The sequence below is a fragment of the Mytilus galloprovincialis genome, chromosome 14 (assembly GCF_965363235.1).
Source record: "Mytilus galloprovincialis chromosome 14, xbMytGall1.hap1.1, whole genome shotgun sequence".
Lineage (NCBI taxonomy): Eukaryota > Metazoa > Mollusca > Bivalvia > Mytilida > Mytilidae > Mytilus > Mytilus galloprovincialis.
Genome location: NC_134851.1, coordinates 17,560,182 through 17,632,270, shown reverse-complemented (window position 1 = coordinate 17,632,270; position 72,089 = coordinate 17,560,182). Strand labels below are relative to the sequence as shown.

Sequence of the window (72,089 nt, the reverse complement as noted above, 5' to 3'; positions counted from 1 at the left end):
TTTAGACTTGTTTACATATCCTAGCAATATAACCTAGTTATTGCCTGAAATTTTTAAATTTAATTATTTACCATGCTTCCAGACAGGAAAGAGTTGTACGCAAAATATCCACTGAGACCACGTGGTTAACGTACCAAGAACCTGACATAAGATGTCAGACCAAGTTGACTTTCAACAAGTAAACTTTCAATATTTCCAAAGCAGGTGTATTTGTGAAACGTTTACTTAGTTAGAAACAAACAATACAGGTATACTTTCAGTAAATGAGAAAGGTGAGAAACAACTCGACAAGTAAACATTATTACTATGGAAAGTCAATAAAAACTATGGAAGCTTATAATAGTCACGAGTTGATCAGTTCTCAGCTCAACTTGTTGACATAGATAAGTGGTAAAGTTGCATTATAACTAACCTTGTGAACTTGATTGTGTGTACTTGTTTAGTTATTTTCTAAACTTTCCGACTTTCAAAAAGTGTACTTGTTAACTTCTTCTGAACAAGTTGACTTTGACAAAGTGCACAAAAAGTATAGACTCGCCTTGTGTACATGGTCTTTGTTCACTTGTAACATACAACTAGTCTGATAGTAGCATTGCAACACATCTTGTATACTTCATTTTGTGTACTTGTTTAGTTATTTTCGAAACTTTCCGACTTTCAGAAAGTGCACTTGTTAATTTCTTCTGAACAAGTTTAAATTAACAAAGTGAACAAAATGTTTATTCTCATCTTGTGGTGTTGTTTTTATTCACTTTCCTTGCTAATAATGTTTACTTGTCGAGTTGTTTCTCAGCTTTCTCATTTACTGAAAGTATACTTGTATTGTTTGTGTCTAACTAAGTGTACTTTTCACAAATACACTTGATTTGGAAATATTGCAAGTTTACTTGTTGAAAGTCAACATGGTCAGAGATCTATCGACAGGGCTTGATACTTTAACCACGTGACCTCAGTGGATATATTGCGTACAACTCAATCCTGTTGGAAGCATGGCAAATAATTATATTTTATATTTCACAAATAAAGAACAAAATTTAAACGTACTCTTTTAACATAGGTTTAACTCATCAGACCTGTACCATGTAAACATAGCTTAATTTTTCGTTTCCGTTCTTGAACTTTAGTTTGCTTAGACCAAAAGTTATGAAACTCATACACAGCTTTTTACCAAAAAAAACACAGATCAAGTTCGAAATTGGGAAGTGTCACTTTTACAGTTTTTGAGTTATGCCCCTTTATAAACATAAAATTGCTAAATCTGTTGTCTCTGTTCTCTAACTTTAGTTTATATACAAGGCTTATTGATATAAAACACAAATCAAGTTCGAAATTGGGGTGTGTCACTTTTACCGTTCCTGAAATCCTGTCTATTTATAAACAAAAAAGCAAATATAAATATATATTTACAAGCGGGGGCACATGTGGCCAATTGTTTTTCCTAAACGCCTTCAGATATAGAGCTGATTTTTCGTATGTGAGTCTACTATGATGAGTTAATATCGAGTTGACGTTTCGTTCTGCTCCGCTGATTTTTGCCGAAATTAGGGGCTTTGCACATTGACAATAATTTTTTGAAAATAACAGTTATTCAGACTTTTTTTTAAACGCCTTTAGATATTGGGCTTAATTTTTGGTATGTGAGACCACTATGATGGGTTACAGATCGAGTGAACGTTTCGTTCTGCTCTGGTGTTTTTTTGCCGAAATGAATATATACATGTATGTGCGGTTTTTAAGTATTAGATACACCATCGGGGCGTTATTCTGAGATGGTGTATCTAATTTATACCCAAATATTATGATTAATGTAAATGATAGATTTCTATAATTCATGAGGTCATTCAGCAATGTTGTCCTTATTTTATTAGAAAACATGATAAACGCAGGGTATCCAATTACATTTAACGACATTCTGGTGTCAGTAGTATAATAATGACATAACAAAATCATAACATTATGATATATATATATACCACACAATATTTAAAACAAAATTTCGCGGTCAAGAGGCAAAGATGTCGTGAAAATGAAAACAGGTTAATAAGGTGTATCAAGATAGCGTATTGTCTTACTATAACCAATGATAACTTGGTTTAGGAAAACAATGATTTGTGTTACTGGGAGAAAAGTGTAGCCTAAAAGGTTACCATATATATTGCTAATAAAAATGCTTTGTTGTACCGTCTTATCATAATTGAAAGGAGACAACTTTTTTAACTGTTGTGTCAAATAATGATAAAGATAAGACAATGTGATTTGCTTGCCAATGAGACAGTCTTCCATCCAAGTCCTAAAGTAGTAAGTATAAGCTATTATAGGCTACAATAAAATTAACGGTACTAATTTCCTTGCACCAGATGCGCATTTCGACAATACATGTCTTTTCAGTGATGCTCGTGGCCAAAATATTTGAAATCCAAATCTTATATAAAAGATGAAGAGCTATAATCCAAAAGGTCTAAAAAGTATAGCCAAATCCGTGAAAGGAATCAGAGCTTTGCATGAGGGAGATACATTCCTTAATTCATAATGTTTTTTTATCATTTTTGTAACAGCAAATTTTAATAACACAATTAATCCGTATACCTTACGGTTTCAAATTGGCGCATGGAATAACACAGCGAAGTCATATAAATGACACTGAATGACTAGAGTAAAACAATTGAGACGGGACAAACCAACGGCCAGATTTATATAAACAAGAGTGCATTCACTGAAATGTCTCGCCTTCTTTACTAGCCAATGACATTATGTTGATAGTTCAAACTAGAAAGCTTTACTACAACTACTACATAAACTTACAATCAATCAATACACTAAATATAGTTGCCCTATTGCTTATACTTTCTAAGAAACAGACTTAACCAAGAAAACATTGACCAACGAACCATGAAAATGAGGTCTAGGTCAGAAGACCAGACAGACATGTACAGCTTAAAATCCTTCCATACACCAAATATCGTTGACCTAAATGCATATAGATAGAAGACCAAAACTCAAAAACGTAAACTTTGACCACTGAACCATGAAAATGAGATGAAGGTCAGATGACACCTGTCAGTTGAACATGCATAACTTGCAATCATTCCATACACCAAATATAGTAGACCTATCGTATACAGTAGAAAAAGACCAAAACACCAAAACTTAACTATAACCATTGAACCATGAATATGAGGTCCAGGTCAGATAACACCTACCAGTTAGACATACACACCTTACAATCCTTCCATACACCAAATATAATAGACCTACTGCTTATAGTATCTGCGAAATGGACTTAATCAAAACTTAATACTGCACTCCCACTAGTCCACAATCATACTACGATCGCGTAGATCGCTGTAAGGTCGTATCACGATCGGGGTGAGGTCTTCAAGATCGTGGTGAGGGTGGCCAACTTTGATAATGTTCAAAACAATCGTGGTGCGGTCGTGGCGGAATCAGGTCGTAGTAGACGCGTAGTGAGAGCGTACTAAGGTCGTAGTAAGATCGCAAAGGTCGCTGTACCATCGTAGCGAGAGCGTAACGAAAGCGTGATTTTACTTTTATAAATTGTTACTTGGATGAAGATTTATACCACATCTTCCTATATCTCTGCTATCGTTCACTAAATTATCGTCATTTGAGCTTTATGGACCAGAAAAAGGTTGTAATTTAGTTTGGATAAGTCAGTCCGAAATCTCTACTTGATCAGGATTCGTTACTATCAGAGCTCCCTCTGCCTCTACGTTAACCCCTACCACAATACCCACGTGTTTTAGAAGATTTTGGTGGCATGACTGTATTGTTTCCGAAAAATCTATGTATTTTAAATCAGAAATAGAACGAATGGAATAGCAATGATATGGAACACGACGTTATTACTGACAACGTAGTAAGGTCGCGGTATGAACGTAGTATAATCGTGGTAAGAACTACTATAATCGCAGTAAAAACGTGGTAAGGTCGTGCTGCAATCGGATAACTCGTGGTATGATCGTAGTGAGAAGAAATATCTTGATAAGCGTGGAGAGTTCGCAGAATTAGCGCGGTGAGAACGTGGTATAATCGTAGCGGGATCGTTGTAGAAGCGTTATGAGGACGTAACTTAGCATCGTAAAAGCAACTAAAAATTACATTTTTATGCCGCATATACCAACCTTATCACGATCTGAAGTTATTTTAGATCGCGGTAACGTAGTGCGATCGTGGTCTAGTGGGACTGTGGCTTAACCTTGTTCACTGATCCATTAAATGAGATTGAGGTCAAGGGAAAACTGATTGATGGGCACATAAACCTTGCAAGGTACGTACATACCGAATATAGTTACCCTATTACTCATAACAAGAGAGAAATTAACATTACAAAAAATCTTAACTTTTTTTTCAAGTAGTCAATGAACAATGAAAATAAGGTCAAGGGCAATGAACATGTGACAGACGGAAACTTGGTAACATAAGACATCTTTATGCAAAGAATGAAGCACTCAGGTCTTCTACCTTCTGAAAAATAAAGCTTTTTTAAGAAGTTAGCAAACACTGCCGCCGCCGTAGCAGCCGCCGACTCCGGATCACTTTCCCTATGTCGATTTTTAAGCGACAAAAGTCGCAAGCTCGAAAAAAAAACAAAAAAAACGAAAAACTAAAAACGGTGCGAGTCGAGGCTCCACGTTGAAGGTGTACTTTGATCTATATTTGCTTATATATAATAATTTAGCCGTTTTAGCTATTTACAGCAGTAAACCATTTGATAAGCGTTTACCTCATCAAATCGATAGAAGTGGTTCAAATAAAGGAAAATACAACTTTTTAAATTTATTTCATCCGCATAACATGAAATGTGTGATCTTGGATATATAGTTCAAATCATATCTGATATGGATACCTTTCAACATGTAACTATAAACTAAAATGACATTCAATTTTCATAATAAGGTAATATGAATTCCAACGATTCGTATGGATCATTATGAAAAATGATTTATACTCAGCTGTATTGCGTAGCAGCACGTCATTGCGAAAAGTCATGGTTTTTAGCGCAAGTGCAAGAAATCTTGAATAGAAAATAAAATACAAATCTGTTAACAAATTTCAATGGGGATAAATCATTTTGATACGCTTCAATTATTGTGGTTCTGACCATTTAGGAATTAGGGACAAACAAGTGGTGAACACTGGTTTTCGGGTTTCCAGACAGTTCCCTAAGTTAAATTAAGTGTATTGATCTCTATAAAATAGTACCTTATTGGTTCTGAAATCTAATATACTCGATAATACGCAACAACCATTTCTTAACAAATTTCAACGGGAATTAGTTTAAAGAATTAAATTGCTTAGGTTCTTATCTGATTATGATATTGGTCCCGTTTTAAATTGGTCCACTTTGAGGTCAAAAGAGTCCAAAATTAAACTTTGTTTGATAGTTTATTGAATTGAATCTGTGTGGCTTTATGCCGGATATGCTGAATCTAACACAAAATTTATTCTTAGGCAGTAACACTCTAAATAAAATTACAGATGTTGAAGTTATATACATTTCATGTTGATATGTTATACTACTGTCTCGCATAAGGTTAAAGGTTGGCTTCAAAACGTTTAAACCCGCTGCATATTTTATATGCCCCTGTTCTAATTAGTCACGGATTCATGCATGGTCACCTTTGAACTTCTTTCAAACAAAATCGTTGACGTCAGCTATGCCTGTATTTTATACGTTTATGTTTTTTTAAAGATGCTTAAAGCCTATTTTAATTTCTATGTCTCAATTCTCATTTTGGGATATTTACACTTGAAATGATATCTTTTATGTTTATATGCGTCATTATACCTGTTTATTCGTTGGTTGCTTACTTTATGTTACCAAGTACACTATCTTAAAGTCGGAAAGTTTAGAAAATAACTAAACAAGTAAACACAATCAAGTTCACAAGGTTGAATATAATGCAACGTAACCACTTATTTATGTTAACAAGTTGAGCTGAGGACTGATCAACTCGTGAATATTATAAGCTTCCATAGAAACAAGACCTGTTCCCAAGTTAACTTTTGACTGGTCTGCTCAACATTAAGTTAACTTGTAACCAGGACCGCTCTACATCGATTTTTTTTAAATATTTTTTAATATCTTTGTTTCGTAGTATAAACATCGAAAACACAGTAAAATCAATAGTTCCGTTATATAAACAGGATTTAATACAATTATGTGAAAATAAAATACGCATAAAACGTTGCTTGTTACACAAATTTATCTGTGATCTGCCAATGTATAAATTAAAAAACGATCTTGGTAACAATATAACGGGCACTGAATATATATTCCAATACATATCAAACTCAAGCATGTTTGCACTTTATTATGTGTATCTATGCAAGGACGTATATAAGATGTTAGTTATACATCCTGTTAGTTATACATCCTTGTTCTATGTAGGTACATTCAGCAATATTTTTAAAAACTTTTAAAAACTTTGAATTGATAAGTGTTACACGGACCGTTCAGTCATGTATCGACTGGTATGTGTAACGCTATAGACCGTAAAATCGTAGCTTCTCTGAAAATTATCTGAACTGAAGACTTTTGTTTAAGACGTACCGAACTGTAATACAAATCTTCTATGCTTATACAATATACAAAAAATATGTGGTATGCTTTCCAAGAACACAGCTATCAACCAACGTTAAAACAAAGTAGATGTAAGCAAGTATCATGATAATAGGCAATCACCAGGCCGGTTTAACATCAGAAATATTGTGTATGTATAAATTTTGATGGAAGTTTGATGTTTGAGACTTACCCATATCTTTAGACTCGAGATTACGTCCTACGCTTCTATTTGAATACTTAATGTGCGACCGGAAGCACACCATCAGCACCTTGTCCGTCTTTTCACACCTCAATATGAATAAAATGAGAAGTCAGGTTATCAATGAAACAACAACAACAACCATATCATTTTTTCACAAATTATGATACATTTTTCTCTGTTTTTTAGTGATGGAAATATTAATTTCCTTTATTGCAACACACTATCGTCAACACGTGGCATATCGGATAGACTGTAAAGTATACACTCCACAACGAGCTTCACACTTAACATCACTATCAAAAAAAGGAAAAAAATAATAGCAAGAAAAAATGTCCAGGCTTATCATAAATGAATTGCGAATGAAACCAAAGAAACACTCAAACTCATATTTCATAAACTAACTGATAGGTCACTTGCTAAAAAAAAAAATAGTCCCAAAAGAAACCAACAGCAATACACACAACATAACTTAGAACACTAAAATTTAAACGATACAAAACAACATTGAGAGTGTCCACGGGTGCTTCGGAAGTGTAAGAAGATCCTAATCACAACTTGACACCTATACCGTAGTATGAATACTGATATGAGAATTTATAATATCAAGTTCCAAACAATAACATCTGTCACTCTTAACTATGGATTAGTACATGTGTAGTAAGAAAGAACTGAACACAAATTTATTACTTTTAGAAATATATGTGCTATTTACAAACAAATATATCAACAAAATATATACATGACAGATATATATGAGTGTTTTTGGACCATTTGGAAGCGATGTAGTTTAGTGGATTCATAACATTAAAAAAATAACGGCGTTTTGCATTTGCGCCGATCTGCATTTCATTTGCGCCGATTTTTTCTTTCATTTGCGCCGATTATTTTTTTCATTTGCGCCGTTTTTTTTACAGGTATATTACAGGTGAATAGATATCAGAAGATGTGGTATGAGTGCAAATGAGAGAACTCTCCATCCAAGTCATGTAATTTTTATTTTATCATTTTAGACCTCTTCAATTAGCCATTTGTATAAATGTAATGAATTGTCAATCATAACATAGATATAGGAAGATGTGGTGTGAGTGCCAATGAGACAACTCTCCATCCAAATAACAATTTATAAAAGTAAACCATTATAGGTCAATGTACGGCCTTCAACACGGAACCTTGGCTCACACCGAACAACAAGCTATAAAGGGCCCCACAATTACTAGTGTAAAACCATTTAAATGGGAAAACTGTTGTCCCCTGCTCACTACGGGGAGATGGAAGAAGGCATATAAGATACACCTCCAGACTTTTTACTTGACAGCACCCGTAGTTCTTTAACCTCTGTCTTTCGGACATCTGCCACATGTTTATGCTCGATCAGTGTTTTGACACTAGAATCCGTGGTGACTATGGTACATTTGTAAGATATGTTGTTATGTTTCAGGACAATAACCTTCCGATATGTATGGCCCTCGATGACTAAAGAATTGACTTCTCGGCTCGTTTCAGTGTGTAATATGTCCATCATGTTACAACGAAGTTCCAGAACAATATGAATCAAAAGTAATTTAAACATCAATGAACAACAATTATAACCAGATTTTATCAATGGTATAGTACAGTATATGTACAAGTATTAACTTACCTGTAAATCTAATTAGGAGCAAATATAAAATCGGCGCAAATGAAAAAATGAAATCGGCGCAAATGAAAGAATGAAAATTTTCAAAATCGGCGCAAATGTCATACGCTCATATTTGGTCTCTTGTGAAGAGTTATCTCATTGGCAATCGTACAACATCTTCCTTTTTATGATCAGATTATATCAAAATGCTTGATTAATGATTTCCTCTTTTATAAATGCCTGATGATGTATTCATAGTAATTTCCTCTTGTTCAAACCTATGGAGGAGGCAGCTTAAAGACACAACTGATTGTCTGCAAAACACTACATCACCTGCATAAATGAATGATATCCGCGAAAAATCCTTCAGTTGTCATTTTTCATACTGCCGGACGAATCGTCATTTCCTGCATTTATAGTAAACTTTAACACCTCTAACAAGTAAGACATAGTGTGTCTGTTAATTCATTTTATATTACTAAATTTTACTTTTTTAATTGATGTTGACATTGTTCATTCATTTCATTCTCCTTAAGTGAATAAATGAATGACGTTCATCTGCATGATCAAAGAAAAAGTTACTCCCGGGAGGTGTTTTCAACTCTACTATCGCGTTTATGCAAACATTGAAAGATGGAGGCAACGGAAATAAGAGATCGTATGGTTTGTCTTTTTTCAGGTATATTAGTTTGTTAAGCTTTGAACGACGATAGAAGTAAGATAATAAGGAAATAGAACAACATTTTCTGTTTCATGTATTGATAGATACAATATTCAAAGTATCATTTCTCTGATTTGCCGCTGTGTTTATACAACTCCATATGCGTCTTACATTATATTGATACGTAATCTTTTAGCAATGTTGAAGGTTTCATAACAATTGCATGTATAATCAAATGGAGTAAAGCAAAGCGATTTTTTGTGTTTAAGATCGCGATACTTTTATCCTTATTTATAAATTCTGTATCTCGTTTTGCATATGAAAGGGACAAAAACTACACCATACAGCAAAAAAGGGTAAAGAACACAAATAGGTACGATATCAGGGAGGATAAATCGCACATAGAGACAGGAGTTATCTGGACCCTTAACAATACTATGTTCAATACCTTCCGGATAAACAGCATATTCCATGAGAGAGATGGGGATACTACCTTCATTTTATCTGCATCTTACCTGTCCAAAGCTATATAAAAATCGGTTGACATGTCTTCTTCGTGTTCTTCGTGTGAAACACAACTCTTGTCTTTAAAAATCAATAGAAGCATGGCTATACAGAATAATAATTTGGGATCCATTATTAGGTATAAATAATTTGGCTAGGATCCATACGTCTCACAAGTCCTGAAATTACAGACCCAAATAGTTATCAAAAGTACCAGGATTATAATTTTATACGCCAGACGCGCGTTTCGTCTACATAAGACTCATCAGTGACGCTCAGATCAAAATAGTTAAAAAGCCAAATAAATACAAAGTTGAAGTTAAGACCTTAAAAAACAGAGGCGAAAGATACCCAGGGACATACAAATGAAATCATTTTACTTAACTTTTTAATACAGTAAGCATGTCTCAAAAAATGAACGTATAAATGATTTATTACATTTTGGTATCCAAGCTATATCTTACAGTTTCATTTTTAAAGTCTTTACAAAGTTGGTTATTTATTCAGGCATTTTATAAAATTGAAAAGTATTTTACAAAATGTCTCGTATAATTTCATATTCACAAAGCCTTAAATTTAAAAAGAATTAAAAAAAGCTCCATTTAACATTTGATACTTATCATACATTGTAAAAGTTTTTTTAATTTTTGAAAATTGATTCTTTTAAACTATTAATTTTTTCCCAAAAACACAGATAATTAATATTCGGTTGAAGAGATCTGTAACAAAAATGCCCTATGGATTGCAAAAGCATCGTGTTAAATGATCTGATATTCCCACAAGGCCTTCATTAGCTCATAAAATAGTTTGTATTAAGAATGAATTCTGACAGAGGCGTATGTACTTATAACAAATCAACATATTCTTCTATGTATAGATGATTTATTTTCGTACAGGAATTATTACATATAAATCAAATATATTTTTCATGGTCTACTAATTACATTTTTCGTTGAAATATAACACCTAACATCATAATATATTATTTACAAACTATTTCATCAAAAGCATTAACGTCATTACTTGGTCCTCATCATTGATTTTAACATTTTATCAGTTCGATTAAATATTGCAATTCAATTCTGTATCTAAATTATATTTTAAAATGTTTGATACAAAACTTTATTAAGTGCAAATTATAGATATAAAATAAAGAGCCAGTGTGTAAAGAAGTGCTATATGTAATCATGATAGAAAATGCGCCTAGTATCAAACATTACTTGTTATATTTTTTACAGTATAAACATTTAAATTCTATTCATCGTAAGAGAACAGCCTTTGCCAAAGACACGAATCATGTCTATATAGTTATATCAAGATGTGATATGAGAGCCAATAAGACAACACTCCATAGCTTTGTCAAGGTAAACAATTATATGTGAATAAACATAACATAGAAACCAGGTTTGAAATTGTGTGTTTGTGCCAGACGCACGTTATATGACAATAACCTTAACATAGGTATTAGGTTTGAAATTTTGTATTTTCGCCAGACCCTGTTTCGTATTCATAAAACTCATCAGTGACGTTCGAACAAAAGTAATATTTTTTGTTTATTTTATAGACATAAAGTCGCCATCAGAATGTTGCTACGTCAAATGTTTTTCTTTTAGTGAAGTATAGACTGTATGTTTGTTCTTCCATTGATGCAATTGACGTTTGTCAGCTTGTCTTTGACTATTGAGTTCAAAACTCATTTTGATAACCTTCTGCCTCTCTCTCAACGTTGGCTGATTTGTGTAAGATGATCATTTACTGTATCATTAGCCTGTCAAATGTTAATTTTGTGAATTTGAATCACGCACATGGAACAACGGGTTTTCATTTCCAATCATGCTAATCTCAATTGACTGGGAAAACAAATATTTTAGCTCGAGATCGGTGGTTCTCTCGTGCAAACGTGTTTACTCAATCAATAAAAATTGTACGCTACGTTATAGCCAATACTGTCCAAAGGGCATTAAAAACCAATGTCGATCACCAATCAGTCTGTTTCACTTAATCCAAAAGATTTACTAACTATAAAGTGTTTTATGTGCAAGCAAGTTCATCGAAAGGAGAAAGCCAATTCTGTATACTCTCATTTGGTTATAGCTTTAAAGATGTTAAGGATAAGAGTTATGGTTAGGGTCAAGGTTTATTTTTCAATATTTTCGATTTATGTGTTCCCAGTTCATTTTTAATATAGTATTTTGTTATTATGAGAAGATATAAATGTATGTTTATCAATTTAAAATGCAATGTAGATATCGAACTTTATTAGCTGTTAGTATTCTTATATATATCGATATTTGTTTCCGTTGTCTTCACCTCAATTGTACGGTCAAACCTGCTCAAGAGACCATCTGTATTAAGCAAACACCTGTGTTATAAGACCGTTAAATTTAGATCCGTCTGTAGTACATGTCATATAAATTGAACGTGTACTATAAGACCACCTTTCTTAATAAGAGACCATCTTTATTCCTATTTCTAATGTTTTTTTTTTAAATAACTAAATATGTTGATACAATAAACTACCTTGATTCCCATTAAACTGGAGAATCTGGATGGATCTTGAGAAAAGGAAAATAATAACTAATCAGAGAATTCAAATATTGAAACATATTTAATTCATGACCAAACAATACAGAAATTTAACTCATGCCCTACCCGCATTCGTCGATAAATGTATAGTTTGGCCACTCGTTGAATATTTTGATATATTTGATTTCTGCGATTAGCTTTTCTACAAATAGTTGTCAAGGTTGAAATACGTATTGTAAATGTTTATGCTTTACGCATACTATCTTTGAAGCCTAAACACAAAAAGTGATATGTGTGAGAAAGTATATATTATAGTATTGAATAGACATTTTCGAAGATTGGCAATTTGTGTTATTTTTTCGTTTTTTTTTTTTTAATTTGTTGCCTGTTTAACTAAGCCATTTCAATTTCTAATATCATGCTTAACGTGCTTTAATATTCAACAACCACGATCTAAATATTGAAAGTTTGGCGTAAAAAAATATGTTGTGTATGCTTTAATGTAGAGATGGAAACTATCGTTATGGGGAACAACCACACCAAATAAACCAACCCTTGACTATTTCACAGTACGTTACTCTGCTGGATTTGTATTGCTAGGTAGAACAAAACTATCGACGTCTGTAAAGATTTTTAAAGAACAAATACACACACCTTGTTAAAATCCCTGTTCTATGATTATAATTTTAAATAGCATAGTCGTATGGAAGATTTAACTTTATATACTTAACAGAAGACTATGATTTTAATTTCTAGACACTGTTTTGAAAATACTACAAAAGGTCATATGAAAAAAAAGTTTGGAACAGGTTTTCTCATAGTAAGATGATATAATATCAATAACCACAACGGTTAAGTATGCATTGTTTTCTTTTTTGTTTGGTTTTAATCCTTACTTTGGTTTTAAATACAATAATTTTGTTGATATTGATAGGCGTGCCGGACATTTCAGGCACCATCAGGACTTCTGCTACAGACTATTTCTTTACGTGTTTGTGTTTTAGTGCAATTTTTATTTTAGTGTGCGTGCGCGCATTTTTTGTTTAAAACAATCGATAGTTTGTTTATGCTTCGTCCTTTGTCTTTGTTCAGACAGGTTTATTATTTCATGATTGCATTTGTAGTTAAAAAGGAGAGTCCATCCATCATAGAAAATCTTACATTGTTCTTTGAAATCATTAGAGAGTTATACATAAAATGTGTCATCGTAATTCTGCACAATAACAGCCTACACATTAGTAATGTATCCATGGTACAGTAAGAATGGAGTATTATGATTGGACTGTTTTTAAACATCCACAGCATGGATAATGATGTTTCAATTGATTCATATTTGTTCATTAAACCATTAGTTACATTTTGTAATTAATAATTAATTCTTTAATGTTCACTGTATATTTGTTCGAATTCATTAATGTATGCTTGAAAAAAACATTCAGTTTGGTAAACAATTTATCTACTTACGAACATTGATATCATGACAAACATTAGACGAATCTGACAATTCTCAGTCATGATTATTTTGCATACGATGAGAGTTGATGTTTCGATAGTATGTTTGTGTGCTATGTTCGCAAGGGTTGTTGCACAGCTGAATGTGGTAAAACGTGAATATTTTACTACTAAATACGGACGAATTCTTCCAAGCAGTACCACACTCATTCAGCAAAAAACACAGTCAGTGTCAGCGTGTGTGTCTTTGTGTTCAATACATAAAGCATGTTGTGTTGCTAGTTATGATAGGAAAACACAGCAATGTAACCTAGATAAATCGTGCTGCCCAGAAAGTGAGCAATCAGCTGATGCACAGATGTTGAAGATCCGAACAGGTAAATTAACATCCAACATTAATTTGATTTCTAATTGATTATTCGCTGTGTTGTTTTTTTTTTTTTTTTTTCTTAAACGGGAAGGAAAAATATACAAGTATTAATGTGTTCAAAGCAGTATTACACTTATTAAGTTATTTTAATTTTCAAAAAGAAGATGCGAAAAATAACTTTAATAATCGAATTCGATGTCTAACGTCAATCGATTAAATAGTAGTTATGTTAATATGACAACCATCAAATTGAAAATTTGGCTATTGTTATTAACATTTTCGAAATAATCTCAAAGTTTGTTTTTCAAGAAAGGCTTATAATTTAAGATTTTTATTTACTAAAACTTCTTCAGCTTTTAACGCGGTTTAATTCTTAAAACAACAAAAGTTGTCGATTCTAAATCAATAACGATTTGTACCCAAGTGACATTTCAATGTTAAATGGGTGTTATCATGTCAGTTATTCATCGACATGATAGAGTTTATGACGCCTACCTTTTTGTTTAATATTCGTATGTTTGTGACTGTCTTGTTTTTTACTTGATTGATTTGTTCAGAAATGACAGTTTTTGCCTTTTTCATGGTTTTGAAATCAAACGCGTTGGACCATATATGTTTACAGGACGAATTTCTATTTTAATAATGTACATTTACCTGAACAAAGCTTTTGTTTGCTCCCCAATCCCCCCTTTAAAGACAATTTCTATGTTATGAAAGTGTGTGTCTTGTCTAAAAATTCACAAAGAAAACAGAGATAATTAGTTGAGTGGTTCGTAAGGGCAAAACACATTAATGTCAGCTATCCGTTTTATTTTTATTTTTGAACTGTGTCAGGCGCGGATCCAGAGGGGGGGTTCCGGGAGTTGGAACCCCCCTTTTTTTTGGCCGATCAATGCATTTGAATGGGAGCATATAGCTGGAACCCCCCCCCCCCCTTTACTCTGGGTTGGGACCCCCCCCCTTTTTTAAATGGCTGGATCCGCCCCTGCGTGTTGAGCTCTAATTCCTTTCACGGATTCGGCTATACTTTTTTGGAACTTTTGGATTATAGCTCTACATCTTTTATATAAGCTTTGGATTTTACATATTTTGGCCACGAGCATCACTGAAGAGACATTATTTGTCGAAATGCGCATCTGGTGCAGAAAAATTGGTACCGTTAATATTATTACTACCACTGGGTCGATGCCTCTGCTGGCGGACTGTTAGTCCCCGACGGTATCATCAGCCCAGTAGCCAGTACTTCGGTACTGGCATGAAAATACGTTTTTTTTTGTGTTATTAAATTTACTGTTACAAAATGTTAAAAAAATATTATGAATTAAGGAATGTATCTCCTCATGCAAAGCTCTAATTCCTTTCACGGATTCACGAGCATCACTGAAGAGACATTATTTGTCGAAATGCGCATCTGACGCAAAAAAATTGGTATCGTTAATATTATTATCTAACAGATTGTTTTCTTTTTGCTTGATTTTTTTTAATGTATAAGATCCAGAACTACAAAAACAGCAAAATTAGCCACATTTTGAAATCTGATTATCGGTTATTACACATACATGGCATAGGCGAAGGGTTTACTCCAACATAATTGGGCTATCAATTAAATTTTGTGTAAACACAGATGTTAATTTAACATACTTTTTACCTCAGTTATTTTAAAAAAGCATGTTGAAAAACTGGAATCAAAATCATTTCCTCTGTTATGACGTATTACACTTATCTATAAAGACAAGATCATAGAAATAATAGCTTTTCACAAATGAGGTCCGTGATCAGTACTAACTTCTGATATGAAATCATTAGAGCCTGTGTTTTTCATTTGAAATCAAATATCTTGATTATTGCACTCATGATTAACATGTATGAGTATCGTGTCAGATATAATTTTTTAAAACTGTTATTTATTCTACTGTACAATAATTTGTTGTCATCGACTGTTGACACGATTCCGTTATGTCATGAAATACAATCGATACGTTACAGATCATACAAACAAACTGGTACCTGATTACATATAACCGCGAAAAACATGACGCTATTCAGTCGAAACCCCTACATCGTTTTTTTTGGGGGGAAAATACATGTGTGATGGTGCCCTAAAACGTATGTAATGCCTATTTCGGCCGTTCGTCATCAGGACTCTGTAAAAACAATGTTCGTGGAAAAGCATGTCTCTATTCCTATGACAGTACTCTATAGATAAAAGAGGATGTGGTATGAGTGTTAATGAGAAAACACTCTATCAAAGTCCCAATTTGTAAAGTAAAAGAGGGACGAAAGATACCAAAGGGACACTCAAACCATTATAGGTCAAAGTACGGCCCCGATAACGGAGCTGTGACTCAAAGCGACCGCAAGCTATAAAGGGACAAAAACTGGACTAGAATTAAACCATTTATTCGGAAAAAACATGGGTCTAATCTATATAAAAATTGTGTAAGTGTTCCGCGGACCCCAGTGTCTCGCCTACTTTTATTGTTAGTCACAAGCCCAACAAAAACGGGGAAAACATTATCAACTTTCCAACAGATACTATCTTTTGATTGTATGAAGCTTCTTTCTAAGATTGGTAAAATCACGGATGTTTTTTTAAATTTGATAAATGTTTAAAAAAAAACAAATGGACAGACTATCTGCCATGTTGAGGAAGAAAAGCTAAGTCAATGTATAAGTAATATACGGAAAAACAGTTTTTACAAAATTTCCATCAAGATAATAGCTTCTGATCATAAACAAACTTCTGTCCAAGTTTGGTACTAATCCAGGATATTTAAATAATGAACTTTAACCACAAATTCTCTGGTATATACTGGCAGAAAAACAAAATTCGTTTATAAATAAATTACAGAAAAACAGGATTTTGATTTTTTACAAAATTGACTTCTAGATACTATTTTATGATCGTTCAAACGCTTCTGTCCAAGTTTGATATAGATCCAGGATAGTTTATGAAAGTTATTCAAATTTAGAAATAATATAGCCACAGAGTGAATGTTATGTTCACTGGCAGAAAGTTATTAAAATTTCAAAAACTTCAACTACAGAGTGAATAGTTGTGGACGCGACCGCCGCCGACGACAGAATGTAAAATCGATTCATACAACATATGAATCAATTCAAATTAGAATCTAACGACCAAATTAATATAAAACAATATACAGGAAATATATATGACCGACATAAACCAATGAAAACTACTGAAGTGCAGGTCCTTGGACTTGGGACAGGCAAATAATGAATTTGTCGATATTTCTTATTTTGCACAATTCTTAAACATTACCCAAAGTCTTTTATCTAAACACGTGATAACGTTGAAGAGTTTCTGTAAAATGTATTATAGATAAAAAGTTTTTGATTACCAGATAACGAATTTTGTTTAAGAACACAAACACTTTAAAATTCAAATCATGCATTTGACACTGAATCGTATTCTCGATATTCATTCAGAAACCGTAAATAGTTGTTTGCATTTACATTATGTCATATTTCAGTTTTACTTCAATGCCCAAAAGGATGGTTAAAAAAAGAAAACAAATGCTACTACTTCAGCGAGGAACTTAACATTTGGACAGATGCTAAGGTTGGTAATTCGTCATTTATATCATATTATCGGACGTTGCTTGCACTATTATGACATTAACTAATATTCTATTTTGGTAAATAGACAAGCTATTTTATCATTTTTTTTAAACGATTTGATTATTAAAATTATTGATAATTTTAAGTATATCATCTGAAGCTTATTCTTGTTAAAGATTTGAAAATAGAAAAAAATGTCGTACTATTGCCAATGAGACAACTCTCCACAAGAGACCAAATGACATAGAAATTATCAACAAGTAAAGGTCACTGTACGGCCTTTAACAAATAACAGATTTTTTGCGGCATAATAAGCTATAAAAGGCCACGCATTGACATATATAAAAAACTATTTAAACGAAAAAAAAGTATATATATATATATATATATATATATATATATATACGTCTGAGTCAGTGACATCATGTACCGTAGTACGACGCTAGCTTAATACTGACGAGGAAAGGTAACACACGGCCACCGAAAGCTTTATTTTTGTGAAGCCCAGGTGGTCGTGTGGTCTAGCGGGACGGCTACAGTTCAGGCGATTTGGTGTCACGATATCTCAGTAGCATGGGTTCAAATCCCGGCGAGGGAAGAAATAAAAATTTGCGAAAGCAAATTTACAGATCAAACATTGTTGGGTTGATGTTTAGACGAGTTGTAAATATATATATATATAACTCTACAACAGATTTATCCATCGGATCACCAGCAGTGATAGTGATACATGGCTGTGTACATTATATATATACAACTCGTCTAAACATCAACCCAACACTGTTAGATCTGTAAATTTGCTTTCGCTAAATATACAACTCTTCTTAACATGAAGCCCGGGTGGTGGTGTGGTCTAGCGGGACGGCTACAGTGCAGGCGATTTGGTGTCACGATATCACAGTAGCATGGGTTCGAATCCCGGCGAGGGAAGAACAAAAATTTGTGAAAGCAAATTTACAGATCCAACAGAATTATATGTATATATTACAGATTGCATGCGAAGATGCTTGTAGAAGTAGATTCAGAATGTGAAAACGATTTTTTAAAGGTGTCAGCAAGCGAGTCATGTATGTATATTCAATGTATTAAGATTGACGCTAGTGAGCCAGGTATACCCTCTGCAACTTGCTACGCATTCATTCTGATAAATTTTTAACAGATGGAAAACATTGTGATATATCATTCATGTAAAATTCATCCATAAACATAAAATGTGAGCATAAGTATTATAACCGTTTGAAAGAAAGCAAATGAACTCGGATAATACTACATTATTTTCTTTTTAAAATATCAGCTTACTATATAATAATTTTGACATTTTCAAACACTCATGCAGATCAACAGTTGTATACAGTTTTTTACGGTTTAACATCTTTGTCACAAGTTTATTGTTTTCTATTTAGCTTTCAATTAATATTAAGAGGCATTTTGTTATATCTTGTGATCAAGTTATGTTGCAATCGTCAATGGCAGTCAGCAAGGTTTAAGGATATCGGTTGTTCGACCAGCTAGTCAACTGCGTTTTGTTAAAATATACTTTTTAACTTTTTATGTAATTTGGAAAATGTTGTTTGTGCTGTATTTACATCCTTCTACAACAAAATTTGATTTCCATACATATGTATAAAAAATTCCGGTGTTTATCCAACGCAATCATAGGTTTGAACGTTGATAATAGTTTAGTAATAGATTAGTATCCAGTTTGGTACATCTTGTTATCAATTTATTCGTTTGGGCTTGTATTATATTTTCCCCGTATATAATCCGTTCATTAGATCTCACTCTTTAAAATACAAGAGTCTATCCTAAATTGAGGTAAATAAGTTGGCCTTCCAAATACCGTTTTGATCCCTAACATCACTGAAGAGACATTAATTGTCGAAATACGGATATGATGTTCTTATATTTGCGCCTCCTGTTTGTGGTATAACATCTTTGCTGCAAGTTTATAGTTTCCTTTTAGTAATAAATTAATATCCATTTTGTTACATCAATTTATTCGTTTGGGCTTGTATTATATTTTCCGTCCGTTTTATATAATCCGTTTATCCTATCTCAACTCTTTAAAATTCAATAGTCTATCCTAAATTGAGGTAAATTATATGGCGTTTCAAAACAAATTTACCTGCTTTAGAAATGTTACCCATGACATCATGACCATCAATATTTGGCCTTTCTTCAGCTACTTTCAACCGATCTGTTCAACGTGACGTTAAGTAAGATGACTTAATTTTGGACGGGATTATATCAAATGCGGAGGTTATATATCTACATTATGGTCCAAGGATAGGGAAGGGTCTGAGTATTCGCAAACATGTCTAACACAATACAAAAATGTAAAAATCAGATGAAATTGATTGGATCACCCGACGACGATGGACGTTTTTGACGACCTTGACTGGATATACAGGCCTTGCACGGTTGGTAAATCCAATCAACAACAGACACACACATCAACTCACAAAAAGCCAAACGAAAAAAAATCAAATACAGGATACTCTATGTTTTACTGTTTGGCCTATACCATTATGATAAACAATACGACTTTTAGATTATAGATGATTAATTTGCGTCCGATTCGAAAGTCCTTACTTTACTTTGATAGTTTAAAGATACACAAATGACGTTTAGATAATTTCTAACGTCAAAATATAGAAAGTTAACTTGAGAGTTGCTTATTTGAAAGGACATAGACTTGAGGCTAGCATAAATTTTGGGCACACATATATAACGGAATCAAAGTGTTTTAATACTGTGTTGATACATTTTGTAGATTACTGGTTTGGTGGAACAGACGAACAAGAAGAAGGTGTTTGGATCTGGTCACTAAGTCAGAACGTTATCACCTTTACTGATTATAAAGAGGGAGAACCAAACAATGAATACGGAAATGAACATTGTCTTTCATTGTCGCGGGAGCCCTCCGGGTCTGCATGGAATGATAGACCATGTCACGATTCAATACGATTTATCTGTGAAAAAGGTATGTGTCTTTTGTTTCTTTACAAATGTTTATTAAATACATGTACATGTAGTAAAAGAACGATCGTATGTTTTGATAAAATTTTCCAATATGATTCGAAAGTTTTACATTCATTTTAATTTATAACATTTGCAATGTTATTTTAACCCAAAAAAATTAACAAAATACGAAAGGCTTCGGCTTCTTTATTAAAACATTGGGTAAATTGAACACAAAAGTTGGTTTCCTTTTTTATTTAGCTAGAAAGTAAAGATGACCATAAATAAAACTTTCTGATTCCTTTTAACTTTATGTTTCATGTGTTATTTAATACAGCGTGCATTCTATTGTTTACAAAATTTTCTTTTCTTAATTTTCTCACTTAGCACATGGTTTTATATTTTGTTTTGTTTTATACGACCTTTAACGTTTTAAATGATATGTTCCTTTGACAAAAATAACGTATCTTCTTGCAGTTACCTTAAATAATACTTACGGAATTTACTATTGTTTGATAAACCATAATCAAACTCAGATTGTTGTATCATAAGTCTGACAAATCCAGCAATGGACGAATTATTATATTTCTTTTTTAATGTATCACTTGTTTACCTAGGTAATGTTTCTACGATTTACCCTTTAAAGTGTGGTATACGTAATTGCACGCATCTCGTGGAATTTTAGAAACAAAATTGTGCGTCGTTTGTTACACGCGTTTTCTCATTTACATTTACATTTACGTAGTATTTCTATGAGTTATCACTTAAGGTGCTCTTTACAGTTGTCGTATAAAACATATTGTTATCGACCCTAGTCGTCGTCTATAAGGTTATGTCATTATCACATATCGATAATTAGCAAAGGCACGTTTTTGTACTGTTTCAATATTTCAAACTCATATTCAAAACTCCAGAATCCCAATTTTGTTTATAGCGCATGCACAGGTTGAGGAAAATGTGTGAGCCAAAGGAAAATCATACTAACGAATCGATCCCGTTTGAATACCTGAAGATCTTTATATAATTGTATTTATTATATTACTTGCAATGTATAACCGTGGTTTCCGAGTTAAATACAAAGTGAAATAAACTATGTTATTTCACTCATCTGACGTCATACAACAACATGAACAATAGGTGTTGTCAAGACGTGCAACTGTGAATACTAAAACTTCCATTGTCAATGTAATGTAAAGAAATACTAATTTTCTGTATTTGAATTTTTTTATTACATTTGAATTAGTTATTCAATGGGTAATTTTTAGAATTATGTAATCTGCTTTCTGGTGGGATTGTTGTCTCTTTCACATGTTCCCCATTTCAATTCTCAATTATACATATTTCTCTTACAGATTTATTGAATTAAGTTGGAGAGAAGGAAAGATATAGAAGACAAAGATTGCCGAATGCATGCACGCCTGTGCTTCAACAATTTTCCAATATTTGAAGAGTTAATTTGTCTTACACATAATTGTAAAAAAACTTTCATGCTATATCCTTTTTTGTTGCTTGATTTACTTGTTAAGAGGCTTGTATTGTTATATATTTAATGATAACTAAACCACTCAATATAACTGTTTGTGTATAGAAAACAGTGTACCTAGATAGGCTTCTTATTTAATAAAAAAAATCAAAAAGATCTTTTAAAATATGTTTATCCCTTTTTTTAAATCTTATTAACAACAATTTTTAACTATTATTTTACAAAATAAACATGTCAAAAGTAAAATCACAAAAATACTGAACTTACAGGAAAATCAATTCGGAAAGTCCATAACCACATGGCAAAATCAAATAACAAAACGCATCAAAAACGAATGGACAAGCACTATCATATTCCTGACTTGGTACAGGTATTTTCAAATGTAGAAAATGGTGGATTAAACCTGGTTTTATAGTCAATTGATTTGCTATCAACTGATCTGGAATTTCGATTTAAGAATTAAGAGCAGTGATTATCCGCTTGATAAATGATGTGTGATGGTTGATTTGACAAACAAATTGTGATTGGACTAAAGGAAGAGTATTTTGTGATATTTAGTGATTTCAATAAGATAAACATGAACAACTAATTTGATTGATTGCCGTGATTATAATTGATGATTATTTTTTTTTTTGTTAAAATCAACGTTGGTTTTCATTTATACATATTTAAATTTGCATTTTGCCAATCACAGTAAAATATTATTTATCCATACTTTTTTTTTTTTAAAGCTCAAAATCAAACAGAACACATATCGTGTATGCTGCTTTATATTTTATTTTTAATTGTTGTGATAAATGTTTAATTGGTAATTTAGATACATATTTTGTTGATTTGCTGTATATAAACCTATGACCACCACCTATAAAATTGAATGCTGTATTAGAAACTAAATTTAATATCTTTTAATTGATAATTCAAATTGCAAACAATTTTTAATCAAAACAGAAATTTTCAAACCTCTGCGTGTTTGTTATATTTGCCATGTGTTTACTTAAACGACTTGTAAAGAAAAAAAAAACAGACCTACTTAATTTTAAACAAAGATCTAGTTTAATGCTTACTCTTCACGAGTGACCAAATGACTCAGAAATTAACAATTGTAGGTCACCTTGCGGCATTCTAAAGTGACTTAAGCCCATAACACATAGTCAGAGCTCCCTATATAATTGTTCTAAGATACAACTATAAATATATAACTGTGAATACATATTTGTGTCTAGTTGGTTTGAGATGATGATGCATACTTTTTTTTTAGTTCGATAATATGCAAATGACGCGATTCTAAAAGATTATTTCTTAAGGACATCAACAAATGTAATAAGGATATAATCATTTAACGCAAAACCGTTTTAAAAGACCAATGACAGTTTTCATATTTATTGTCTCTCTGTTTGTATATTTTAAGTAAACGATTAACGTAGAATATCATTTAGATTTTTTTTATATCAGGATTCATTTTTGTTATTAATTATTAATATTTGTATCATTCTTCGCATCACATGTAAATGTTTGAGGTATTTCGCTGATAGCATTGTGGCATAATGAGTTGGCATGGCGACAGCCTTCCAATAGGATGATATTAAAGTTCTAATATGTCAATTCCTAAGTACAATTAACAATTTGTTCACTTACAGGTGAATAGTACACGGTTTATTTTTTTCTGTTCGTGAACAAATGGATATTGTCTACCTTGTAAACTTGGTAAGCTTAAAAATCAGAAGCGTAGCCGTGATATAAGTGCTAGGTTAAATACCGAAAAATGTCAAATGGGCAAGCTTATAACAGGACGCCATTATACATGATTTGTCCGTAAAGGGGGGGGGGATCTTGCAGATTAATTATCAGTTTGAATTATTTTTTATCGAACCTACTTTCTGAGGATTTCGGTAAAATTGACATTTAAAACATGATTATTTCATCCTTTCATTTTGTGAAAGGTTAACTGTTAATGGTCTTAAATAGATTAACTCAACATATAAGTATACGTCCGTTAAAAGAAGTTTAAAAAAATCCTTTACTTTGAATTCAAGGCGGTAAAAGGCATATAGAAATATTAAGTGTATATAATTCTTATAAATAATCTACAACTGATATACAAAGAATCAATTTTATCAAAAAGGACAAAAGTACGTGTAAAATACCTCATATTTTGCAATATCTGTAATAGTGTTTATTCATATACTACATGTACTTATCATGATTAAAGCTTTGCTGTATGTATCCTGTGTGTTCTTTGTTGTAAAATAAAATATTTCATTCATTAAACTTGTGTTCGTTGCTGTTGTTTTATTTATAAGTTGATATTGATATTAAAAGATATTTGAATAAACAGGAATGTCGAAAACCAAGAGCTTGAAGATTTACAGGATCTAAACATCCCGTTTTGTCAGGATGTCTTTTAGTATCAATCTTAACTGATCACTGAAGTTTAATTGACCACAAACAAAAAGTACTTATAAGGTAGACACAAAACAAAAACACTTGCCTCATTCTCCTAGTTGACAAGTCTAAACATATTCAAATAATAGTTAAACAGTATTTACAAAATTGCTGTGTCTTGTGTATGCTTGTTTAATCAGAAGCTAGTGGTTTGCAATCTCACAAAACATGTTTAAACACGTCGCAGAGCAAGTCTGTCCCAAGTCAGAAACCTCTGTCCTTCGTTAGTCTTGTTAACATTTTCTTAAAGTTTTGTTCAATTATATATATTGGAGTTTACTGTCTCGTAGCTAGTGCCCTTTTAAAAACGATGAATTTTTTATTTGATTATTTTTTTTTTTAAAGTTCCCCATTGTATTTATTTTCCATCGGTACAAATAAAAAAAGAACAGGCATTGTTTTCAAACACAAAACTTGTGTAGGGCTTGTATGGATACTAACCAGAAATATTATTGAATCCATAAACTTTTTTGTAATCAGAACGGTTTTGAGATTATTTGTTTGCATAGGCTTTTTTTTTTTAAAGAATGTACAATGAATGTTTAATTTTTATGTTTTGCATAGTCTGAGTCGTTGGATTTCTGTCGTATTTATGTATAACATTATCTCCTTTTATTCAAAACCAAATGAATGGCTCGAGTTTTTATATATTTATATATGAGACGGGACTCAAGGACCAAGAACCACAACCATTAAAAAATAATATGTTATTGAGAACCAATGATTCCGAGAATTTTCCATAGGCAATCAATGCATGGGGAAGATTATTTGAATAATTGATTACTTGATTGTTGTTTTCCTGTCTATGTCCAGTGATGAATATTTATAATATAAGTTGACGAAAAAAAGTACAGAGTTGATACACAGATAAAAAACGGTATGAGGGATTGAGCAAGATGAAGGGTGGAAAATTTGAAAACCCATCAGAGAATAAGGGTTACCTGGATACATATATAAAGTAAGCCTGAAAACAGGCCACGTACGGTCCCCTCAAGGCAAGTTTTTTTAACGTAAAAAGAAGCTTTGCACTCTCTCAAAAAAATATTTGAACGTCTTTAATCTAAGTAGACGTGGCTGGTTCATCATTTACACATCCAAAACGCAGACAGACACCCAATTCTTTTTGAAAATTTTGTGTTATCTGAAGTTATTGTTTGGTACATAAAGGAATCAACAAAGCATATATCTGTAAGGTATGGGAGTTAAATTCAATTCAAAATATGCATTCTCGCTGTTAATCATCTTCGACGTGAAATGAGTCGTCGAGTTAGACATATTCAATACATTAATATTATATATTTCTAATAAATTGTGACATAGTACTTCATGTTGGCAATACACAGTAAGTATTTCCTCGCTACGATCGTCTGAAAACAAAACTTACATAGATGGAACTAATGAATAAGCCTCGAAGACAATACTACACAAAACATCGGTATTTCTAATATCATAAGGCAAATAAAGTATGATGACTAAGAATTTGTCAAAGAAGAAGAATTATGCGTATATCAATTTTTGTATGAAAGTGTGTGTCTTGTCTAAAAATTCACAAAGAAAACAGAGATAGTTAGTTGAGTGGTTCGTAAGGACAAAAAATATTAATATCAGCTATCCGGTTTTTTTATTTTTGAACTGTGTATTGCAGATTGTTTTCTTTTTGTTTTAATTTTTTTTTTTATATAAAATCCAGAACTACAAAATCAGCAAAATTAGCCACATTTTGAGATCTCATTACCTCAATCAGTTTTATTATTTTAAAAAAGCATGTTGAAAAACTGGAATCAAAATCATTTCCTCTGTTATAAAGTATTACACTTATCTATAAAGACAAGATCATAGAAATAATAGCTTTTCACAAATGAGGTCCGTGATCAGTGCTAACTTCTGTTATGAAATCATTAGAGCCTTTGTTTTTCATTTGAAATCAAATATCTTGATTATTGCACTGATGATTAACATGTATGAGTATCGTGTCAGATATAATTTGTTTTTTAAAACTGTCATTATTTACTGTACAATATTTTGTTGACATCGACTGTTGACAAGATTCCGTTATGTTATGAAATACAATCGATACGTTACAGATCATACAAACAAACTAGTACCTTAATATTTATAACCGTGAAAAACATGACGCTATTCAGTCGAAACCCTTACATCGGTTTATCGGGCAATACATTTGTGATGGTGCCCTAAAACGTATGTAATGCCTATTTCGGCCGTTCGTCATCAGGACTCTGTAAGAACAATGTTCGTGGAAAAACATGTCTCTATTCCTATGACAGTACTCTATAGATAAAAGAGGATGTGGTATGAGTGTCAATGAGAAAACTCTCATTCGAAGTCCAAATTTGTAAAGAAAACCATTATAGGCCAAAGTACGGCCCCGAATACGGAGTTGTGACTCACAGCGACCGCAAGCTATAAAGGGCCAACAATTGGACTAGTACTAAACCATTTATTCTGCAAAAACACGGGTCTTATCTATATAAAAAATGTGTAAGTGGTCCGCGGAACCCAGTGTCTCGCCTACTTTTATTGTTAGTCACAAGCTCAACAAAACATTATCAAAATGTTTTCCAACAGATACTATCTTTTGATTGTATGAAGCTTCTTTCCAAGTTTGGTAAAATCACGGATGTTTTTTAAATTTGATAAATGTTTAAAAAAAAAAATGGGCAGATTGTCTGTAATGTTGAGGAAACAAAGCTAAGTCAATGTATAAGTAATATACGGGAAAACAGGAAATACATTTTTTTACAAAATTTCCATCAAGATACTAGCTTCTGATCATAAACAAACCTCTTTCCAAGTTTGGTACTAATCCAGGATAGTTAAATTTTGAACATGTTAACTGGCAGAAAAACAAAGTCCGTTTATAAATAAATTACGGAAAAACAGGATTTTGTTTTTTTACAAAATTTACTTCTAGATACTATTTTATGATCGTTCACACGCTTCTGTCCAAGTTTGATACAGATCCAGGATAGTTTTGAAAGTTATAAAAATTAATTAATAATATAACCACAAAGTTCGCTGTCAGAAAGTTATTAAAATTTCAAAAACTTTAACTACAGGGTGAATAGTTGTGGACGCCACCGCCGACGACGACAGAATGTAAAATCGATTCATACAACACATAAGTCAATTCAAATGAGAATCTAACGACCACATTAATATAAAACAATATACAGGAAATATATATGACCGACATGAACAAACGAAAACTACTGAAGTTCAGGTACCTGACTTGGGACAGGCAAATAATGAACATTACCCCAAGTCTTTTGTCTAAACACATGATAACGCTTAAGAGTTTCTGTAAAATGTATTATAGATAAAACGTTTTTGATTACCAGATAACGAATGTCGTTTAAGAACGCAAACACTTTAAATTTTAAACCATGCATTCATTTGACACTGAATCGTATTCTCGATATTCATTCAGAAACCGTAAATAATTGTTTACATTTACATTATGTCATATGCATATCTCTTTCTTAATGCTAATTATTTAATAATCAAATTTCAGTTTCACTTCCATGCCCAAACGGATGGTTAAAAAACGAAAATAAATGCTACTACTTCAGCGATGAACTTAACATTTGGACAGATGCTAAGGTTGGTAACTCGTCATTTATTTCATATTATCGGACGTTGCTTGCACTACTATGACATTAACTAATATTCTTTTTGGGTAAATAGACAAGCTATTTTATCAATTTTTTAAAACGATTTGATTATTAAAACTATTAATAATTTTTAGTAAATCATCTGAAGCTTATTCTTGCTAAAGATTTAAAAATAAAAAAATGTCGTACTATTGCCAATGAGATAATTCTCCACAAGAGACCAAATGACATAGAAATTATCAACAAGTAAAGGTCACTGTACGGCCTTTAACAAATAACAGAATTTTTGCCGCATGATAAGCTATAAAAGGCCCCGAATAGACATATATAAAAAACTGTTTAAACAAAAAAAGTATATATATATATGATGTATATATGTTTAAATCAATTTTAATATATAAGTTTCTTATCCATATGCATTTGTATTAAAAATTCTCTTTTTCGTATATTATAGCTTCCATGGCAACAACCTTCCAAGCCAACCACAAATACAACGCTATGATTTAGGTGACATTGTAACATAATCATGCAGTTTCACAGGAGGAAATCCTTTACCGTCAGTAAATTGGCTACGAGACGATAATGTCATCACAAATGGTATAAGTAGATCTGCAAGCGGCGAAGTAACAACAACAACTCTAACTTTGAATGCTAGATTGGAACACCACCTTGGAGTGTTTGAATGTCAGGCGGATAACGACATTTTACAGAACCCACTTTCATCGACAATATATATTGAATTGTATTGTACGTATAATGTTCGAGCATTACAGGTGATGACAACAAAACTACGTTTACAGAGCACTTTAATTTCTTTGCATAATGTAGAATTTAAATTACAAGATATAATCAATACTGCTGCTGGTGCACTGTTGATCCGTTTATACAAAGCTAAAACAACGTCAGACCATGTGACCTTAAATAGTTTCAAATCTACTACATTGTATTTAGTTACGCGGGTTTTTTCTTCTTCTATCAATCGGATTATATTCCTTTTTTCAAATTTTGATTTATTTATGACTTTATTTACGCAATGAAGAGATAGTACTTAAACTTGTTGCACTCATTACTTGCCTGGCTTTCAGTTGTAAGATCACATGATTCCATTCCTGATCATGATTTTCAATTGAAGTAATAACACACTATTTTAACAGTTATATTTTATTTTATATACTGGTGATTTCTTATATGTTTTTTTAAAGATTTTAAAAGTTTGCATTGACGATTCATTTAAGTTGCAACCTTGACCGGACCTACCATATTGACCTCTGGATCTTCAGGGAAAATGGACTTGTTCTTCAATGAATGGATATCCTGCTCCGACCATTTCCATGCGAATCCAAGACCAATCTTACACACAAGAGCTCATTATTGTGCATTCATATGATGTTACTGACAAAAGTTATACGGTTGATGGTACATTAAACTTGGTTCCATCTTCAGATAAAAGTGGACAGAATATTTGTTGTGATGTTAGTAATCTGTTCAATAACATATTACCTCAATCAGTGTGTCTGCAGTTGACAATTAATGGTATGTTGTTTGATTATGTAAATTGCTTTGGTATTTTTAAGTTTTGAAAAAAAGTTGACACACTGAAACAATAATGAATATATTTGATGAAACACATCGAATTATTTATGTTTGGTGTAATTAAGGCATTCCAAATTATTTAGTTTAAACATATTTATTCATAGTGGATTGGGAAACAAGCTTTTGCAACTTATGTTAATCCCTTTCCACTTTGCGGGTGCGAGTGCTACCTTGTAGCGGCATTATCCTGCTCTTTTTCGAAATCTACAAGAGTGTCTTTTACGTGCAAGAGATATGGCTCCCTCTGAACACGGGTCAGCCATTTATCGTCCCCTTCCGACGGACTATCATCGTTTCCTCAAGACCATAAGGGAGAGCCGAAAATTCAGTCCGTAAAATTTTCATCCCGAAACGGGAATCGAACCAGGAACCTTTGTGTTAGTAGTCCGATACACTATCTACTACACCACGGCTCTCATTTTATTATTATTCATACTTTATTATCCCAAATTATTTATACTCCAGACACATGCTGTATAGCTTAAATTGGCATTAATCATGTTAGTTTTGACAGCAAACACTAGAGAAATATTTATTAAAAGACAAAGTCATGTGTAACCAAAAAGCCCGGAAACATAAAGTAAGACAAAACGAATCTCTCACTGAAAATATTGAAGGTTGCTTAATATTTTTTTCTTGAGCTTCCCATTTACTTTGAATTTTTCGAAAAACTAAGGATTTTCTTATCCCAGGAATAGATTACCTTAGCCGTATTTGGCACAACTTTTTGGAATTTGGTTCTTCAATGCTCTTCAACTTTGTATTTGTTTGGCTTTATAAATATTTTGATCTGAGCGTCACTGATGATTCTTATGTAGACGAAACGAGCGTCTGGCGTATTGAATTATAATCCTGGTACCTTTGATAACTATTATGTAACATATTTCCTTCTACTTAAACACAATATGTGCCATTATAAACAGAAATTCAAATTTGACACAAAAGTTAACCAATATTTAACTAAAACGATCGTTTAAAACAATTAAAAGACTGAAAAATAACTCATTTAACAGTTTAATCATGTTAAATCTTTCAGTTAATTCCCAAACTTATCCACAGCGTCGCTAAATCCAACAGTATTCAGATCATTCGGTTGAGACCTGTTTAGTATTTGTTCAGGTAGTACAGTAGGTTTAATAGACCTGTAAAGATTAACAATATTTAATGGATTGAATACAAGCCAAAATTCTGAACAGTACTATGTTAATAACAAGCAAAAAAAATAAAAAAAAATAACTTGTATTGATCGTTTTTAGATTATGAATCTTCAGCAAAGATAAAAACAATTAAAACTATAAAATAAAGAGAAACAGGACCTTATTGTGTACATTGTGGTTGGGCTTGTGATAGTTTTACTGCTCTTCTTATTAATTGTGGCGATTTTTTGTTACAGAAAAGGTAGGGTCTCAATTTCAATATTGCCGCTCTTCATATTAATTGTGGCGATGAAATTGTACGGTTTATCATATTCACAAGTTAAACCTCAAGTTGTCATAGAATAAAAGTTCCTTTATAATAATATTTTTACTGCAAGAAATGCTTCAGAATTTGTTCCTATTGAGAGAAAAAACAGTATAGTATATGTTTTCAACCAGAAAGACAAATAGCCTCACATATGCAAGTATTGCTTTAAGTATCAACCAAAGTTCTACGATCGACTTGTATGAACATATCATATATAATTTGATACTTTGCCGTTTCAGATTCTATTACATTGTGTGTCATATATCAGTTGAGATTGACTAACCACTGGCTACCAAAGGAAATTCAAATGATGATTGACATTTCTTTTTATTTTGTGGTTCAAACAATGAAATTGCCGACAATTCTCTATATTCAGAAACAGCGACTAATAATGTTGTGTTTTTTAAAAAACAATTATCGGTATAGTTTTCTTTACCTCTCACAACTTACAAAAATATCAAACGAACGGTCAACGTTTTGCATTGCAATGTCTATTCGATGTTTAAAAATTAAAATAACAAAGTACCGAACTCCTAGAAAAATTCAACACGCAAAATCCTTTACCAAATGTCAAAATCGAAAGCTCAAACACATCAAACGAATGGAAAACAACTGTCATACTCCTGACTTGGTACAGGCATTTCCTTATGCAGAATATGGTGATTAAACCTGGTTTCAAAATCTAGCTAAAATATATGTTAAAGTATCGTAGGGACAAATGATGTTCCGGATTACATCTACTGTTAACAATAGCACGCTGGTTTTTCCAAAATTTCAAAAACGTGACATAATTTTTTGATCTACTCGAAAATGTCATGCAAGCTCATGCGCAAGAAATTCAGAAAGACTTTCATTCATGTACACTCATTTGCTAGTGTTTGTATATACACCAGGATCACAAGCGCTATTTGTTTTCAAAGTAGAGATATTTTGATAGATGTTGTCAAAAGTAAAATAGCAAAAATAATGAACTCCGTTGAAAATTCAAAACGGAAAGTCCATAATCAAATGGCAAAATCAAAATCTCAAACACATCAAACGAATGGATAACAACTGTCATGTTCCTGACTCGGTACAGGCATTTTCTTATGTAGAAAATGGTGGATTGAACCTAGTTTTAAAGCAAGATAAACCTCTCACGTGTATTACAGTCGCATCAAATTCTATTAAACTGACATCGATGAGTTAATTTGAGTCGATGAATTTGTGGTAAGACACATGTACACATAAAATATTTTGGTAAATAGAATGCTTAAAGTCTTGTGTGAAAACGACGATGTATCTTTCTAAAAGCCTAATATGTTCCCTTTTTCAATTTATTTTACTTTTTGGTAAATATGCCCTGTAGTTCAAATTCTTCACACCATTTTCTTTCAAGATAAACTGTCTTTTAAGTAAAAATACCTCATATTCTCGTGGTTTTATTTTAAGTTTGAATTACTTTTATGCCAATCGAAGTCTTGAAAGGGGAAGTTAGTATGAAAGTATCAGTAAAGTAATATACATGTTCAATTATAAATATTTGGTTAAGGCTTTAAACTAGATCGAGGCAAAAAGACAAAAAATGCAAAGTAAGTAAATATATTTTGCAGGATACGATATCTATTGCTTGCATCTTTAATATAACTAAAGTCGACTAATCATTTTCAAGATACACACAAATATGCATATACGTATTAAAATAAGGAGATGTGGTATGATTGTCAATGAAACAACTATCCACCAGAGTTCAAATGAAGTAGATGTTTGCAATAACAGCCAATCGTACGGCCTTCAATAATAATCATTTGTTTTGATTCAAAATATGTCTCTAGTTACAGCGTTTTCACTTTTTGGTGTTTCTTGTGTTGTTTTGGTTTGTTTGTTTATTTTTTGGATTAATCTAAACATCAATTTTAAACTTTAAACTTCAGTTAATAATCTGAATAGTTAAGGAATCAAATTGTATAACTAATAAGCATGTTTGAAATAGGTATAAGCATTATCAAAAATACGGAATACCATTTTTTGATGCATATACACAGCGTACGGAACTTTTGAAATTTGTTGCCCGTTAACTTTAGTTAAGATTTGATCACGTGTAGATGAAACGCGCATCTGATCTTCAAGAAATTATAAGCCTGGTACAAAAAAAAATCATACGCCAGACGAGCGTCTACCTGAGACTTATCAGTGACGCTAGAATGAATATGTTAATTTTACAAGGTTTTTCATTCAGTCCTATAAGAGAAAAAAAATGTTTCCGAAAAGGTATTTCAATGATTGGATGCGATTGATATTCTTAAAATATTTATTTTTTTATACATATTCAAGCGTATTTATTTCAAAATTCATTTCAGCAGCACATGCGTATCACAACAGACAACAATGTCTTACCAGAATGATTCTACAGGTAAATAACGTTCATAAAAATGAATGAAGTCTTCGTATCGTACAAACAATTACATATCTTTTAAAGTCTCTGATGGAGAAAAAAAATACACGTGTTAGCGGAGGTAGTGATTGCTGCTTTTGATATTGTCTCGATTACATTTTAATTGAATTGTTGATTGATTGATTTATAGCGCCACTTTCAGCACTCTCTGCTATTTTGTGGCGGTCATTTTTTATTGGTGGAGGAAGTCGGAGTGCCCGGAGAGAACCACTGACTTTCGTAGGAAAATTGACAAACCTTTGTGGTCTTTATTCATTGTTGAAGGCCGAACGGTGACCTATAATTGTTAATTTCTGTGTCATTTTGGTCTTTTGTGGAGAGTTGTGTCATTGGCAATCATACACACCTTCTTTTTTTATAAATCCTAGTCAATTAAGATGTGAGTCGAACGTACCTGCCATGTGCTGGATATGTTGATCGAGACATAATGTTTACGTTTTTTATCGTTCATTATTGATCATACATTTTATCAACTGGTAAGAATGAATTGTTATTATGTTTGGTGTTTTTTTCAATTTTTGCGAATTAAAATTAAATCCGCCCTATTTATTCTTTTATAAAAAAAAAACACAGTTAAAATATCTTTATTTCCCGTACATTATTATTCTTACTTTTAATGCTATGCATACTTCATTTATATCAATTATAGGTAATTAGTAATGCAAATCAAAATGTGTAAGAGTACAACATTATCAGTATTGCTGTGCAAAAGTTTTACACGTATACAGTTTTTATTTCAGTTGATCCTCAACATAGGAATGGTGACATGTTAGTTGTAAATATAAAGCGCAGTGATTCAGCTGGAATGTTTCCGTGTTAATTTCTATTCTATTGTGATAGGAATGTCAAGTCTTGTTAAACAAAAACTATCATCAAAATCATCAAACCCGTTAAAGACGGTACAATTGATATATTATGGTTTGATATCTAATTTACTAAGAAAACTTGGAAATGAAATTGTTGTGATTGAATGGTTGTTGGTATTCAACGCCACTGGCAGCACTACTGTCCTGGTCTTATGGTAATTTTTTGTTGGTAGAGGAAGCTGGAGTGTCCGGGGAAAACATCGATATTTGGTAGAAAACTGCCAATTCTAATTAACCTGTAATGTGCTGGGTTCGAACTCACAACTTTATTGCTGACAGGCTAGTAAAAATTTATAAACCTGTGAACAACATATTTTTTTTCAAAGCGATTAAAATGCTTCGATCAAAAATAGCCAATCTAGTCACGGTACGTTTAACATATATTCATAGACATATAAATATGTTCATATGAAGTTGTAAAGTAAAGTTATAAATATAAGGGTCATAATATTATAATGGTCAATTAGGGATTTGCAGGTTCCTGACCTTGCATGATTACAAGATGATCAATGTTATAAAAGTGACATTCGTTCTAGATATACGTTGCAAACCTGCATATGACATCTATACTGAAGTACTTTTAAAAAAAAAATAAAAAATGAGGTATTTTTCAATTCATGTACAACTCCTAATTAGGTTTAGAGAATAGAACATATTTTTACAAAAAAGAATATATATATATATCTGAAAATCATTTGTTATAATGTTATTTGTCATTTTCAGAGATAGTGACGGATTGGATCTACACACACAAGAGATGCATGTTTATAGCACGCCAGAAGACAATTTCACTCCGCATATGATACATGCAGACAATACTTACTTGCAACCAATAATGATAATGATATAATGATATTATCCAAATTTGAAACGTTCAAGTCAGGAAAAAATCTTTCCAATGAAAGTTTTCATTCGTATGACGTCGTGTTTTGCCGTGACGTAAATTCGCCAAATCATTCATGATATTTCGCGAAATTTTATTTAAATTTTAATTAAACACACATAGTCGGATCAGGAGTGCGATTAAACATAAGGAGTTTATGACCAAAGGGACATAAATAATGGTTTCGACTCCTAGGAGTCGAGATTAAGAATTGAACGATGGACACTTAGGGCGTGAATTTTTCTTGCTACCTGATTGGAAGATATCACGAGACGTGAATAATCAAAATCTATTGATTGGCTAGGACAATCCAAACCAAGTAAATGTCCTTCAATCCCGTAGAGTATCGGATTCGTCGTCTCTATTTTAGCAATTAGATTTTACACAGGTAACTTTTATCTATAAATAGACGAATCTTCTGGAGTAAACAACAAGGATTGTATAGCCAGTCAAGGTCGTTAAAAACTTCCATTTGTTGTTTACAACAACGTTAAACGATACTACAAGTTCATAACGTGTGACCTCACGTGTGTGGTAAAATTTGTTGATTGATGCACGTGGTTATTCTAGTAGCTAAGAGTCGAATTTAGCACTTTTTGAAAAGCTATCGCTTGTAATATCTATTTAAAGTAAACCTAGCATGAGCTGATTGAACCCTTCCGGAGCACCTGCTTTCACTCCCGGTTTTTAGTGGAATTCGTGTTGTTTCTTATTTATTATTTAATACTGTTGATGTAAATGTCCCTCGTTTTTGTGAGTCTTTGTTTACTCCTTGTTTGTTATCGTCTTTTGGGAGTAGCAGTTAACCAGCATTATCGACCAAATACTTGAAAATGAAAATATAACAGTTTATAGACATATAGTACGTCTAAAGTGCATTCCTGGATAAACCTTCATCAGGAACACACCAACCAAAACAAATTAAAAGCCAAAGATGTATGAACAACAATATATGAAATATAAACAACAATGTAGGCAAACAGTACACGCGCTATAATCTTTTATTTTGTATTTTACTTAATATATGAATTTTGTTGGCCTACCTAAACAGCTTTTACCACAACAATTTCCAATAACAACCGTTCACCCTTAACGAATATTTGTAATGATCGATTTAAACATGGAATTATTAGATGTGCACTAGTCATCGAAATTCAAACATTAAAAAAGTTGCAACAGCAAAATGTTGCTTCAACGGTTACATTTTATATAAGAATAAAATGTGTACGCCGTTATTTATTTTTGCGATTCTGAATTCGATGCAGAAACAATAATATGATATTAATGTGAATTATATTGGATATATTATATGTGTGTAGGCATGAACACTATAAACTTACTAATTGCAGCTTTAGAATTAATATCAAAGATGGGTCTGGTTTTAAACTTTGAAGCATCATGATGGACTTTTCCTCATTTGATTGCATTCATACTTCCACATTCGCAAAGAATATACATAAAAAAGCCTAAACCACAATTTGTCTTAGCCACTATGTCTGTAATATGCAAGGTGCTCCCACAGTCGGTGCATCCTGCTTTCAAATCTTTTGAAACTTGGTATGGCTCAAATATCCGTCTTTCTCCTGGTAGCCAGAAAGACTGGTATGTGTCCGTAGCCTCTGTGTTTTTCGTATGATCGGCAACATTTCTATCGGAAACGAGTTCAGATAACTGTACACGTCTGTCTTTCTCCTGTTGTCGTACAAATCGACCCCTTAAATCGAGCCATCATGGCCGCTATAGCATATAGTTTATCGGCGCCGACGTCTTTTAAAATGTTTCGCGGAAAAATTGACGCACGTCATAGAAAAAAACGAAACAAAGGCGACGCAAGGCGGAATGCGCAGAAACAATAGAGGGATTTGTCTTTAATCGTGCTTTTTTGTTTGACTTGGTATTAGGAGAACTTTTTCGAACCTAATTAAATTAGAGATATCAAATTCATATCTCATTATTTAGTGTATTTTTTTGTGATCTTAAGCATTCCAAAGCTATAGAACTTCCACATACTTTATTCGTCGCAATACCTGTCTATATGTAGCAGAAGCAGACAACACAGTTTCCTCTTGGTCATTGATGACCAGTTCATTTGTAGCCGGAGTGCATAAAAAGATCGCGCACAACTGCAAGATCCTACAGGCAATGCTAACAGAAGCAATAATATTTGTCTTATAATTTAAAAACTGATGTGTGGAATCACTTGTTCTATGGTACATTTTTATTACTATTAAGTTCCTTGCAGTATTTAAATTTTTCACCTGAACCTATTAAAGTATGGGAATTCATAATATTCATCAATATGGAGCCCTTAATGTCGTCCGTCATATTCCGAATACTGCGGTAAAATATAAAAGCATTGGGCAAAAGTCATATATTTTAAATCTATTGTTTATATGCTAAATGCTATTGTAAAAACGAAATCAGCAGTATACTGCTGTTAAATAGTTATAAATCAATTAAGCGAGTCACAAACCAAAACCGAGTGAAACACATCAACTATAAGAGGACAAAAACGGAACAACAGAACCACTAAACTGCAACAAAATCAAACCCCGACATACAAAGAAACTGACTATTTGAAAATAACTGATATTTTTCTGACATGGTACAGAACTTTTTTAAGAAAAATGGTGGGTTAAACCTAGTTTTCTGGCTAGCCAAACCTCTCGCTTATATGGCAATGTTACGTGACGGGAATAAGTTACAAATTGACGCAAGAACACTCATGACAGAGAAACACATTGATTAATAATAATAGTATAGTACATTACAACATGTAAACCATATAATAACAACATAAACCTCCTATGAATACACTACAGCACACAAGAGCACCACAAAAGAATTATAAACTTTGTGTCACACAAAAGTATAAACGCCACAAAAAGTGACGCATTATTTGTTACGTTTATATTATCACATGTAAATTTCTAAAAATAGAATAGATTTTTTTTTCTAACCATGTCCGTTTTTCTCCTAAATCAAAACAGTGTATAGACAAAAAAAAATCATGTGCATAAAGTGGCTTTAAACTTAAAATCATATATATGAAATAGCTGATTAATTATCTTTTAACTGTTACAAACATATAGAAAATAAAAATAAAATAACTGAAAAATAAGGCAAGATCATGCAAGACCAAACAGTAAACACACTTGAAAACAAACAACATATTATAAAACCCACTTGTAGACAAATCTCGAGTAACTCGATTATACTGACAAATGTGAAACGTGCCGAAAATACAGAATTCAACCTTCAAACGATAAGACATAACACATGACTTACATAAGATAGATCTTAACGAAATACAGTCATGAATGTTGGATGAATAAATACCTAGACGTGTCGTATAGCAATGAGAATTAATACTCGGTAAAACAGTCCTATTCGGGAATAGGTGACGTTCGGTACTTAGCAGACCAGATAAACAAGCGGGATAAAAGGTTTTATCTGGCGATGCTGTTCCGCGGTTACAACTGCTTTCTTTGCTCTATGCTGTTGACGTCGAGATGTTCTCTGTTTTGTGTTCTTGATGTTGTTCTTATTTGCAATACAAAAATATCTTCATACAGAATAGTATAATTCAATATATATTTGTTTAGCTTTTTTCTGTTAATCATCTGTAACGCTTAAGTTTTCTATAACTACTTGAGATAATTTTGTGACAAAATTCTCATTTCAGGGTAACAAATTATTTAGTCATAAAAGTAAAAGCATTTTTGTAGATCCTGTATGGCTGACTTACTTACCTTTAATAAATCTAAAATAAACAGAATTGTTGTCCTTTTCTAGATTTAGATATTTCAGTTTCTAAAATTTACGACAAAAGAGACGATTTGTCATTCCCTATTGTTAATTTTCCTTTTTGAAACAATGTTGTTACTTTAGCTCCATCATACGGTGTTCATATATCCTAACTCTTTAGTTATGTCTATGTGAGTAGTGATGCCATATATTGTATTGAACTTAGTTAATGCATCACTGGTAAATTATTACGTCAGAAATTTCGTTATCATAAATTTGAATTAATTAAAGTCATATGAAACCTCAGATTTAAAGAAAATGATCCATATGTTTTTTTTATAACTAAATGAATAGTTTTCATAATGAAACTTAAGTACATATACTTATTTTTAAAGAAAATTCTGTGATTTGTCCACATCTAGAAGAATTTTACTTTTTTTTTAATTGCTTGCTTCCAGGAAGCAATTCGCCGAAATATTTTGACGTATTCTAGTGACCTGAGCGTGACCCTTCTCGTAAAAATCCGTTGATCGCAATACGCATGATTCTGTCAAAAAATTTAAATATTATCTGATTGTACATGTTACATACGTTCCAAATATTCATGCTTCTTTGTTGATTGTTTATTATAAGATGACAATCGGTAAACTACGGCTTCAAAATACGGCAATTAATAAGCAGCTATATTTTCACAGCATAACAGACAAAGACCAAAACAAATGACGATTATGCGATATGTTTGCGTAAGAAATTGTAAAATCGTGCACATAAGACTAAGTTTATGATATATACATGCATTGGTTTAAGAATTGGATAAACATTATTTTTCACCAGTCATTCGTTTCATATGACTTTGATGAATTTGGCTTATTAAAAACGTGTTTTTACATCCTAAAATTGTACCGCAATATTGTACACAAAAAGGGCGGAAATCACAAGTTGATCCTGGTAAACTCATCGAACCTTTAAACAAACTTCTTAGTAAAGGTGATCTTATCAATGTTGTAATAAGATCTTTGAATATTATTTACATTGGCTTCATTACTTTCGACTCTTTATTTCATTATCAGTTAGAGACAGTCAGTATTTAATTTTACAGCTTTTCTTTATACACCAATACTACCAACAAAAATGGCAAAATCTATAATTAAAGTGCATATACTTAGGAGTTGACATAAAAAAGTCACAAAATCGGGTAAAATCGTCTTTGAAATAATCTTCAAAAACTTCTAAAATTGGTAAAAATCGTCGTTAAAGGACAAGTACTACTAGCAGGATTTGACACACAATTCAAGCCATGTTGAATGATATGTCGATCTTGCCTTGCTACGGAGCCCCGCTAGGGACATGCAAAAAAAAAAATATATTGTTTCCACAAAATAATTTATTGTCCGCACAAAATAATATATTGTGCACACAACATAATATATTGTGTGCACAAAATAAGATATTGTGCGCACAGTTTGAATATATTGTGCGTACAATTTAAATATATTGTTTTTCTCAATTTTTTGTTTTCTAGTTAACATAATAAAGTTTTATTTGAGATATTTTGAGTTAAGCTTTTTTAGGTTCAGTATTGGACCGGTTGCTCATTCTATCCGCGGATGTAGGTGTTGTTGTTCCGTCGCTTCTCTTACGTTTTGGGTCCATTGGTGTGTGATATTGTGCGCACAGTTTAAATATATTGTGCGCACAATTAAAATATATTGTTTTTCTCAATTTTTTGTTTTCTAGTTATCATAAAGTTTGATTTGAGATATTTTGAGTTAAGCTTTTTCAGGTTCAGTATTGGACCGCTTGCTCATTCTATCCGTGGATGTAGGTGTTATTGTTCCGTCGCTTCTCTTACGTTTTGGGTCTATTGTTGTGTGTAGTTCCTGTACGCACGGTTTTGGAGAATGAAAACAATCGGAAAGGTTCATCTCACCATGACATCATGAACATTGAACATTAAATCTTAATAGTAATTTAATGTAATGCTTAGGTTATACACTTCCTTTTTTTACTTTTAAAATAAATTTAATTATATACTCAAGAACAGGAGAGACGTTTCTGTGTGTCTACTCTTGTTTTGAAAGTAAATCTATGCAGACTTATATATGAGAAGTCAATTGGATGTGTTTTGATTGATAACATCCTAGACCAAGGAACATAATTTTCATTGTTTTGCGGCAATTGAATTTAAACTTGCTTCCAGTACTCAAAGACCGATACTCTGTTTTTTTTAATTATAAGTTTTATGTCTTTTCGTTATTTGAGGAATACAAGTTATTCTTTTTTTGTGTTGTTTCATCTTTTCACAGTTTTTTAGATTGCTCGTTCATAAACATGTTTAAACGATGACATTTTTGTTTGCCTGTTTTAAGTAAGGAGTCCGTAATTCATGGCTTGCATCGATACCCGTCTGTCAAATTTGTTTTCGTTGATTGTTTCTTTGTATAAAAGAGGGAGGAAAGATACCAGAGGAACAGGTAAACTCATAGATTGAAAATAAACTGACAACGCTATGGCTAAAAACAAAAAAACAAAAACAGACAATTAATAGTACAGAAGATACAACATAGAAAACTAAAGACTAAGACCGTGTTCGCATTGACCTAAACTCGGTGTTGTGTTAGTGTTACTCACACGTAAACTGAACACAATTGCGTTCCCACTCAATGTTTACATACAGTTTAAATAATGTTTTGTCTACATGCAGTCGATAGCCAATGTAGGCCTTGTGTAGGTGAAGTGTACACAAAACTAGGCATTCAGAAGATTAGTTTTACCATATATATTTAAGGAAGAAACGATTTTTGAATAAAATTGATATTTAAAACAAAAAGTTCTTTACAGAAATATTTGTCTAAACCTGATATATTCATTTGTTATGGAAAAAAAACTGTACGCAGCTTTATTAACCCCTTTTCAAGACCCAAAGCATCATCATTGCCGAAAACATAATTCAACTGAAAAGGAAGAACGAATCGACTGAACCAACACAGAAATATTTGCCACTGGTCTTTACTCAAACAACAATTCTCTCATAAAGGCTTTACTAAAAAAAGTGTGAGGTAAATTGTAATTATTTGTCTAGTATCTCAGATCCGTTAAAACACACTTAGAAATAAAAACAAACATTAACCCCTTCCTTTACTAAATACCATTTGAAACAAACAGTAAGTATAGAAATGTAATGATCCTTAACATCGCAATCCTTTTTCTTAGTCTGTATCATGTGTAAGCACCATGCTACAGCCTACGTTTTCTAATGCGTAATTGAGACATTTTTAGTAACTACTGCATATCATTAAATGGCTTTCATAAAGGAGCAACAACTGAACTTCAAAAAGGGGGGTCTGGTTTTTTTTCTAAGGCAGAATTTTTTCGCACGATTGTTTTTATTCAGTTTTTTCGATGCTAGCAATCGAATATTTTTTTTTCAATATTTAACACTATAATGTATGGGGAAACTCTGGAGTCAGAATTATTTTTTTATCATCTGTATGACCAAAATTTATTTTTTATCAAATCGGGGAGCAGAATATTTTTCAACGAAAAAAACACACCCCTCCCTTTTTGAAGTCAAAAGGTCGTTCCCTAACTGCTAGAGACGTTGTCCGAACATTTGTTACGTAGAACTGAATGCCAAATGTTTATTATATAGAGAAACGAAAAGTTAAAGGATATTGTTTACTTCTTATCTTTCGTCCTATAAGAAGTTCCTGTATGAATTCAGCCTCATGCTAATAAAGAAACAGGTCGACATGAAGAGGGACACAATTGGTTTCCATTGGAATACCGACAGTCTGTTTAGAACACGTCCTCCAAACGTAACAAATATGTTGTCAATCAAGAAATCAAGCATCTTGATAAATTCAGTTTCAGATAATTTTTTGTTTGAATCAGAGTGATTCTTTACAAAGTCGTATTTATCCCTCCCAATGACAAGATACTTGTATCTACGGTCGCCATTTGTTTTAATGAAACATGGTAATTCCAGCTCTTTTAATTTGTCTTTTAGTAGGAATGGGGAATACTTCTTTAAAGTGTAGAAAAGTGAACTGTTTTAATACTATTGCAAGATGAGAGATTCTTAGATTGTATGTATTCTAAAAGATCTTTGAAAGTTTTTAGTATCCACATCTGATTCACGCCACCTGTAGAATAGGCAGTTTCACAATAAATTCAGAGCCCGGCTTTGATTGCTGATAAAATAGATGTTAATAATTTAGAAAGAGGTTTTGTGGAGCACTTGGAAAGTCCAGCAATTTACCGTTGTTTGTAAGGTCACTTATGTAGTTTAGGTATTCAAAACAGTGATGGAAGATCCAGTTCTTCATCCTTGGTTGAAATTATATTGGAACATAGAACAGACCTATAATTATCAAGGATTTCCTCTTCGGTGAGTGTCAAGAGGGTATATGTTCAGTTTCCCAGTGAAATGTCAATAACTAATTCATTTATCAAGCAGTTTATGTAATGATACTTACGCACAAAAACGATATTGTTTGGGGCTTTATCTGCGGGGACAACATATTTGTCATGGAGGCAGGACAAGTTGTTTGCAACATTAGGTCTTAAAAAATTGACGTTGCGTGAGTATTGATAGACCCATTTAGTTTCTTAATTCGGATTTGTATCAACGACCTCACAGCCTTAGTCCATTCGGAAATAATCCTCGACTGAATCCATCAGTATTTTAAAATTGTAATTCAAATTCAGATTTAGGCTCACGATATTTCGGACATTTGGATAACAAATATCGTAGGGAAGTGTTCCTGGTAATGTTGAGCTATGGTCTATATGTAGCTGTCTCATTGGCAATCGCACCGATAGCGATCAATCGAGCCATAAATAGTTGAATAAATGATGCACCAAATTAAAACGGACCATATTTGGAAAAATAAATCTTAACGCCTAAATGGTTTCTTATGTTCCACTGATTTATACATTTTCATTGACTATTCATCAATTGCTTTTTAACATATGAGTTTCAAAATGTATACTAACAACATTCTGTAAAATTTTATAATGAAATTGATCAAAAATATATACTTGTCGTCTCTTCTATTTATCAGAAGGAACTAAAAGTTGACCTGAAACATTTTTACACAACTCTTAAAAAGTTCATATCATATAAGCATACTGTTCTTTGTTAGGAGAATGTTGTTCAGTGGTTGTCGTTTGTTGGTGTGGTGTACTAGGTGTTCAGTGGTTGTCGTTTGTTGGTGTGGTGTACTAGGTGTTTAAATTGTTTTGTTATACTATAAAATTGAGAATGGAAATGGGGAATGTGTCAAAGAGACAACAACCCGACCAAATAAAAAACAACAGCAGAGGGTCACCAACAGGTCTTCAATGTAGCGAGAAATTCCCGCACCCGGAGGCGTCCTTCAGCTGGCCCCTAAACAAATATATACTAGTCCAGTGATAATGAACGCCATACTAATTTAAAAATTTTGGGGGCTTTGATAGTTTGCAGTTTGGTTTGGACCAACGCTCCGTAATGGTGACCGTACTTTAAACTATACTTGTTAACTTTTAATTCCTGATGCCTTGGACCGAGAGCTATCTCTTTTGTATTCATCACATCTTCTGATTCATATATGTACTCAGTTTTATCTTTATTTGTTCACAACGACATAGACTGATCACACCGTCACTTTTCAATAACGATCTAACAGTAAAAACTATACTTAATCTTGATCAAACATTCGTTCTTATGATTGTTACACCACTGTCCCAGGTTAGGGGAAGGTTGGGATCCCACTAACATGTTTAAACCCGCCAAATTCTCCATGAATGTGCCTGTCCCAAGTCAGGAGTCTGTAATTCAGCGGTCGTCGTTTGTTTATGTGTTACATATTTGTTTTTCGTTCATTGTTTTTGTACATAAATTATTCAGTTAGTTTTCTCGTTTAAATTGTTTTACATTGTCATTTGGGGGCCTTTTATAGCAAACTATGCGTTATCGGCTTTGCTCATTGTTGACGGCCGTACGGTCACATATAGTTGTTAATTTCTGTTTCAGTATGGTGTCTTGTGGGGAGTTGTCTCATTGGCAATCATACCACATCTTCTTTTTTTTTAAAGTAATCTTTAATAAAAGATGTGTACACGTGTGTACTTAGATTTAAGTTGATTTAACTAACTTTACACTTTTACAATGATATTCTCAGAGAAACCACATACTTTATAAGTTGGTGACACTACAAGACACAGACACCAAGACTCTTAAATATAATGACCATCTTATATCGTCGACGGGGCATAACAACACCGAAGTCGTGAATTGCGCAGTATGTCTGTCTTAAGTTAATCAACATAAATAGAATCTTGATATTTGCAGACATAAAGTATACAAATTGTAGTTTTAAAATTGTTACAAGAAAATAGGTAAAACCATAATATCAAAGTCTACATATGTCGATAGTGACCTCGCTCTTATGCCACGTCTGTTCCAAATCGTTCCAATAAACACTGATGCAAAGCGACAGCTTCAAACGCATATGTTGGTTAACCCAGTTCCAGGCGAAATAAATGTACTTCTTCAGTATATTCGTTATATGTGTCGATAAGAAACAATGCAGACTTGAGTGATGATTTATTTTGTTAAAAGTGTGAGTATTTCCATGTAATCTATTCCCATTTCAAAAGTCACCCTTTAGAATTTCTCCATCATCTCACTTTCAAAAAGACATTAAAGCCCCGTACCATGTGTAAGCTCAATGAATTTGAGTGCACAATATATTTAAGCTTTGCGCACAATATGTTTCAGTTGTGCGCAAAGCTTAAATATATATAATTTAATATATATGTAATTTGTGAGCACAATATATTATTGTGGGGCTCCGTAAAAATGAAATGATAACGTCAAACTTAAGTAAGTGTTAAAAATACATAGTGGTAAGTTTGTGTAAAAAGGTTGTTCTTTAGTTTTCTAGTAAAATTTTTATTTCGAAATTTTAAAAAAGTAAAATTGATAGAGTTGTTGTAATTGAAATATACAATATATACCATACTGTAATTTGAAAGAAGATGCACTCATTGTATTTTTATTTCAGATAAATGCATTTTTATATGTTTCATGACATTTTTCAAACTTACTAAAACTTGATAAGGATGGACATGATACACTAATGAAGAACGAAAGCTGGAAACATCAGTTTTATTTTGATATTATGTCTGTTCTATGCTTTGACAATACTTTTAAAGAAGACTGAAAAAAAATCATCATTTCAAACGGCGCTTCTATTTCAAAAATATGTATGCACAGACATTAAAGTATGGAGGAAAATGTAACATTTTATTTACAAAACATCACTTAATTAGCTCCATTGCAACATGTGCAATGTTTTAACATAAGTTTTGACACGAATTGAACAACAATGTACGTGAATGCCATGTATCAGTCGCCTACATTAGAACTGTATAAGAACAAAGAATGATATGCATTTTATGGAACAAGATATATAAATATATAAATATAAACATCATGTTAACTTGCAGCTCTTGCAAAGTTGAATCTCATTAAGTATGAATAAAAAAAACATAGCTCAAAATTTATTTCGTCCGTGTATTACAAAATACCAAGTATACATCTAGCGAATGTCTTGAAATCTCATGTGTTGTCATTTAGAATATCATGCCTACTACGAGCTTTCGCTGATAGGTTGAAAGTAAGTATTATGTAGATCCCCAGGTATCGTCATATAATGATTGTAATCGTCGTCTTCTCGTGGTATGTTATAAACACGCATCTCCTCTTTTTGATTTGGATCCAATCCATAATAAACTCTGAAAATCAAAAACATCATCAATATAATTTACTGGATATGCATTTTTTATGTCGATTTTTTATTTGTATTCTTTTACTAAGAGCTAAATAGAAATATAGTACTGTCAACCAAATAACTTTTACAAGCGAATTGTTTTTACGACGTTCAATTGTTGCTAAAATTTAAAACTTTGATATATCCTTTTGTGTTACCTTGCAAGATAAAAAGTGACGAGCAAAGGTATTACTAAACCACCGAAATCTGGAATTCTTTCAAACCTACGTGGTCGATTGGTCTAATGCGCCGGGCATAGTGCACCGCGATTTGGTGCAACGATATATCAGTAGCATGAGTTCGAATCCCGATTAATGAAGAACAAAAAATTGCTAGCAAAGATTTATAGATATACCATTGTTGGGCTGGGTTTTTTTACGATTGATATAGCGGACGTGATCTCATGTTCTCAAGAAGGGTAAGCATATCCTGCTTCTTATATGTGACCTATGATGTACCTCGTGTAAGTACAAAACCGATGAAAAATTTAGTTCGGGAATATTGGTACAAAAGTTAGCTCTATCATTGTATACGTTTAATAAAATTTGCTAAATATGTACGGTTTATGAAAAAAAATATTAAGAATCATTTCGCCAAAAATTAATATAAGGAGATTACAAGTTTAGCGCAATTTGTATACTTTATGAAATTGTAAAATGGGACAGAATTGATAATGATACAACTATCCACCAGATACTAAAATGACGTAGATCTATAAGGAATTATTGGCCACCGTAAGGCATTTAACGGTTCTGTTTATTGTCATTCTATAATTGGTCCAGGACATTTAAAAAAAAATGGTGGGTTGAACCTGGTTTTGTGGCTAGCCAAGCTTCCCGCTTTTATGGCTTTTATTAGTATTGTATTTTTAACTGATCACTGAATTATGTTTAAGCCATTTTTCATATTGTAAAGCTTTGTCAAGTATTACCCGGTAAAACCAAGTAAAACCTGAATTTTCAAAGTATGACTTACTGGAATTTTTGGAAACCTTGCTTTTACGTTTTTACCTTGTCGTTCGTCCAACAATTGATTAAATATTTAAACATTCATACATTCTACCTGTGTCTTTTCTTTTATATTAACAACCTACCTGTCACGATTCCGCTGTTCACGATTACCTGAAACAAAAAATGTATACGTGTATGTATTCTTTTGCACAGAAACTCTTATTACGTTGAACTTTTATGTATCTTGTTTTTATATACTATAATAAAGGAGGACAAAAGAATACATCTTTATGGTGTAATTAAAACTAAATAGTGAACGTTTTTGAAGTATATCTGAAATTAAAGTTTACAGCAAAACTGTTTCAACAGAGGAACGGTACCGCGTGTTGTCTTTGCATTTTGTGTTAGCCAGCCCAGTAGTTAACACATCTGTGTTGACATGAGCTATCATTGATATGGTCATAATTATAAATTAATTGTTAACAACAGTTTGAATTTTTGAAATATTAATGTTTTTCTGCCTCAGGAATAGAAAACATTCGCTTTATTTGGCAACACTTTTAGAAATGTTTGGTCCTCAATGCTTTTTAACTTCGTAACTTATTTGGCCTTTAAATTTTTTTTTTTAATCGAGTGTCACTGATGAGTGTTTGTAGACGAAACTCGCGTCTTGGGCAAATGATGAAATTTCAATCCTGGTATCTATGATGGGTTTATTTGTCAGTTTCTCTTTTATTAAATTATTTAAAATGTTTCATTGGTGTATTTCGTCTGTTTAAAAGACACATACTTTATAACTAGATGCAAAGAAAGGACTACTGTAGCCAGCATTTTACTTTTCATAGAACTTAAAATAATATGTCTACTGTGTCGTTCTTTTTATGATATAAAGATTGTATTATTTATGAAATTGGCTTACCTGTTGATTCATACTGGTTAGAAATCGTTGTCTGTTGTGATTCGTATTTTCTGCTAAAATAGAATGGTAAAATACGTACAACTGAGTATGCATGCATAAAATCAACGATATCAATTTTACTCCACTAAATGCTAATTTCAACAATTCAGGTGGACCTTCATGTAAATATATGTCGAGGATTTAAGATTTAAATATAAAGGCTAATTAATTATAGTCAACCAATTAAACATCCTCACTGAAGCTCGTTTCCTTTTTAGGACCTTGATGAAAACAATTGCCATATATACTATGCGTATAATATAGTAAGGTTTGTCATCATATGTGCTCGTAAAAAAATGACTGTAAACTAAAAACCAAATTAGAGAGCATCGACTTTTAAAAGTTCTAAAAAAAGTCAGATACCATTTTTTTATGTAGTGTTTTTTTAGTGTGTCTTTTCGTCGTATTACATATTTCGCTATTGAGAAGTCAGTTTATCTTTGACTTGTGAGTTTTGAATTTCCGTTTGGTATCGACAGCCTAATTTTTGTTAAAATTGTTTATTAAATTGTAGGTCATATAGATCTCTATTGCTAGTATTCTTTTTTAAACAGGCATAATAGTTGTACAGTTTAATCTTCAAAGAACATACAAGAAAAATATTTGAGGCGTAAAACTGTTTTTTTTTCTAAAATAAGACACCCAAGTCCTCATCATTTGCCACACTGTTCAACAGCATATTTTATAATGTATATCAATCAATTATATTATAAAAATGAGTTAAATAGGAAAGTAACACGTGTGAGTTTGTAAATGAATTATTGTAAATAACAAACAGTCAACAGAAAAAAAAAAACAGGTATCCGCAAGGTTATGGTAAATGTTATAACTCAAAGTATAGCTCTAACAAAGAAGAGCACAATGTCGTCAGGTCAATCCCTGTATCATTTGACGACCAACATACAGGGAGAGACCTCTGTAAAGAGGTCGTTCTATATAGGGTCGCTTTTAACAACAAGATACTGAATTCAAGAATTTTTAAAAGCAATGTAATAAAGTTCTTAACAGTTTAACATATAGCTTTTCAATGTCTGTACTCACTCTACATGTTTTCCTCCCTTTTTGCTTCGACCTATTGTACATCCTAGAATAAAACAAAACATACCTTTATTAAACACAAACATATATTATCTAATACTGATTAATCTTTTTGAGAATTTGATTAGTTTTTATATATATTACATTAAAAATAACATTAGTAAGATGTACTACTGCTTTTAAAACAGTAAAATCGAATCAATATATGTATATATACATATATATATAAACGTAAGGGAAATTAAACTAAAAAAAATCGAGAATCAGTCTTTTTTTAGTATATACCTCGTCTGCACATTCTCCTTTAGTTTTGGGCTGAAATTATTATCTATCTTCACTTATTTTAAATAGTAGTGTGTGTATTTATGTAGTCCTTGAGGTTATTTGAGGATATTTTGTTGGGGTTCGTGTTGCTTAGTCCTTTTGTTTTTTGTGTAGTGTCTTGTGTACTATTATTTATCTATTTGTCTTTTTTTTTAACCATAGCAATGTAATTATATTTTTTATTTGCGAGTTTGACTGTCCATCTGGTATCTTTCGCTCCTCTTTCTTTATAATAGTGAGGCCCCTCATGGGGGGTCCTAGTAATCACATAATCACCATTTTTTTGCCAATATAATCACATAATCATTAAATATTTGCTTATCTTTAGTAATCAAAAAATCATAAACTAAAAATACAGTCCTAGGTAATCAAATAATCATGAAATATTTGGCTTAATAATCAAATAATCATTAAAAAAACGGCCAAGTAATCACATAATCAAAAACCCATGAGGGCCCTCAATAGTATCATTTGAAATTACCAAATGTTGTAAAAACGATTTATTGCCTGTAGTTGGTGGGAAATTACTGTTTGAAGAGTCTTAATTCAAAAAACAAAGTGTGACGAAAGGACATGCGGAAACATGAACAGTAACAAGTGAAATTTCCGTTATCATTCATTCAAAATCACTGTCCTATAATACTTAATAATGTTTGGAGAGAAAAGAAAACTGTGCCTTTGATTTATTATAAAACAATCAAATAATTGATGTAATATGTACAAACAAATATGTGCGAAAAATCCTATCAGAAAATTTTGTGGATACTTAAAATTATAAAGTCATCAGCATGTATAGCGCTTGGGGATTATTTTTCTTGTTAGCTTAGCCTTACCATTTCTGTAACAAACTATTGCAATGATTAATACGAAGAGCAGCAATAACGCTACAAGTCCTATAACCACGTACACAATGATGTTCTGTTTTTCCTCATCTGAAAGAAAGTTATAAGTTGTTATAAGATCTTCAAAAGTTAACGAGAACAGGTTAAACGAACAGTTTCGATACATGTAATAGTGCAACAGTTTTGAACAACACGATTGCAATTTAAAAATAATGAACACAAATAAATACATGGAATCTATCAAAATTGGGTGGATCAAAAGATTAATTACTGGAGATCTAAACAACGGAAAATTATACTTTTTTTTATTTCAAGTTTGGTAAAGATTTCTGTATCTTTTATATGAACATTGATAAGATCGATTATATTCCAGATTTAAAGAAACTGTCTGAATTTTATTTGAATATTGATAAAAAGATCAGCATCCAAACAAAACTTTAAATCTATTCGTCGATAAATTATTTGGGGGAAACATTTCATTAAGATATATTAACAAATGCCTTTTTCCAACCTAGATAAATAGAAACAATATTTATGTAAATGACTGTTTTGATTAAAATGGTACTATAGAAACAAAAATATTTTACAATAAATCAAAATGAAAAAAATCACTGCATGTCAGAATTTTGCAAATTAAAAGAAACTTTTCCAAGGCAATGATTAAAAATTTCACAAGAAAAATTTAAAAAAAATAAAGTTAAAGCAATTGATATATTGATTATAATTGTAATATTAAAGAAAATTTAGAACCTGTAAACACCAGGAAAAAAATCTCATGTTTAATAAAGGTAAAGTTAAACTAAATTGACTATGTCACTAATTTTGATATAATGTTGCATATAACTTCGGTTTGCTGAACTAAAACTGAAAATCGATTTTCTTATCAAATATTTAAATCATTGTATTATTTCATACTAGGTGGGCACATTCTAATAAAAAAAAACATCAAATCAGCAAAAATGTCTTTCTGTTTGTCTTAAAATTGCCAAATTTTCCAATTTCAAATGCAGATATTTGTTTTCAACATTCACATGATGTTGATACATAAAGTTTTGTTTTAAAAATACAAAATAATAAAAGAGTTAAAGTTGAAACCCGCTGTAAATAAACATGAGTCTTGAAACAAACGGAATCATGAATTAAATGTATTTAGTAAATGTTACCAAAAGTTTTCATTATTTTTTTTATATGCTTATTTCTAATTGATTTAAACAACATACCGTTAATTGTCAACTGTATACACACTGATTGGGGTACTTTCTTATTGAAAAGATGAGTAACATCACAACACAGATTTTGTCCATTTTTGTCAGACGATGGAACCAAGTCTAATGTTCCCGTTACTGTATAACTTCTATCAATAACATCATAAGACTGCAGAATGATAAGATCGTTTGTGTAATGACGGTCTTGGATCCTCATGGAAATTGACGGAGGAGGATACCCATTCATTGAAGAGCAAGTCCATTTTCCCGAGGTTCCAGAGATTAGGTTGGTAGGTCCATTAAGGATCGGCACTTTTGGTGCAACTAAAATGACAAGACAGTCTGTGACACATGAAACATATATTATCTCAATACATACACAATATTACCAACTATTTTATAAAATTACTTTTTACAATAGTTATCAGTTCAAGTGAAAGTCACAATAACCTGATCTTACAACTAAAAGCCAGAAAAAGAATTGAAAAGTTAAGCAATAGTCAATCGAGGTTACGATCTCAAAGATGTAGTAGGAAGACAATTCATTTTATCACACAAGACATCAAAAGAGCAGTGTTTATCTACAGAGTAAATCCGTACTGCTATGCATCATGTATCATTTGCTATGAAATCCATATTTACTTAAAATGTTACAAACAGGAATAAAACACATTCGAAGTGATAACATACTTAAGGATTATTCTGGCTCCTAAAAATGTAAGAATTCTACAACATGTCGTATTGACTCATGTTTACTTTAGACGAAACGCGCGTCTGGCGTACTAAAATATAATCCTGGTACCTTTGATAACTATTTTAGAAGTAAAATCAGATACCAACATTTTCTAAGTTTAATATCACTTTGTTAAATGGGACCAACAATGAACCTGCGGCGGTATTACTATTTGAAATAATTACAGTGTTAGTTGGTACAACACAATTGGTGTTTTCAAATAATATATGTTTATTAGCATCGTATGAACAGATCAAATTTATACGTACAATATAATTCAATGTATGTTGTCGATGAAAGAGGCCTCTTTAATACGCCGTTATCAGCTTGACATTCAAACACTTCAAGGTGGTCTTCCAAACCAGCAGTAAATCTCAGACTTGTTGTTATCACTCCGCCGGGTTCAGATCTCATTATACCATTTGTGATGATATTGTCATCTCTCAGCCAATTTACTGTTGGTTTAGGAGTTCCTCCTGTAGTACTACATACTAATGTTATAATATCTCCTAAATCATAGAGGTGTGATCCTGCGATAATGGGTTGATCAGGAGGGTAGCCTAATTCTATTTAAGAAAAGTAGTTGTAAAACCGATGTACATTTGATAAGAATCTTAAAAGTTAAAATTGATATGTTTACAATACTATGTTATCGAACTGCTGGGTTTTCTAGTCTAACTACATGTTTCATTAATGATTGATTACAAAACAAAGAAGATATGGTATGATTGCCAATGATACAACTCTACACAAGAGACCAAATGACACAGAAATTAACAATTATAGATCATAGTACGCCCTTCAACAATTAGCAAAGTCCATATCGTAACGACAGCTATAAAGGGCCCGAAATGACGATGTAAAACAATTTAAACGAGAACTAGATGTGTCGAAGCGACACGAATGGCCCCCTCTCAAAAAGTTGGAAAATCTGCAATTTCAACAACACATGTGGACACAAACATGATGGTAGTCTCACATTTCAAAAATCAGCTCAAAATCTGAAGTGTAAATAAAAAAAAGTGGTATAATTGTGATTTTCAACAATTTCCAAAGTAATAAACCCTTAATTTTGGCAAAAACCAGCGGAGCGGAACAAACATTTAACTTGATCTGTAACTCATCATGGTTAACTGACATATCAAAATCAGCCCAATATTTGAAGGCGTTTAGAAAAAAAGTCTGTATAAATGTGATTTTCAACAATTCATCATAGTCCAAAGCCTGTAATTTCGGCAAAAATAAGCAGAGCGGAACAAAACTTAAACTTGATCTGTAACTCATAATGGTTAACTCACATACCAAAAACCAGCCCAATATCTGAAGGGTTTCAGAAAAAAAGACCGTATAACTGTGATTTTCAAGAATTTATCAAAGTCGGTTGGGGGGGGGGGGGGTATTTCGGCAAAAATTAGCAGCGCGGAATGAGACTTAAACTTGATCTGTAACTCATCATGGTTAAATCACAGTCTAATATATGTAGGGGTTTAGAAAAAAAGGACCGTATAACTGTGATTTTCAAGAATTTATCAAAGTTCAAAGCCCGTAATTTCGGCAAAAAGTAGCGGAGCAGAACGAAACTTAAACTTGATCTGTAACTCATCATGCTTAACTCACATACCAAAAATCAGCCCAAAATCTGAAGGCGTTTAGAAAAAAGTCCATATAATGGTTTGTTGCGAAATGACGGAAAGACGGAATGACAGAATGACGGAATGACGGAATGGCGGAATGACGGACAAGGGTAAAAAAAAACTTTGTTGCGGGGCCATAAAAACTAATGGCCTATTTTATGTACAAAAAATGAACAAAAATCAAAAAAATATGTAACACATAAACTAACGACAACCACTAAATTACAGGCTCCTGACTTGGGACAGGCACATACATACAGAATGGTGCGGGGGTTAAACATGTTAACGGGATCCAAACCTTCCCCATAACCTAAGACAGTGGTGTAACAGTACAACATAAGAACGAACTATAACTAGAGGCTCTAAAGAGCCTGTGTCGCTCACCTTGGTCTATGTGAATATTAAAGGAAGCAGATGGATTCATGACAAAATTGTGTTTTGGTGATGGTGATGTGTTTGTACATCTTACTTTACTGAACATTCTTGCTGCTTAAAATTATCTCTATCTATAATGAACTTGGCCCATTAGTTTCAGTGGAAAATGTTAGTAAAAATTTACAAATTTTATGAAAATTGTTAAAAATTGACTATAAAGAACAATAACTCCTAAGGGGGTCAATTGACCATTTCGGTCATGTTGACTTATTTGTAAATCTTACTTTGCTGAACATTATTGTTGTTTACAGTTTATCTCTATCAATAATAATATTCAAGATAATGACCGAAAACAGCAAAATTTCCTTAAAACTAACAATCCAGGGTCAGCAACCCAACAACGGGTTGTCTGATTCATCTAAAAATTTCAGAGCAGATAAATGTTGACCTGATAAACAATTTTACTCCATGTCAGATTTGCTCTAAATGCTTTGGGTTTTGAGTTATAAGCCAAAAACTGCATTTTACCCCATGTTCTATTTTTAGCCATGGTGGCCATCTTGGTTGGATGGCCGGGTCACCGGACACATTTTTCAAACTACTAACCCAAAAGATGATTGTGGCCAAGTTTGGATTAATTTGGCCAAGTAGTTTCAGAGGAGAAGATTTTTGTAAAAGATTACTAAGATTTACGAAAAATGGTTAAAAATTTACTATAAAGGGCAATAACTCCTAAAGGGTCAACTGACCATTTTAGTCATGTTGACTTATTTGTAAATCTTACTTTGCTGAACATTATTGCTGTTTATAGTTTATCTCTATCTATAATAATATTCAAGATAATAACCAAAAAGAGCAAAATTTCCTTAAAATTACTAATTCAGGGCCAGCAACCCAACAACGGGTTGTCTGATTCATCTGAAAATTTCAGGGCAGATAGATCTTGAACTGATAAACAATTTTACCCCATGTCAGATTTGCTCTAAATGCTTTGGGTTTTGAGTTATAAGCCAAAAACTGCATTTTACCCCATGTTCTATTTTTAGCCATGGCGGCCATCTTGGTTTGATGGCCGGGTCACCAGACACATTTTTCAAACTACTAACCTAAAAGATGATTGTGGCCAAGTTTGGATTAATTTGGCCCAGTAGTTTCAGAGGAGAAGATTTTTGTAAAATATTACTAAGATTTACGAAAAATGGTTAAAAATTGACTATAAAGGGCAATAACTCCTAAAGGGGTCAACTGACCATTTCAGTCATGTTGACTTATTTGTAAATCTTACTTTGCTGAACATTATTGCTGTTTACTGTTTATCTCTATCTATAATAATATTCAAGATAATAACCAAAAACAGCAAAATTTCCTTAAAATTACTAATTCAGGGGCAGCAACCCAACAACGGGTTATCCGATTCATCTGAAAATTTCAGGGCAGATAGATCTTCACCTGTTTAACAATTGTACCCTTTGTCAGATTTGCTCTAAATGCTTTGGTTTTTGAGTTATAAGCCAAAAACTGCATTTTACCCCTATGTTCTATTTTTAGCCATGGCGGCCATCTTGGATGGTTGGTCGAGTCACCGGACACATTTTTTAAACTAGATACCCCAATGATGATTGTGGCCAAGTTTGGTTTAATTTGGCCCAGTAGTTTCAGAGGAGAAGATTTTTGTAAAAGTTAACGACGACGACGGACGACGGACGACGGACGACGACGGACGACGGACGACGACGGACGCCGGACGCCAAGTGATGAGAAAAGCTCACTTGGCCTTTTAGGCCAGGTGAGCTAAAAATCAGTTGAAAAAGGCTTAACTCATCAGATGGATACAAATACATTTACTACACAGAATGGGGGTACTTGTATATCCCAACAACAGAAAGACACAGATCTACCTGCTGTCTACCTGCGTCATTATTGACAGTAAGACAATAATGATGCCATACAGATAAAATGACGTCGAATATATACGATTTATAAAAGTGGAACATTCGAGACGAATGTGTTGAACAATGACACGAGCAATGTTTTGTCACCCTTTTGGCCCTTGAATTCCGAAATCAAAATGTATAATAATTCTAACACATAACATCAATCAGATGCACGGAAGACATTCTTCTGTTAAACATCATTATTTATATTATTGAGTTTTATTAAAGATATTGGCAATAAGGATTAAAACGTCTTTTTTTCAGCAAAATAGCACTTTTGAAATAGCCTATTTTTTTTTATCTTTTCATTCCAAATAGATGTTTTGATACATAGTGTATTTTCCACGGAAGTGCATGTGTATAAATTTTACAATAAACTATGCTCGATATGATCATTTTAGATCAAATATACATAAATTTAGACGTGTTCAGTACATTTTAGCTACATCAACAATGCAGTTTTAAATTATCTTACGTTTAGAAAAAAATACCTAAGATAAGTTTAAATTCCATTCCACAGAAAATTGATTAAGACATAAGAGACCACAACTGCCAATTTCCAGGATAAAATTAGGAATAAATTAGCACTCGTGTTATCCCACATACACAAACATATCATTTGAGAAGGAAGAGATTTTGGCGATTCATAAGTCCTTCGTGGCTTCAATGATCATTACATTAAACAACAAATCGTAGGGCTTACCTCGTTTGTATTAGATACATAAGCTTCACAAAAATAGATAGTCTTCAGAAATACTGTGACACTGTTTACTTGCGTAGTGGTGTAAACCATAAGCGGATTCTAAATAAAACTCTAAAGAACTTCTGAATAATTTTAAATCTCGGTCTTTGTCTGAAATTCAAAACTTTTGATTTTTCGACCCTGTATACCACCATTTTCTATTTGAAATTGAAGTATCGGCTAACAGAAATAATCCACAATGCTTTTCAACATAAAAAAAGGTAGTATACGCTTTAAATTTATTACTTTAGAACTTTAGAATACCATACTTTATATTTTATGAAAAGTGAATAAAAAGGTAAGACATGCTACACAGGGGAACAAGTTATCAGTATACTGGAGTTTCTTATTGATGTTCTTGAAATATAGATTCTGGGTACGAACGTTGTTCGTCGTCTTAATAACGTGTTATATTATTCTTTTATTTGTCTTTATGTATATTACTTTTACTGTTTAGTCTGTTTTAGTGATATCTATTAGACGTGACTTTGTACTCATTAATCCCTCATTTTGTTATTTTTCTACATCTTTTTTTGTATTCTTGTCTTTCATTTTTGCTAATGTGCTTTTTCTATATGCCTTTTTATGTTTATTTGATACATATGACGTGGCTCTATACGTATACATCCCGTCATTATGTTACTGTGCAATAATACTAGTGCGGGGCGACACGGTTGTCTCAGAAGCATACAAATGACCCCAATTTTAAGATAAAAACATACCTTGTTCAAGTTAATGACAATACATACTGTTAAACGTAAGATATGTTGTCTTTACAAGTGGTCTCTGGAGGAAGCCATTTGCTGCCTGACATTCATATACCTCAAAATCATCCTCATCAAATCTTTTAAGAATTAATGATGTTGTTGTAGTATTACCACTAGTAGATGTATTAGTACCAGAAGAAATTGCAATATCATCTCTAAACCAAATTACAGATGGTGGTGGATTTCCTCCTGTAGAACTGCATGACAGATATGCAATTGTTGGTATCGTAATTATTGATGGCCTACTTATTTCAGGTTCACCTGAAGCTGTCCTGATAGATGCTAAAAGAAATCAATGATTTCTGTTAGAACTTTAAATCAACGTTGTAGATCCTCCTCCTCCTCCTCCTCCTCCATCATCTTCATCATCATAATTAATCAACATTAATTTTTTTTCTAACTGATTTTACAATTATATATGATGACCATATCGATGAAAACATAGCCTCTAGTTTACATTTCCACTATTGACTAAAAAGATACATATGGTATATCTCGCTGCATTGAAGACCTGTCGGTGATGTTCTGCTGTTGTCTGTTCTATGGTCGGGTTGTTGTCTCTTTGAAACATTCCCCATTTCCATTCTTAATTTTATATTTAGCCTTCGAGGCTTTGCCAAGTAATTACAATATCATAAAAAAGCAAACAAATATAATAAAAAAGAGGCTAACGGTCGCGTAACAAAGATACCCCTGATAAAAGCAAAAAAAAAAAGGTAAACAGTTCTTCATTGAATAGTTGCAGTCATTTTCAAAATATGATACATATCGAAATTCGGAGAAATCAATCTGATTGTATATATGTAACCACTAACAATCAAAGTACTTAGCAAGACTAAAACGCCCTATCAATCTACCAATTGCTTAACCTTCTGAAACAAATAAATAAACCACGGTCAAATGTAGGGTTGGAGATGCTTTGTTTTAAGTTGTTTTCTATGAATGTTTTGTGTACTTGATTGTTTTTCTAAAAGTTTATATGTTTGAATGTATTCATGGTATCCTACGCTTTATTTTCACTGCTTTTAACAAAAAAAGATCTACTGGTAAGAAATAGTTGTATAACGTATTCGTATACTGTAAAATCAGAAATTATTGCGTGCATTTATTATTGCGATTTTATTTTAGACTTAAATGCGATATTATTTTTTTACGATTTTCATCAAATTCATGTTAAATTCATGTAAAATATTTCCAAATACGAGTGTAAAATATTGTGTTTACAACTCTGTCGTATTTTTCGCAATAATAAAAACCTTGCAATAATTTCAGAATTTACAGTATAACTCATGTATCAGTATACGAGTTTCAAAATTGTCTTTTTACACGATGATGTTTTAATTCTAAAAGTAATTTCAGTGAAATTATGAAATGTATATTTTGAAACAAAAGGTCCGTAAGAAACATAGAGCGCAATGATTTGATATTAAAGATAAATAAACAAGTAAGATACTATATCTGCCATAACAAGCATACTGTTCAATTATAATTTTGTCTTCTCATCTTCTTTGTGTTTGATAAAAATAAAAACAGATTGCAGGGGATATCTATTTTATTTATTCGTTAATTCAAAGGTATGTTCATTAATAAATACACATAAATAAAAATAAATTATGTATTTTTAATAAAAATATATGTATATTCAATTTCTTCATATAATTTAATTTGAAGCATTTTGATAATGCCCTGTGAATTCCTGATTCAAATAAAATGTGATAAAAGGAGGCATATCCTTTACAATGATATTTCGGAACCTTTATTTATCACTAGAGACCGGATGTGAAATCTGAAATGGATGTACTAACGACTTTACCTTCTAGAACTTCTAGTATGACAGGTCGACTCATAAACTGCCGCTCCCCGTTGTTTGCTCGGCATGTATAAATACCCTCATCGTTTTCTGTAATGCTAAATATATTTAAATTAGGATTTGTAGCAGAAGTCATAATTTGTCTCTTAGCATTGTTTGTCCCCTGAGCTATTATTTCAACATTGCCTCCATCTACTTTCGCTTTTGTCCAGTCCCATTCAACAGCTGGTAGTGTGCCGTTTATCGTACAGGATATGGTAACTTTAGAATCGCCTGCTATAGCTGAATGCTTTGGCAATGATGCAGTTATATCAAGGACACCTGGTTTTTTTCAAAAAAGATTTTGTTACAATTCTCATGTATAGATAATTATTTAAAATTCCTGAGTTCAACAGCAAATTCCCAGTATCAATCTTGTTTTCTAAGAAACGCTCATAAATGGTTCTGCAGTCAACAATGTTGAAATTCCAATTCCAACAAAAACAAAATATACAAAAATTTACGAAAGTTTGTCGGATCTTGCGAACGCTATATCTTCTTGAGGATAGACAAAACTTATAATAATGGGTATCAATTTGCAGACCAAGGCGACATAAATTATATCTAATGACACCACACGAGTGCTGGACGAATAATACTAAAGAGAAAAATGTTCATGCGCATTAGTTTCGACCCAACAGTTGTACAAAATTATCAAGATATTCCAAACTTTAATGGTAGTAAGCCAGTCGCACTTTCAGACAACAAAGACGTCATCAATTGCTGTCGAATCCAAAATGTTTCGTAAATTTTTGTGTTTCGGTTGAACGCTATTATACATATGTGTTACTGATGACAACTGATATGTTTCATTCAATGTAGCAGCTATCCTGTCATTGACTATACGTTAGTGATTAATCACAGACATAGAAAAAATAATTTGCTAGTAGCAACACGACGGGTACCACAAAAGTAATAGGAACTGTTTATCATTCACGAACTATCAAGTTGGCTGGGTGCGTATTTCTTTAGTACAAGTTTCTTTGGAGTAATTTGTTAGCTGTTATTTAAATAGTTGAATATGTGTGGTAAATGTATTAATGGTCTTTTAGACATTTAGATTATTGTCCCTTTTGGTATCTACTTAATAGATCTCTTTGCAAATATAGAATGTTAAATATTTATGGTTAGTTCATTTCATATATCACTATAATTCACTATTGAGATAAGGTTTTGGCATTGCTAAGAAATCAAGTCCCTCATTTAAAGTTGACAATAATTTTGTGTGGCCATTTTGCACGATTTAATTTTGTCTGTGATGTTAGAAAATGGTTTTATGCATTCCTAGATACTTGATATAGCTATTAAACATTATTCATGTAAAAAATGATATATATTCTGTTTTTGAATCTTGGAAACATATTCTAAATTTTAAATCTGCCATGTAGCACTCTCAATATTTCTTTTTGTACTGCAATCAATATTTGAATTAAAGTAATAGAAAACGTCAATAGATATACACTTACTAATGAATCTAAGAGAACAATTTGTACTGATACTTGTTCCAACAGCATTTGTCGCAGAACACGCATAGTATCCACTATCAGATAATTGGAAGTTCAGTACTGTTAACGAAGGAGTCTGAGTGTTACCACCAGAGTATTTGGCAGTATTTCCCATGCTTAATGTGTTTTGTAGCACAGAACCAGTTGGTGTAAAATACCATCTTATTGTTGTAGCTGCTGGTTGTCCAGTTACAATACATGTGATAAATTGAGATTGTCCCTGGAGGACATCAGCATCGGATGGAGAAATAACAACAGTTGATAGACCTGAAAAGACAGTATGCACCATGTCAGTCCTGTTAGTAATAAAGGTATAACCAAAAACAAGGAAATTATACATACAGTTCATCAAACTGAAATCTCCGAATATAAGATTTTTCCATTTAGAATAAATGCATAACATGTGCGAAATGCGTAAAAATCAACAATTTTATAAAACGTTTATTTTACAAAATAAAAACGTTATTAACAGTCAAATATGCTATCAAAAATCGAAAGTTGCATGTACTGTCTATTGATCCAAGACACTTAGAGTGACTTTTCAAGTTTCTTTCCCATTTTGATAATCAAACGAGTCAACAGACTTGCCACTACTATAACAATAGTTATAACATCAATCATTGAATATATCTCTTGCAGATGATATTGTTCCCAGTAAGTTATAAGGTCCAAGGATAATGGATTCTCTGATTAATATATCCCCAAGAAAAAAAGCACATAATAATAGTTTAATCTGGCATAAAATCTGTTCTCTCAATGAATTTATATATTTGATCAAAAATGAAGGAGTAAATCCAGGATTATTATTTTAGATAAATTTTAGTTTTGTTCTTTTATTGTGCTGTTAAACAATGTTCCAGACTAGGAGAGGGTCGAGCACTCAGAAAGATTGTTTTACCCCCGACACATTCTGTATGTGTCGATCCCAAATCAGGAGCCTGTATTTTAGTACTTGTCGTTTGTTCCTATGTGTCATATTTGCTAATTCTAACAATTGTTTTTATCATAGATAACACCACAACTTTTCGTAATTGTATTTCATATTTTTCGTGTTATGAGCTTTTATAGCCGACTATACGGTATGGATTTTTTTTCTTGTTGAAGGCAATACAATTACTTACATCCACTTTATTTCATATGGCGGATATCTATCTTAAAAGTTTTCATATTGCATCTCCTTATCTTTGAGGTCTATGATAGTTAACTAAATATACACACATTAAAGGTGTAGCACTCAAGTCTTAGGTATTTATGTAGAACGAAAGTAAAATTCTTTATCAAACAAATACAATTTAATACAAACGCTAGTGAATAAAGCATTCATATCTTTAAGGTGTTTCCGACTTCTTTGGGGTTTTTGTTTTTTTTTTTTTTATTCTGATTTTCTTTGCATTATTTATCTATGATAATTGTACTTTGTGCAATGTGTATACAAATTGCGATAGAACGACGACTCCCGGCAAAAGAGGAAAAGAAGTGAAAAACATCAGAACAATCAAAATTCATACGTTTATGAAAATAAAAAACTATGTAACAATTAACAATCTACAACACATAAAAAAGGAATATAAAGAGCTTGTGTTCCTCATCTTGGTTTTATGTGCATATTCAACAAACATCGACGAGAACAGAAATAATAGCAAAAATCTCTGCTTTGTTGATCTCTTATTTTGCTGATAATTTTAACTTTCTTTAGTTTCTTAAGTTTTGCCCAACGCATAAAAGGGGGTAAACCAAATCCTCATCTAAAAGCACTCTCTTACACAAATACTGAGAGTATACTTATTATATCGGCAAAATTAGACTTGTTAGTACATCTTGCTTTGCTGATTGGTTTTTTTTTGCGATTAAAAGTAAAATTGATAATGCAAATGTGAATGTGTCAATTAAAAGTGTATTTATCTTTTATATCTTTTATCATATAAGCTAGGCAAAACAGAAAACAAAATAGTCAAAATATAAATTAAAGGTTTATAACTCTTAGATATATACTGATTTCCTCTATGTTGTCTGAATTGTAGATATTGTCTTGCTGGACATTTTGCCTATCAAATAAAAGGTTCTATCTACATATTATAATTTTTAAGATATGAGGCAGCAACGGACAAATATTCAACATCATCATCAAAGAACAATAACTCTTATAAGCAGTCGACTGCATTTCGATTAGCAATCTTAATTGAAGAGGAAAAGGTTTGTAAAGGTTAACGGACGATGACGTCGACGGATGACGGAAACAAAGATAAGAATGATAGATGACGACGGACGACAGACACCAAGTGATAAAAACAGCTCAATTGGTCTATTTCACCAGTTTAGCTTAAAAGCAGACAGATAACTGAAAAATCCACAAAAAGACCTGCACTAAACACCGTGGTGATTGCAGGTGATATATAGGAAGGTTTAACAAAGTTTGCTCCAAATATGACATCTGGCTTAATAAATTCGGTACTGAACAAGAATGAATGCGTTTGTTTTTGATCATAAGGAAAAATATCTCACAAGGACACAAAAGAATTATGGTCATACAAATACAATTTCAAAAATAAAATAATGCGGTAAACATATGTCTACTTTATTCATAACAGCATATATGAACGAAACTGCGTCACTGACTTCCAATTTGACATGTATCTTATCATGAATGATAAGGTTGGACACATTTGTAAAAAAATAAAATAACAATAATACCGAACTTCAGGCAAATTCTAAACTGGAAGTTCTTTAGCAAATGTAAAAATCAAAAGTTCAAACACATCGACCGAATGAATAAGAACTGTCATATTCCTAACTTCGTAGAGGCATTTTCCTAGGTACCAAATGGGGGATAAGACTTGGTTTTAAGCTAAGTAAATCTCTCAATAGAAAGCCTTTCTTATTTTTATTCATTATCTCTTTATATATTGAATTATCAGATAAGTTTTACTACACCAACTTTAAGATAAATCTCATATACTCCATATTCTACACATACTCAAAACGTACCTCCATTGACAATTAGCCTTGATGGTGTCTGTAATGTTAACCCTATACCAATGTTTGCATTACAGAAGTAGTCCTGCTCGTCCTCTTCCACAATGTTGGTGATAGTTAATGTCACAGCACCATTAAAAGATATAAAAACGGTGTATTTGTTTCCTAAAAGTAATTTTGTTGATGTTGTTGTATCACCATTGATCGAACTCTTTGACCAAAACGAAAATTTGGCAGAAGATCCAGTTATAAAACATGAAATACTGTAATGAAGATCTCCGTAAATAGCAGTTCCATTTAAGGGATCTACTCTAATTGATACCTGATCTACAAAATAAACGCGACACTTAAAATTGAAATTAGCACTTTATAACTGTTTATAAAGGGCTACATTGTCAGACAGGATTATAAATTTATTTGTACTGGGTCAAGGGAGAACAAAAAGTTTAAATCCAAACAATCTCGAAACTAAAGAGATGCGAATGAGCAATCTTAATTAATTGAATATGACAAGAGGAAACTTTTAAAAAATAAAACTTTGAACAATATGTCTTCGGATTATAATTTGGATAGCAATCAGATGTGTCAGTTGATAAGAGCTATCCTTCTTCAAATGTGAAACACGGCGTATCACATTGAAGAAGAAAACTCAATTTCATATTTTCTGAAACGGTATCGAAAGCTCGCATTTTCATTAATTATTGTAAGATTTTATTTATTTATTTTTCAGAAGTATTTGTTAATTTAATTATTTTACTTTATTTTGGGATACTCTTATTTTATAGGTTTCAATTGGTTAAATGATACACGATATCAAATCAATACAACAGAGAATAGACCCAGTTCTGTAAAAGGAAAATGTAATATAAAATATATAGACATACTTATTTCATCATCAGGCGAAAGAGGTTATATTCGTTTCTAATTCAATCTAAACGAGAAATCAAAGCAAACAACAACCATGTTTTAAATTCCTTGAATGATGTAAACCTCAACACGCCATATAGACCGTACACTCATACACAATTTCACCATATACCATTACATCATTCATATTTACCCGTTTGGATCATACACGAGCATTCAAAATTTACACATGATATGATGTTTTTGAGGCCCTTACAAATTTGGTCCTCAATACATTTTCAATGAACAAAATGAAATACAAAAAACATTCGTAATTCATCCTAATTATGCACATGTACTATATACCATACTCCTGTGATATCATACTCAATAAATATTAAGCAGCTAAGACGTTTCTAGAGCACTTTGTGATTAATGGATAATTTTACAAGCAGTATAACTATCATAAAGCTAAATTGTATATGACAATTTACATAGATAAAGTATACCACTGTTCGAAATTCATAAATCTATTGAGAAAAAAACAAATCCGGGTTACAAACTAAAACTGAGGGAAACGCATCAAATATTAGAGGAGAACTATGACACATCAGCAACACAATATTAAAATGTAACACACACATAAACGAACTATAATATAACAATGGAAGTTTTCCTGACTTTGTACAAGACATGTTAAGAAAAAAATGGTGGGTTCAACCTGGTGTTGTGGCATGCCAAACCTTCCGCTTTAATGGCAATGTTAAACGTAACATTAAAATGACAACTTTACATGACAGGACTACAATTCAAATAAATGGGAGTAATTAAGGACAGAGAAACACACGAATTATAGCTAACAAAAGGTACCAGAAATGTTATCATTTATCAGCGAAAAGATCAGATTTGTTTCAATTAAACCAGACAAAGAGAAGATACTACAGGAATTCATATTGCCATATATAAGCTGTGATAAACTATCAATTTTATTACAGAAAAATAGACACAATTAAGATCTCTATCCAAATCCAAAACTACAAAACATCTTCAGAAGGTGTTGCTGCATCTTAAATATTTGAAATAATAACCCGTTTTCTGTTTTAAATTTAGCAAAACTAATTGTCTTTTAGATCGAGGGAAAAGGTGAATATCATTTTTTTTATTTCTATGAAAATGAGATGTTTCGGGGATAAGGCCCCTCATATATCAGAGGTGTATATCTTATACATAAAGGCTGTCTATAAAAAGGCTAAGTCTAAGTAAAGATTGTATTAAAACAATATCAGTATGATAGGTTAAACAGTAGCACAAAAAAAGCATTAATCGAATTAAGGATTTTTGTTTTACTTTTCACTACCTGTATATAAATTGAGCTCTTACCTCCGTCTTGTGTTTGGACCTTTGGTATAGCTAAAATATTCAATAATGAATAATTATATGAACATTCTTTCAATACAACAAGAGATTATGTACATATGGTGTTGACTCTCTAAATTACAAAATACATGTAAAACATTTTTGGATAACCTAACTTAATGATAATACATACATGTACTTCAAAAGCCCTGCATAAATCAAAGCATATTTTTCACACTAGTAGATGTGCAAGAATGAATGAATATTATGTTACAACGAAATAACAATTATGTTTTAGTTTTTTTTTTCACTAGTTCAACATCAGAAGATTCATTTGAAAGACAAAGACAAACCGACAAACAATAGTACACAAAACACAACATAGAAAACTAAAGACTTAGCAACTAGAACCCTACAAAAAACTTGGGTAGTTCTCAAATGCTCAAGTAAATGTAAACATATCTTGTTCCAAATGGGCACCCGTCATGTTACCCATGATAAAAATAAAACGGTACTAAGTCTAGTTCGGTAGGTCATATTCGTGGAAAGTGGACGGGATTGTGTTAACGACATTAGGAACATATCCGGTATCTTTTGTGAAACGGATACTAGTAATCTATTACGGTCAACCTACTTGTGATTGCGTCCCTAAAATTTACGAAGGGATGACTTCAACTTCACTATTTGGAATTAATGGTTTAATAGTGTTCTTTTGAGCAGCAACCCTCAGTTAAGAAATCGTAATAGAAAATACAAGCCCGGGAATATCATATCAATTAGAAGATGATTTCACTCCATAAGCAGGCGTTGCGGGAATGTTGCTAAAAAAGTATAAAGTTAACATTGGGGAAGCTGAAATAATCTCTTTTTGTTGTAAAGTTTTAATTTTGAATTATTTAGTGAGAGAACATCATCTCTATAGCGGAAAGTAAAGGTTAAAGGGTACTGATAACTTCTTTTCCCCTTTCTAACGTGTTCCTGTATGACGTCATCTTCAAAAGAATAAAGGAACAAGTTGGCAAGACTAGAAACACAGATGGTTCCTATGGGAATGCTGATAGTTTGTTGAAAAACACGTCCGCCAAACGTGTTGTCAATCAATAAATCAAGCATCTGGATAATGTCAGTGTCAAAGAATTTTTGTTTGAATCAGAGTAGGATTTATCCTGCCTTAAGACGAGATACTTGTAGCTACGTTCGCCATTCTTTTTTGTGCTATCAAGAGCGATACCAATTCTTTCAATTTGTATTAAAGCTTTGAGTGTGGAGTACTTGTGTAAAGTGTAGAAAAGGTCAAATGTTTGAATACTATTGCAAGATGAAAGAGTCTCAGATGAGACGAAACATGCGTCTGGCGCAAATACAATATTTCAATCTAGGTATCTATGATTAGTTTATTTAGATTGTTAGTACTCTAAAAGACCGTTGGAATATTTTTTATCCACATATGATTCACGCCACTTCTAGGATAGGCATTTGCACAATAATTTTGATGCCTGGCTTTGATAGCTGATAATATTGATGATAATGATTTAGAAGGTTTCGTGAAGTACTTGGAAGACCCAGCAATATGACGTTGTTCATAAGGACACTCGTGTAGTTCAGATATCTAATACAGATCAAGTTCTTCATCTTTGTTTGAAATTCAAAAAAGCACATCTGAGGGAAAACAACATATTTGTCATGGAGGTTTAGAAACATGTGGTGTTTACAGAATGATGTAGCATGGGTATTGACAATACAATTAGGACATTTAGAATTTAAATTTTGAAAAATATTTTGGTATCCTCGAACCAAACGGAAGTATCATTTAATGTAGATATAGAACCACAAACCAGACTCCCAATAGAGACAGGGGTGGAATAATGTGAAAAGAAATGATAGAATAAGTCGTCTTTGTTATATTGGTAGCATTGGAAACGAATTCGATTATCTTCTAGAATGTCCACTTTTAACGCCAGTAGAAGATTATACCTTGCAAAAATACTATTAGAATCATGTTAATCATGCTAATACACCAAAGTTTAGAAAACTGTTGAGCAAATTAAACAAAAAGTCAGAGCTAAAAAGATAACGCAAGTTCCTAAAGTGGGTAAAAAAACATTTGAGTTATCCTGGCAAAAATTTATATTGTTTTGAAACCACTGTATCATGTGTATTGTATACATATGTTTTGTAAATAGATGCATATTCATTTCATATGATGCTCTCTCTCTCTGTAGCAAGATAAGTTGAAATATGCACCTCAGTATTAAAGATCGGGTGAAGTAAAAGGACAGAATCAATGTAAACTATAAATGCATGAACGATCACCCATTCATCAATTCTAACAATACCAAGTTGTCATTTTAAATATACCAATTGTATTGACAATTTTAAAATTTGTTTGAAGAATACGTAAAGGTAAAAATCAACACATGATATAGTCAGGTCAAAGTAATTATTTGACGAAAATATGAGTTATTTCAATTTGTATATGTATTCTCCGACGTTCAAGGTAAAGTTAATTTCGTGATTCTAAATCATAATATGTTTCAATATGTACGTCAAATAATTTCAGTATGTGAACATATGTATACCATACAGTTAAATGCCCACAAGATACACTTCGACATGCATCAAATTTAAACTAGCTTGTAGAAAGACCTTGTATTTTAAGCCATAAATGATTTTGTATATAGAAAAATAAATTTACAGTTGACATTCATGTATAGTTTTGATTACCGAAATCTATATACAAAGTTAATAAAAATATATTCCCTGTAGGAACATAATTGGACACTCGATGATTGGCGCATTTGACCCACCTCCTACACCACCAGATCTTCCTGTTGAAGATCCCAATTTTTGTTGGAGCGCACAGCAGAAGTTTATTGTATAGCCTATGTTTATAGGTTCTTCGTTAGAGTCTATACATTCATACTTAGGGAGCAGGTAGCTTTCAAATGATAGTATATGTAAGATTGTGAGCTTATAGTATAATATCTATTGTGCATTAAAAACCGATAGAATAGATATTTTATCCATTTACACCAATAATTTCTCTTTAAGAGAGTGTTGCACACTGGACAAAAATGCAAGATTGTTATTACGATTTCAAAAATACACACACAAATAATGCAATTTATGCTTGAGATGCGTAATTTTAATTCTAGTGACATCTATCTTGTCGCAATTTTATCAACTCTAATGATTTATATAATACTATCTGTAAACTTGAAAATTAAAGACGTTTTCACAAAACAGTCAATTGTGACAGGTACAAACACAAGTGGATTTTTTTGTGCATAAGTATCAATTTCGCCGAAAAAAAATCCTTAGAACGAATAAATATTGATTTTTCGAAATCATTTATTTGATTTTGGGAAACAACTTTTAAAATGAGCTATATTTTCATCGACAAGAGAAAGTAGATTACACTTGTTTATGTTTAGGTATGTTTGAGTTGACTATTTTGTTTTGAACGTATAAAGCAAAAATATTTGATACATCATCTCGCTTCAGATTCTAATCTTGTTTTTTTTATGTTTAGGAGATATAAATCTAATACCAACAAGAATTCACAAAGCTAAAAATAAACTCATGTGGCTAAAGTAAAATACATTTTTAATGAGTTACGAGTAGGTGTGTTACACTTGCAATTTGTTACTAAACGTTTTTGACGACAAACTTAACAAGTCGATCTGAAAATTGCACAACTTGCAAAAATAATATTTTTGTATGTGTTATTTAGGGTGATAAGTCGTCAAACTATTAAATTAATATGAAACATTGACCATGATATCGTCCTATCAGATTGGCATACAAACCATTTAACCAACGAATTGGAAGAGAGCAGAAATACAGAAGATAAAAGAAAACTTGACCAATTTCAATGCAACTTTAACATCATAGAACTGTTGGAGTCATGTGGCAAGCGTTCAAAACGTTATTTAAAACACCATAGACAATAGAGTACCGATTAAAATTAGCCAACAAAGACATATACGTTTGTATATCCATCGATATATCCACCGCCATTAGACGGTAAAATTAATCAAAAATAAAAGTCTACACGAACGAAATGTTAACAAAAGAGAAAAAAAGACATTGATAGTTTTAAAAAGGGCCTCAAACATAGACACAGGGAAAATTCGATCAAGCTATCAGAATATATATGGAAGAACTAAGCATCGATTACAAACGTATAAAGACTACTCCGAAAAAATATTTGATCATGCATATGTAAAGCGCAAAGGTCAAGAATGGACAGGAATAGCTAGCAGAATTAAAGAACAGATTAATATTCCTACATAGTATCATTGTTGTAACGCAGAATACTCTAAATTGCAGAACGTTAAAATATAATCAGAGCAACAAATTCCTTTAATATTCGAAAGTCTGAGATTATGATGGGATGCACGAACATCTTGGAAAGAATTGCATTAATACTGAATTGGTCGAAAGAATGTAATTGTTTATATTCGGTGTATGCAATTATAATTTGTAAATAAATACAAACCATGTATCAAAATCAAGAATAATGCTATCGAAACCAAGAATTCCATTTTACTGCATAAGGAAGTATATTCCTCAAAACGCTTTAAAACTTCTAGTCGATGATGCGTAGCAAGTTAACCATTTCAATGATAGTTCGATTCAATTTGAACAAAAATGTTAAATACCACGCTTTCGCAACACAATAACACTATTGAATATTTAACGTTATTATGCAAACAGGCGTTCATCTTATCAACCGTCCGTCCGTTCGTCTTTTCAATATTTCCGCGACGCTTTTGTCTCAAGTACAACTAACAGTACGACTCCATCTTTGATTAGCAGCTAAAACAATGATGAGTGGTAACGAGTGATAACTTTTCGGACCTGGGATGATTTAAAAAAAAAACTTGATTATAGTCGATCGTATGTACTAGTATACTGAATTGTGTAATGCAAATTGGATTTGCTAAAAATATTACAAACAGGATTAGAATAAAAATTCTGTTCGTCTTCTGCTAAAGTATAAAACATGGTCTTTGCATCTGAAATATTCTAAAACTAGTTGTTGAAATGGTACGGGTTATGTTCTTCTCATATATTTTATAATGGTATGATACTAAACACCTAACGGGAAGGATAGCGCTTGATTTCATATGACGAAGACATAATCTTTCAATCAGTTTAATTGAGATCTGGAGCTGGCATGTCAGTAACTGCTAGTAGCCCTTTGTTAATTTATGTATCATCTCCATT

At 32.2% G+C, this 72,089-nt stretch overlaps 1 protein-coding gene across 2 annotated transcripts; it reads right to left on the bottom strand.

Annotated features, from left to right (window-relative positions):
* Positions 1–46,035: 46,035 nt before the first annotated feature.
* LOC143058653 (neural cell adhesion molecule 2-like) lies at positions 46,036–71,415 on the bottom strand. 2 transcript variants are annotated; one of them, XM_076232116.1, is made up of 13 exons: positions 71,359–71,415; positions 66,882–66,911; positions 64,668–64,982; positions 61,644–61,949; positions 60,142–60,459; positions 58,311–58,610; positions 53,146–53,442; positions 52,159–52,467; positions 50,930–51,028; positions 49,776–49,818; positions 48,696–48,748; positions 47,920–47,947; positions 46,036–46,791 (listed from the first exon to the last, which is right to left on the bottom strand). In XM_076232116.1, exons 1-13 carry the CDS (start codon positions 71,402–71,404, stop codon positions 46,647–46,649), a joined length of 2,289 nt encoding a protein of 762 aa, XP_076088231.1. In that variant the 5' UTR covers positions 71,405–71,415; the 3' UTR covers positions 46,036–46,646. The 2 variants fall into 2 exon arrangements, with proteins under 2 accessions (XP_076088231.1, XP_076088233.1); XM_076232118.1 differs by having other exon boundaries at positions 48,696–48,745.
* Positions 71,416–72,089: the final 674 nt, after the last annotated feature.

Bases quoted from the DNA above. Each gene is read 5' to 3' on its own strand.
- LOC143058653 (XM_076232116.1), bottom strand. From the start codon at position 71,404: ATGGAATTCTTGGTTTCGATAGCATTATTCTTGATTTTGATACATG. The intron at 61,950-64,667 runs GTACGTTTTGAG...CTGTCTTTTCAG, and splicing joins AAGGCTAATTGTCAATGGAG to GTCTATCAACTGTTGTTATT. The intron at 46,792-47,919 runs GTAGGTTGTTAA...TTTGATTTTCAG, and splicing joins GAACAGCGGAATCGTGACAG to AGTTTATTATGGATTGGATC.